The sequence below is a fragment of the Pseudophryne corroboree genome, chromosome 7, assembly GCF_028390025.1.
Source record: "Pseudophryne corroboree isolate aPseCor3 chromosome 7, aPseCor3.hap2, whole genome shotgun sequence".
NCBI classification, from domain to species: Eukaryota; Metazoa; Chordata; class Amphibia; order Anura; family Myobatrachidae; genus Pseudophryne; species Pseudophryne corroboree.
In genome coordinates, this window is record NC_086450.1 from 368,627,656 (window position 1) to 368,699,744 (window position 72,089).

General features: G+C 43.0%; 1 long non-coding RNA gene across 2 annotated transcripts; it reads left to right on the forward strand.

Moving 5' to 3' along the window:
* The first annotated feature begins 8,831 nt into the window (after nucleotides 1-8,831).
* Nucleotides 8,832-48,215, forward strand: LOC134943720 (uncharacterized). Of its 2 annotated transcripts, none has more exons than XR_010181705.1 (4): nucleotides 8,832-8,957; nucleotides 9,110-9,157; nucleotides 20,545-20,592; nucleotides 47,684-48,215. It is a non-coding gene; the product is annotated as an uncharacterized LOC134943720 (long non-coding RNA). The 2 variants fall into 2 exon arrangements; XR_010181706.1 differs by lacking the exon at nucleotides 47,684-48,215 and adding an exon at nucleotides 34,496-36,269.
* Nucleotides 48,216-72,089: the final 23,874 nt, after the last annotated feature.

A 72,089-nucleotide genomic window follows, 5' to 3' on the forward strand; every position in this document is an offset into this window, starting at 1 on the left:
ATGAAAGAAAAAAGAGGTGCAAGATGGAATTGTCCTTGGGCCCTCCCACCCACCCTTATGTTGTATAAACAGGACATGCACACTTTAACCAACCCATCATTTCAGTGACAGGGTCTGCCACACGACTGTGACTGAAATGACGGGTTGGTTTGGACCCCCACCGAAAAAGAAGCAATTAATCTCTCCTTGCACAAACTGGCTCTACAGAGGCAAGATGTCCACCTCATCATCATCCTTCGATATATCACCGTGTACATCCCGCTCCTCACAGATTATCAATTCGTCCCCACTGGAATCCACCATCTCAGCTCCCTGTGTACTTTGTGGAGGCAATTGCTGCTGGTCAATGTCTCCACGGAGGAATTGATTATAATTAATTTTAATGAACATCATCTTCTCCACATTTTCTGGAAGTAACCTCATACGCCGATTGCTGACAAGGTGAGCGGCGGCACTAAACACTCTTTCGGAGTGCACACTTGTGGGAGGGCAACTTAGGTAGAATAAAGCCAGTTTGTGCAAGGGCCTGCAAACTGCCTCTTTTTCCTGCCAGTATAAGTACGGACTGTCTGACGTGCCTACTTGGATGCGGTCACTCATATAATCCTCCACCATTCTTTCAATGGGGAGAGAATCATATGCAGTGACAGTAGACGACATGTCCGTAATCGTTGTCAGGTCCTTCAGTCCGGACCAGATGTCAGCATCAGCAGTCGCTCCAGACTGCCCTGCATCACCGCCAGCGGGTGGGCTCGGAATTCTGAGCCTTTTCCTCGCACCCCCAGTTGCGGGAGAATGTGAAGGAGGAGATGTTGACAGGTCGCGTTCCGCTTGACTTGACAATTTTCTCACCAGCAGGTCTTTGAACCCCAGCAGACTTGTGTCTGCCAGAAAGAGAGATCCAAGGTAGGTTTTAAATCTAGGATCGAGCACGGTGGCCAAAATGTAGTGCTCTGATTTCAACAGATTGACCACCCGTGAATCCTTGTTAAGCGAATTAAGGGCTCCATCCACAAGTCCCACATGCCTAGCGGAATCGCTCCCTTTTAGCTCCTCCTTCAATGCCTCCAGCTTCTTCTGCAAAAGCCTGATGAGGGGAATGACCTGACTCAGGCTGGCAGTGTCTGAACTGACTTCACGTGTGGCAAGTTCAAAAGGTTGCAGAACCTTGCACAACGTTGAAATCATTCTCCACTGCGCTTGAGACAGGTACATTCCACCTCCTATATCGTGCTCAATTGTATAGGCTTGAATGGCCTTTTGCTGCTCCTCCAACCTCTAAAGCATATATAGGGTTGAATTCCACCTCGTTACCACTTCTTGCTTCAGATGATGGCAGGGCAGGTTCAGGCGTTTTTGGTGGTGCTCCAGTCTTCTGTACGTGGTGCCTGTACGCCGAAAGTGTCCCGCAATTCTTCTGGCCACCGACAGCATCTCTTGCACGCCCCTGTCGTTTTTTAAAAAATTCTGCACCACCAAATTCAAGGTATGTGCAAAACATGGGACGTGCTGGAATTTGCCCATATTTAATGCACACACAATATTGCTGGCGTTGTCCGATGCCACAAATCCACAGGAGAGTCCAATTGGGGTAAGCCATTCCGCGATGATCTTCCTCAGTTGCCGTAAGAGGTTTTCAGCTGTGTGCGTATTCTGGAAACCGGTGATACAAAGCGTAGCCTGCCTAGGAAAGAGTTGGCGTTTGCGAGATGCTGCTACTGGTGCCGCCGCTGCTGTTCTTGCGGCGGGAGTCCATACATCTACCCAGTGGGCTGTCACAGTCATATAGTCCTGACCCTGCCCTGCTCCACTTGTCCACATGTCCGTGGTTAAGTGGACATAGGGTACAACTGCATTTTTTAGGACACTGGTGAGTCTTTTTCTGACGTCCGTGTACATTCTCGGTATCGCATGCCTAGAGAAGTGGAACCTAGATGGTATTTGGTAACGGGGGCACACTACCTCAAGAAATTGTCTAGTTCCCTGTGAACTAACGGCGGATACCGGACGCACGTCTAACACCAACATAGTTGTCAAGGCCTCAGTTATCCGCTTTGCAACAGGATGACTGCTGTGATATTTCATCTTCCTCGCAAAGGACTGTTGGACAGTCAATTGCTTGGTGGAAGTAGTAAAAGTGGTCTTACGACTTCCCCTCTGGGATGACCATCGACTCCCAGCAGCAACAACAGCAGCGCCAGCAGCAGTAGGCGTTACACGCAAGGATGCATCGGAGGAATCCCAGGCAGGAGAGGACTCATCAGAATTGCCAGTGACATGGCCTGCAGGACTATTGGCATTCCTGGGGAAGGAGGAAATTGACACTGAGGGAGTTGGTGGGGTGGTTTGCGTGAGCTTGGTTACAAGAGGAAGGGATTTACTGGTCAGTGGACTGCTTCCGCTGTCGCCCAAAGTTTTTGAACTTGTCACTGACTTATTATGAATGCGCTGCAGGTGACGTATAAGGGAGGATGTTCCGAGGTGGTTAACGTCCTTACCCCTACTTATTACAGCTTGACAAAGACAACACACGGCTTGACAAATGTTGTCCGCATTTCTGGTGAAATACTTCCACACCGAAGAGCTGATTTTTTTGGTATTTTCACCAGGCATGTCAACGGCCCTATTCCTTCCACGGACAACAGGTGTCTCCCCGGGTGCCTGACTTAAACAAACCACCTCACCATCAGAATCCTCCTTGTCAATTTCCTCCCCAGCGCCAGCAACACCCATATCCTCCTCATCCTGGTGTACTTCAACACTGACATCTTCAATCTGACTATCAGGAACTGGACTGCGGGTGCTCCTTCCAGCACTTGCAGGGGGCGTGCAAATGGTGGAAGGTGCATGCTCTTCACGTCCAGTGTTGGGAAGGTCAGGCATCGCAACCGACACAATTGGACTCTCCTTGTGGATTTGGGATTTCGAAGAACGCACAGTTCTTTGCGGTGCTTTTGCCAGCTTGAGTCTTTTCATTTTTCTAGCGAGAGGCTGAGTGCTTCCATCCTCATGTGAAGCTGAACCACTAGCCATGAACATAGGCCAAGGCCTCAGCCGTTCCTTGCCACTCCGTGTGGTAAATGGCATATTGGCAAGTTTACGCTTCTCCTCCGACAATTTTATTTTAGATTTTGGAGTCCTTTTTTTACTGATATTTGGTGTTTTGGATTTTACATGCTCTGTACTATGACATTGGGCATCGGCCTTGGCAGACGACGTTGCTGGCATTTCATCGTCTCGGCCTTGACTAGTGGCAGCAGCTTCAGCACGAGGTGGAAGTGGATCTTGATCTTTCCCTAATTTTGGAACCTCAACATTTTTGTTCTCCATATTTTAATAGGCACAACTAAAAGGCACCTCAGGTAAACAATGGAGATGGATGGATACTAGTATACTTATGGATGGACCAGCGACTGCCGACACAGAGGTAGCTACAGCCGTGGACTACCGTACTGTGTCTGCTGCTAATATAGACTGGATGATAATGAGATGAAATTAATATATATATATAATATCACTAGTACTGCAGCCGGACAGGTATATATATTTATTATGTAATGACTGATGACGGACCTGCTGGACACTGTCAGCTCAGCAGCACCGCAGACTGCTACAGTAAGCTACTATAGTAGTATGTATCAAGAAGAAAAGAAAAAAAAAAACCACGGGTAGGTGGTATACAATTATGGATGGACCAGCGACTGCCGACACAGAGGTAGCTACAGCCGTGGACTACCGTACTGTGTCTGCTGCTAATATAGACTGGATGATAATGAGATGAAATTAATATATATATATATAATATCACTAGTACTGCAGCCGGACAGGTATATATATTTATTATGTAATGACTGATGACGGACCTGCTGGACACTGTCAGCTCAGCAGCACCGCAGACTGCTACAGTAAGCTACTATAGTAGTATGTATCAAGAAGAAAGAAAAAAAAAAAACACGGGTAGGTGGTATACAATTATGGATGGACCAGCGACTGCCGACACAGAGGTAGCTACAGCCGTGGACTACCATACTGTGTCTGCTGCTAATATAGACTGGATGATAATGAGATGAAATTAATATATATATATATATATATATATATATATATATATAATATAATATCACTAGTACTGCAGCCGGACAGGTATATATATTTATTATGTAATGACTGATGACGGACCTGCTGGACACTGTCAGCTCAGCAGCACCGCAGACTGCTACAGTAAGCTACTATAGTAGTATGGGGGTAATTCTGAGTTGATCGCAGCAGCAAGTTTGTTAGCAATTGGGCAAAACTATGTGCACAGCAGGGGGGCAGATATAACATTTGCAGAGAGAGTTAGATTTGGGTGGGTTATTTTGTTTCTGTGCAGGGTAAATATTGGCTGCTTTATTTTTACACTGCAATTTAGATTTCAGTTTGAATACAACCCACCCAAATCTAACTCTCTCTGCACATGTTATATCTGTCCCCCCTGCAGTGCACATGGTTTTGCCCAACTGCTATCAAATTTGCTGCTGCGATCAACTCAGAATTAGGCCCTATGTATCAAGAAGAAAGAAAAAAAAAAAAAACGGGTAGGTGGTATACAATTATGGATGGACCAGCGACTGCCGACACAGAGGTAGCTACAGCTGTGGACTACCGTACTGTGTCTGCTGCTAATATAGACTGGATGATAATGAGATGAAATTAATATATATATATATAATATCACTAGTACTGCAGCCGGACAGGTATATATATTTATTATGTAATGACTGATGACGGACCTGCTGTACACTGTCAGCTCAGCAGCACCGCAGACTGCTACAGTAAGCTACTATAGTAGTATGTATCATGAAGAAAGAAAAAAAAAAAACACGGGTAGGTGGTATACAATTATGGATGGACCAGCGACTGCCGACACAGAGGTAGCTACAGCCGTGGACTACCGTACTGTGTCTGCTGCTAATATAGACTGGATGATAATGAGATGAAATTAATATATATATATATAATATCACTAGTACTGCAGCCGGACAGGTATATATATTTATTATGTAATGACTGATGACGGACCTGCTGGACACTGTCAGCTCAGCAGCACCGCAGACTGCTACAGTAAGCTACTATAGTAGTATGTATCAAGAAGAAAAAAAAAAAACACGGGTAGGTGGTATACAATTATGGATGGACCAGCGACTGCCGACACAGAGGTAGCTACAGCCGTGGACTACCGTACTGTGTCTGCTGCTAATATAGACTGGATGATAATGAGATGAAATTAATATATATATATATATATATATATATAATATCACTAGTACTGCAGCCGGACAGGTATATATATTTATTATGTAATGACTGATGACGGACCTGCTGGACACTGTCAGCTCAGCAGCACCGCAGACTGCTACAGTAAGCTACTATAGTAGTATGTATCAAGAAGAAATAAAAAAAAAAAAAACACGGGTAGGCGGTATACAATTATGGATGGACCAGCGACTGCCGACACAGAGGTAGCTACAGCCGTGGACTACTGTACTGTGTCTGCTGCTAATATAGACTGGATGATAATGAGATTAAATTAATATATATATAATATCACTAGTACTGCAGCCGGACAGGTATATATATTTATTATGTAATGACTGATGACGGACCTGCTGGACACTGTCAGCTCAGCAGCACCGCAGACTGCTACAGTAAGCTACTATAGTAGTATGTATCAAGAAAAAAAAAAACACGGGTAGGTGGTATACAATTATGGATGGACCAGCGACTGCCGACACAGAGGTAGCTACAGCCGTGGACTACCGTACTGTGTCTGCTGCTAATATAGACTGGATGATAATGAGATGAAATTAATATATATATATATATATATATATATATAATATCACTAGTACTGCAGCCGGACAGGTATATATATTTATTATGTAATGACTGATGACGGACCTGCTGGACACTGTCAGCTCAGCAGCACCGCAGACTGCTACAGTAAGCTACTATAGTAGTATGTATCAAGAAGAAATAAAAAAAAAAAAAACACGGGTAGGTGGTATACAATTATGGATGGACCAGCGACTGCCGACACAGAGGTAGCTAAGCCGTGGACTACCGTACTGTGTCTGCTGCTAATATAGACTGGATGATAATGAGATTAAATTAATATATATATAATATCACTAGTACTGCAGCCGGACAGGTATATATATTTATTATGTAATGACTGATGACGGACCTGCTGGACACTGTCAGCTCAGCAGCACCGCAGACTGCTACAGTAAGCTACTATAGTAGTATGTATCAAGAAGAAAGAAAAGAAAAAAACCACGGGTAGGTGGTATACAATTATGGATGGACCAGCGACTGCCGACACAGAGGTAGCTACAGCCGTGGACTACCGTACTGTGTCTGCTGCTAATATAGACTGGATGATAATGAGATGAAATTAATATATATATATATATAATATCACTAGTACTGCAGCCGGACAGGTATATATATTTATTATGTAATGACTGATGACGGACCTGCTGGACACTGTCAGCTCAGCAGCACGTCAGACTGCTACAGTAAGCTACTATAGTAGTATGTATCAAGAAGAAAGAAAAAAAAAAACCACGGGTAGGTGGTATACAATTATGGATGGACCAGCGACTGCCGACACAGAGGTAGCTACAGCTGTGGACTACCGTACTGTGTCTGCTGCTAATATAGACTGGATGATAATGAGATGAAATTAATATATATATATAATATCACTAGTACTGCAGCCGGACAGGTATATATATTTATTATGTAATGACTGATGACGGACCTGCTGGACACTGTCAGCTCAGCAGCACCGCAGACTGCTACAGTAAGCTACTATAGTAGTATGTATCAAGAAGAAAGAAAAAAAAAACACGGGTAGGTGGTATACAATTATATATATATTATATACAATTATATATATATATATATATATATATATATATATATTAAACTGGTGGTGATTAATTAAACTGGTGGTCAGGTCACTGGTCACACTATCAGCAACTTGCAAGTAGTACTCCTAAGCAGACAATCACAATATATACTGGTGGTCAGTGTGGTCACAATGGCAGTGTGGCACTCTGGCAGCAAAAGTGTGCACTGTACGTTAAAATATGTACTCCTGCTCTCAGACTCTAACTGCTCCCCACTGTCTCCCCCACAAGTCAGATATACAGTCACACTATCACCTCAGCAAGTAGTAGTACTCCTCCTAATGCTCCCCAAAATTACTAAAGTAAATACTGTGTCTCTCTCTACTCTAGTCTCACTCTCTTCTCTATAAACGGAGAGGACGCCAGCCACGTCCTCTCCCTATCAATCTCAATGCACGTGTGAAAATGGCGGCGACGCGCGGCTCCTTATATAGAATCCGAGTCTCGCGATAGAATCCGAGCCTCGCGAGAATCCGACAGCGGGATGATGACGTTCGGGCGCGCTCGGGTTAACCGAGCATGGCGGGAAGATCCGAGTCGCTCGGACCCGTGTAAAAAAACCTGAAGTTCGGGCGGGTTCGGATTCCGAGGAACCGAACCCGCTCATCTCTAATTATAAGCACAGAATGCATTTATGTTACATATACACCTTATGCACACAGCCTGAAGTTTATTTTAGACAATATTTTTTATAACTTTGTGCATTAAACAAAGTGTGTGTACATTCACAAAAATCATTTATGTTTTATATACACCTTATACACACAGCCTAAAGGTCATTTAATACAATATTTTTAATAACTTTGTGTATTAAACAAAGTTTGTTTACATTGAGCCATCAAAAAACAAAGGTTTCACTATTTCACTCTCACTCAAAAAAGTCCGTATTTCGGAATATTCCGTATTTCGGTATATTTGGATATGGGATACTCAACCTGTATCTCTTATTTCTTGCCACTATGTATATGCACCACTGTTACCCTCATTCTGAGTTGTTCGCTCGCTAGCTGCTTTTAGCAGCAGTGCAAACATTAAGCCGCCGCCCTCTGGGAGTGTATCTTAGCTTAGCAGAAGTGCGACCGAAAGGATCGCAGAGCGGCTACAAAATAATTTTGTGCAGCTTCAGAGTAGCTCCAGACCTACTCCTAGCTAGCGATCACTACAGACTATTTAGTTCCTGTTTTGATGACACGAACATGCCCTGCGTTCGGCCAGCCATGCTTGTGTTACCCCAGGCACGCCTGTGTTTGTATCTGACACGCCTGCGTTTTTCCACACACTCCCCGAAAACGGTCAGTTACCTCCCAGAAACACCCACTTCCTGTCAATCACTCTGCGGCCAACAGTGCGACTGAAAAGCGTCGCTAGACCTTGTGTGAAACTGCATCGGCTGTTGTGAAAGTACGTCGGGCGTGTGCATTGCGCCCCATACTCATGCACAGAAGTGCCGTTTTTTTGCCTGATCGGTGCGCTGCGAATGAAAGCAGCTAGCGATCAACTCGGAATGACCACCTGTATTCCTGTCTGTAGATTTACTATACAGTTATGTATATATATATATATATATATATATATATATATATATATATATATTTATATATTAGAGATGCACGCCAGACCTTTTCTCGGGTTTTATGTTTTGGTGTTGGATCTGTATCTCCTTCATGTTCTGGATCTGTATTGATTTTGCCAAAACCGCACTTGTGTATTTTGGATCTGTATTTTTGTTTTTACATTCATAAAAGCAGCCAAAATCATAGATTTTGGTCTGTTTTTGTTCCTACAGCATTATTAACCTCACTAACATTAATGTCCACTCATTTCCATTTATTTTTGACCACCTCACACCTCACAATATTGTTTTCATCTACTTTAGGCCTAAAGGTTGCAGCGAGGTAGCTGGACGACTAAGCTAAGTGTAGCCCCACTTATCAGGGCGGGGGGATTTCCTAGTTCAGTTGGAGTGCCTCCACCCAAGCTGGTACACCCCGGCTTGCTTGGGTAAGCCGTTCCATGAAAGGATTGCAAGTAGATGTATATGTTAATATTGCCCAAATACTCCCAGTATGGGAGGTAGTAATTTGTCCTGTCCAACGTTCCTTACCTTACTGTCCCGGAAGCTTGACTTTTGTCCCTTTCTGTTATTCTCTTAGGGCACTCCTCGGCCTATCTCCCAGAATACAGAAGACCAACCACGGTAGGTAAGTTTGCTTTCTTTATATAGACTAAAAACTTACATATACAGTGAATGGTTACACCTGGCACTTTCCATATGATTATTCTTGTTACATATAATTCACCCTATATACCAACTCTACCACTATAACATTACCTTACAATTCAAATGCATGCAATACAAAAAAACAGATAGCTAGCTACACCATGGTCACTACCACCATGGACCCGGGATTTACTGGCTTACCCACTGCGCAGAAAAAATAATGACCACTGGGCTACTATTAGGGGAAAATTGTTCTTTTTTTCCCTATGACCACAGCACTAGCAGTAAGATCCCTGGGATAAAGGAATCTTGGGGTCTATCTCTTTCAGTTCGGTGATAATCCCAATCCCCTAGTAGGGGTGCGGAGCCGGGTAGTAGGTGATGATACAGACTTTGAAGCATAAGCCCATCCTCTGGTGTCAGACTGTCCTTTCACCGGTGAGCATGCAATCTGCCTTTTGGTGCTTAACCGCCAGCGGATTATCTGTCTTAGACGTTTCACTTTTGGGATCACCACCTTACCCCTAACTGTCCCGGCGGCTTGCCTCTTCCTAGGATGCCCTAAGTCCACTCACCCTGGCGATACAGGAGTCGTCGAACAGGATGAAGTAGTTCACACTGAGCCGAGGTTCTATGGACACAGCTTTCAATCTAGACCCTCAATTATCCGGTGTGGGGCCTTTCACTCAGTCTGTCTCTCCAGTGGAGCCGCAGTCCTCACCAGCTAAGAATCTCATCATCGTACCACACTCCCCCTATAAGCGATTGTTTATATAATCCTTTCACTGCAGCGGCGGGTACCTCGATCCACTCCTCTCCTATGCCATCGGAATCTCCCTGCGGTATCCTGGATAATGCATCCGCATCCAGGTTGTTAATCCCCGGTCGGTATTTGATGGTAAAGTCATAATTTGTTTAAGCAGCTAACCACCGGTGACCAGTAGCATCTAACTTGGCTGTAGTTTGGATGTAGGTGAGGGGGTTATTATCGGTCTGAACTACAAATGGGACTCCATACAGGTAATCGTGAAATTTCTCGCTAATGGCCCATTTTAGCACTAGAAATTCCAATTTATGGACCGGGTAGTTTTTTTCACTCCTAGATAAACCCCGGCTGACATAAGAAATGGGCCACAATTGCTGCTCCTGCACCTGATACAACACTCCCCCTAAACCTTCAAAAGATGCATCTATATGAACCTCATAGGGAAGATCAGGTTTTGCATAGGCTAGTACGGGTGATGTTGTTAAGCAGTCTTTCAATTTCTCTCTCCTTCTACAGTAGGAATGTGAATGCTACAATTTCTCTTGACAGGAGGATACCCACGGGATAATTCCGTTAATGGCTGAGTGACTTTGGAGTAATGGAGCAGGAATTTCCGATAGTAGCCACAGAACCTTAAGAAGGACCTCAGATCTTTGAGGTTATCCGGTCTGGGCCAATTCTTCACGGTGACCACCTTGTCTGGGTCGGTAGCTATCCCCTGTCTACTCACAATATGTCCTAAATATTTGACGGACGCCCGGCAGAATGTACATTTTTCAATGGACAGCTTCAGTCCTCGGGCCTGAAGCCGGTCTAGTACCTTTAGGAGACGCTCATTGGGCTCTTCCAGATCTTTTCCGAAGACAATGATGTCGTCTAGATACACCAGTACTTCACGGTAGCACATGTCCCCTACCGTTTGTTCCATTGTCCTCTGAAAGGTGGCAGGGGCGCCTTTAATACCTTGCGGCATTTTCAGGAATTCAAAGAATCCTATGGGGCATATAAAAGCAGTTTTAGCCCGGTCAGCCACACTCATGGGTATTTGGTAATATCCACAACGCAGGTCAAGTACCGAAAACCATTTACTTCCTTGTAGACAATCCAACGCTTCATCCACCTTCGGTACAGTGTACTGATCAGGCACCGTCCGACTATTTAACGTGCGGTAGTCAATACATAATCGGATTTCTCCACTCTTTTTGCGTGCTACCACAATAGGGGAAGCATAGGGACTCTGTGAATTGGCTATTACATTGTTCTCCAATAGACTGCGTAAGTGTGCCTGGACATCTTCAAAATCCACTGGCGCTAACCTCCGTGAGCGTTCTCGGAAAGGGGTGTCATCATTCAATGTAATATGATGTTCAACACCAGTGGCCGTCCCGAGATCCCAGTCACTGTGGAAAAAGCAGCCTTCCTCAACTGTAGCTGCTCAATCAATATCTGCTTACTTTCACTGGATATATCACTTCCCTGAAAACAGGACGCTATATCAAAGGTCTTATGTTGTCCATTGGCTCCCTGGGCCGGATTTCCACTCCTGCCCTCCGGGCAGCTCTCTAGCAGAAGGCATCGGTAATCCCCTTCTCCGTGCGGTTCACCCATATAACGCTTATTATCTTTATCCTGTTTTTCACACCAGCGGATAAGATTCTTGGACATTTGGGTATTAGTGCCCACAATTGCCAGAAGCTTCCCATTATCCCCTGGAGAATCAGGACAAACCAGGGCTATTAGAGGGACGCTCATTAGGGGTAATTAGTCCTGGTTCAATCGTAATCTGAGTGGTGATATATCCTAAGTACGGGTACTTCTGCTCACTCAGACCCCATACAGTAAGGCCACTAAGCGGATGAATGGGTATGTCTGACAAATGCTCACGATACCTGGACTCAAACACAATAGAGACCTGGGATCCGCTATCCATTAGGACATAACAATCATGGCCATTTATCATCGCTTTAACCAGTGGTGTCTGGCCCATTATGCTGTTTGGAATGGTGGTTGATCACTGGGCACTCCCCATTGCTCGGACGTTTATGATTGGGGAGCCTGTGCGGGGGTCACAGAGCTCCCGATGGGGTTTTCCAACGGTGCTGTTCTTCTCACAGATCCACTGTATTCCCCTCTCTGTGACCCATTACTGGGGCATTCAAATGACCTATGTCCTGGCTGCCCACAGCTGTAACATATAATGGGATTCCGACCTCCCCTGCTCCGACTTGTCCCTCGCCCGGTTCTTGTGTTCCAATATTGCAGGGGCTCAGCCTGGGTTTGCAGGGCAATCAACTGATCAATTTTTTTATTCTGCTCTTCAATTAACTTCAATAATCTTTCATCCATCGGTGGAGGAGTGACTGCTGGCATCACATCTTTGACCTTTTTTATATTCCTCTCCTGAGTTTCAATCTGAACCTCCTCCAGCTTAACTTCTTTTACCAGGTCCGTCAGAGTAGGAGGCGGCCCAGTCGCTCGGGTACATCTAAGTCTCTGCGCCACAGGATTAGTGGTCAATGCTCCTTTTAGCACCTGTCTCATCTGGCTCGCATCAACTGAGCCCTTATCTATACCCCCTTTGTCTACAATCTTATATATCAATCTATCCACCCGATAGATATAGTGGGTCAGTGTCTCTCCTGGCTCTTGATATGTATGGGTTAATCTAGCCATTAAATCACTCATCTCCTCTAGGGTTCCAAAGGAGAAATTGAGGGCCTCAATGTAATCTTTGAGAGTAGCGTTCAACTTGCTCCTCCAGGTGGCCTGTACTACTCCCATGGCAGGCCCCCGTAGGCTTTCCACTATTCGTAGTTTTTTTATATGCTCGGGGCACTGCCACTCCTCAGAATACTGGACCGCTGCCTCCCTCCATGTGTCGTAACTCTCTTCTCCTGCCGGTACAGGCGTGATTCCGGAGAATATTCTTAACCGTCGATAGCCACCTTCGTAATGCCATCTTTCCATCTGACTAACCATCTTATCTACTACGGCATCGACTCCTGTCCCGATAGTTCTATCCTTGTTCCAAGGACATATAGCTCCCCCACTAGTGGAGTGAAAGCCATCCCCTGTGGATGGAAGGGTATCTCAGTGATCCTCTTCGGATGTGGCCTCCTCTTCCCCACTATCTCTCCCTTCGGGCCACACCAACTGTATCTTCCGCCCGGGAAGCCCCTCGATAATGACCATACTTGGTAAGAGTGTTTGGTCCAATGGGTTCCGATTACTAACCAGTATAGCAAACGTGTCACCAGCTACTCCTTTTCACCAATAGAAAAAGATATTAGCGCTTAATGGTCACAAAGTGCAAAGGTGTGTCACAATTAAATCACAATTTATTATACGAGTAAAAATTGTAAAAAGCAATACATATTGGTGGTTAATACCACATAAAACACTTAAATGAAAGAAATTGTGTAACTCCCAATAGTATGTTATCCTTATGGAAAGTTTGGCAAAAAATGGACCTGTTCCTATATGAGTCCCCTTGGTTAATAAGGTTCAATGTCCTATTCGTGGATTGAATAGTTACCACCAACGTGTCTCGAGGCAATTAGGCGAATCTGCGTCCGCAAAGTGCTGTTCCTCGGCGGATGGTAAATGATGGCTTTCCACGATGGAATAGGAATGTCCTTATATCCGATGGAAATTTTCGACGGAGACTTGGTCCAGGTCCAAAGATTCCAAGAGATGTGGGAGTATACACAAGCAGGAAGGTCTCACCGACGCGTTTCGTTGTATACAAACAACTTTTTCAAGGTGCTGGAAGTCCTGCTAGATAGTGGTTTATATACCCTACCAATATGGTTGCTCATTAGCATGTGTGATTGATTGTGACCACCTATTAGCATTAAATGACCAAATAATGACAGACATTGGAGGTATAGTGTATTAATAATTAATGATTATACAGATACATATTTTATAAGTAGTTTTGCTTAAAATTGAATAACATTATTTAATATTGTTATAATAAAAGCCAGTTACATGACCACTGATGAGTAATTCCAAGTTGAAATTCCGGAAAACCTGGAATGATAATTGAAAGCTAATAAACTAAAAATATTAGCAAGAGAAGTGGAATATGTTCCATAGTTTCCACTCGTAACTGAAGCTCGGGGAACGCCCCCCTCCTCCGCCCTACACCCCGCGAAAATTGAACCAGAAGCGTGGTGATGACGTGACGGGTCCACAACCTATTAACTCCCTGTGCGTGTAGACGCGGGCAGTACACAAGTACCGTCACGTCATACGTCCGCGCCTCGGGAAACGAGGTGTGTGGCGGTTATCATAGTGACGTACTGACGTCACCAGCACGCTGCCGGGGACGCGGTAACTAGCACCAAAATGTCCCCGGAAGTCTCGTTGTTAATGCACGTCATTACGCTAGGTTGCCATGGCGACGGTCTGCAACAAGCATCGCCAGGACAACCTGCTATCAGCCGTCTACTTCTGTATTAGTATAGTGGGAATTAAGAAATACACTATTTAGTTGATATAATGGAACTCACTTAAATCAATCTCCAATAATACAGCAACTGGCTTAGATTAAGGCATATTTTGTTACATATCCGAAAAAAAGAAAGAGATAAACACTATGTCATTAAAAAGTAATAATAGTAAAACAAAATGACAATATAAAACGATTAATATAAAACAGTATATATTTGTGTCTCATCAGACACCACTGTATTCTCTTTCAATAATATTCTAACAGTTTGGTCTGTAATATTGCAGCAACTGTGTATAATTTAATAAACAATACATACATAGAGATAACTGTATATATAATAATAAAATAAGGATGTGTTCAGAAATAATAAAATGATTTTTTATTTTTATATAAAAAATAATAAAAAACCAATGAAAAATGTGAAATGGACACTCGTCCCCATTAAGGTAATCTTCTATAGAGAACAAACTGTCTATACACATCACCTTGCTATTAATTATTAACTCCAGAATGCAACCAATCATTAATTTGCATGAAATACTTGAATGGGAGTTGGGAAGGAGGGAATGGGAGGGAGGGAGGGGATTTTGGAGGATGTAGGTAGATCGGGGGAGGAAAATATGGATAAAAATGGGGCACCCGGGAGAGTCGACATTATAGTATGGAATTAAGCTCCACCGCCTCATTCAATCCAGATGGATGAATGGTATCCAACCTATACATCCAATACAGTTCTTGTTTGCAGAGTGTTTTGTAACGATCCCCTCCTCTTTTGGTCATTATAATATGTTCAATTGCTATTAAGCCAAGAGAACTGGGGTCACCACCGTGTTTGTCCCTAAAATGTCGAGAGACACTGTGGGTGGGTAATTTATTAATAATATTGCGACGGTGTTCCATAAAGCGAACCTTAATGCTCCGAGTGGTACGTCCCACATACTTCTGATTACAACCACAAGTGAGGAGGTAAATTATATAGTTTGTGTCACAGTTCATAAAGCTAACCAGACTATATTTTTCTCCATTATCAACGGTAATATGAGTGGTTCTTCTAGGGATATGTTTGCATGTTGTGCATTTGGTGGCCCCACAACGATAAAAACCTTTTGGTCTGGTGGGTAACCAAATGTCTTGTGTTGTACCCTCTTGTGGGGATATAGGTATCTCTTTCAGAAAACTAGGTGCAAGAATATTCTTGAATGAACGTTTTTTCTTAAAAATAAATTTGGGTTTTAAAGGTAAGTATGCTCTAAGTATATTATCTTGACTTAATATACCAAAGTTTTTTGAAATTATTTTCTTAATTTGCATACTATCCCTATTAAATGTAGATATAAAAGCTAAGTTGTCCTGTTGGTCATTGGAAAAATCTGACCTGGTCTTATTAATATTTTTACTTTTAATGTTATCTTTTTTTTCATTTTCAACAGTTGGTTCCCTTGGGCAAAGTAAATTGTCTCTATCTAGGTCGGCCACTTCTCTCATGGTTCTCTCTAATGGGGACCGTGGATAACCTCTTAGAGTGAATGCTTCTACCATAGATTCTGCTTGTTCTATATAGTTTGCCTTATCTGTACAATTTCGCCGAAGGCGTAGGAACTGTCCTCTAGGGATGTTCCTCTTCCACGGGGGATAGTGGGCGCTGCGGTAGTGCAGGTAGGAGTTGGTGGAAACCTCCTTGATATAGTTTGAAGTATAAATCCTGCCTTCTCTGGCTTCTAGAGTTATATCCAAAAAATTAATGGTGAAAGGGTGATAAGTGTGAGTGAACTGTAAATTAAAATGGTTGGAATTAAGACTAGAAACAAATTGTTGTGCTGAAGTGTAATCCCCATCCCAAATAATAAAAAGATCGTCAATATAACGGCCATAGAGGACCAGACTCGCGCCAAAGTCTCCACCCCACACATGGATGTCCTCGAACACACCCATGTACAGGTTGGCATAACTGGGCGCAAATCTGGTCCCCATGGCCGTTCCCATCACCTGTAAATGATAAGTGTCCAAAAATAGGAAATAGTTGTGTTGGAGAATAAAGGAAATAGCATCCAACAGAAAAATCCCGTGTCTCGCTGTGAGGTCACCATCAGCATTTAATCTAGTAGCTATAGCCTCACGACCCAAGTCGTGTGGAATATTGGTATATAGGCTTTGTACATCAAGGGTCATAAAGGCGTATGTCTCTTTCCAAACAAAGCCCTGTAACAGTTGGAGAAAGTGTGTTGTGTCTTTGATGTGTGACCTCAAAGTCGAGACACGGGGCTGTAAAAAAGTCAACGTAAAAGGATAAATTGGAAGAAAGGGAACCTATACCAGAAATAATAGGGCGCCCGGGAGGTGAAACAAGGGACTATTTCCTATTTTTGGACACTTATTATTTACAGGTGATGGGAACGGCCATGGGGACCAGATTTGCGCCCAGTTATGCCAACCTGTACATGGGTGTGTTCGAGGACATCCATGTGTGGGGTGGAGACTTTGGCGCGAGTCTGGTCCTCTATGGCCGTTATATTGACGATCTTTTTATTATTTGGGATGGGGATTACACTTCAGCACAACAATTTGTTTCTAGTCTTAATTCCAACCATTTTAATTTACAGTTCACTCACACTTATCACCCTTTCACCATTAATTTTTTGGATATAACTCTAGAAGCCAGAGAAGGCAGGATTTATACTTCAAACTATATCAAGGAGGTTTCCACCAACTCCTACCTGCACTACCGCAGCGCCCACTATCCCCCGTGGAATAGGAACATCCCTAGAGGACAGTTCCTATGCCTTCGGCGAAATTGTACAGATAAGGCAAAATATATAGAACAAGCAGAATCTATGGTAGAAGCATTCACTCTAAGAGGTTATCCACGGTCCCCATTAGAGAGAACCATGAGAGAAGTGGCCGACCTAGATAGAGACAATTTACTTTGCCCAAGGGAACCAACTGTTGAAAATGAAAATAAAGATAACATTAAAAGTAAAAATATTAATAAGACCAGGTCAGATTTTTCCAATGACCAACAGGACAACTTAGCTTTTATATCTACATTTAATAGGGATAGTATGCAAATTAAGAAAATAATTTCAAAAAACTTTGGTATATTAAGTCAAGATAATATACTTAGAGCATACTTACCTTTAAAACCCAAATTTATTTTTAAGAAAAAACGTTCATTCAAGAATATTCTTGCACCTAGTTTTCTGAAAGAGATACCTATATCCCCACAAGAGGGTACAACACAAGACATTTGGTTACCCACCAGACCAAAAGGTTTTTATCGTTGTGGGGCCACCAAATGCACAACATGCAAACATATCCCTAGAAGAACCACTCATATTACCGTTGATAATGGAGAAAAATATAGTCTGGTTAGCTTTATGAACTGTGACACAAACTATATAATTTACCTCCTCACTTGTGGTTGTAATCAGAAGTATGTGGGACGTACCACTCGGAGCATTAAGGTTCGCTTTATGGAACACCGTCGCAATATTATTAATAAATTACCCACCCACAGTGTCTCTCGACATTTTAGGGACAAACACGGTGGTGACCCCAGTTCTCTTGGCTTAATAGCAATTGAACATATTATAATGACCAAAAGAGGAGGGGATCGTTACAAAACACTCTGCAAACAAGAACTGTATTGGATGTATAGGTTGGATACCATTCATCCATCTGGATTGAATGAGGCGGTGGAGCTTAATTCCATACTATAATGTCGACTCTCCCGGGTGCCCCATTTTTATCCATATTTTCCTCCCCCGATCTACCTACATCCTCCAAAATCCCCTCCCTCCCTCCCATTCCCTCCTTCCCAACTCCCATTCAAGTATTTCATGCAAATTAATGATTGGTTGCATTCTGGAGTTAATAATTAATAGCAAGGTGATGTGTATAGACAGTTTGTTCTCTATAGAAGATTACCTTAATGGGGACGAGTGTCCATTTCACAATTTTCATTGGTTTTTTATTATTTTTTATATAAAAATAAAAAATCATTTTATTATTTCTGAACACATCCTTATTTTATTATTATATATACAGTTATCTCTATGTATGTATTGTTTATTAAATTATACACAGTTGCTGCAATATTACAGACCAAACTGTTAGAATATTATTGAAAGAGAATACAGTGGTGTCTGATGAGACACAAATATATACTGTTTTATATTAATCGTTTTATATTGTCATTTTGTTTTACTATTATTACTTTTTAATGACATAGTGTTTATCTCTTTCTTTTTTTCGGATATGTAACAAAATATGCCTTAATCTAAGCCAGTTGCTGTATTATTGGAGATTGATTTAAGTGAGTTCCATTATATCAACTAAATAGTGTATTTCTTAATTCCCACTATACTAATACAGAAGTAGACGGCTGATAGCAGGTTGTCCTGGCGACGCTTGTTGCAGACCGTCGCCATGGCAACCTAGCGTAATGACGTGCATTAACAACGAGACTTCCGGGGACATTTTGGTGCTAGTTACCGCGTCCCCGGCAGCGTGCTGGTGACGTCAGTACGTCACTATGATAACCGCCACACACCTCGTTTCACGAGGCGCGGACGTATGACGTGACGGTACTTGTGTACTGCCCGCGTCTACACGCACAGGGAGTTAATAGGTTGGGGACCCGTCACGTCATCACCACGCTTCTGGTTCAATTTTCGCGGGGTGTAGGGCGGAGGAGGGGGGCGTTCCCCGAGCTTCAGTTACGAGTGGAAACTATGGAACATATTCCACTTCTCTTGCTAATATTTTTAGTTTATTAGCTTTCAATTATCATTCCAGGTTTTCCGGAATTTCAACTTGGAATTACTCATCAGTGGTCATGTAACTGGCTTTTATTATAACAATATTAAATAATGTTATTCAATTTTAAGCAAAACTACTTATAAAATATGTATCTGTATAATCATTAATTATTAATACACTATACCTCCAATGTCTGTCATTATTTGGTCATTTAATGCTAATAGGTGGTCACAATCAATCACACATGCTAATGAGCAACCATATTGGTAGGGTATATAAACCACTATCTAGCAGGACTTCCAGCACCTTGAAAAAGTTGTTTGTATACAACGAAACGCGTCGGTGAGACCTTCCTGCTTGTGTATACTCCCACATCTCTTGGAATCTTTGGACCTGGACCAAGTCTCCGTCGAAAATTTCCATCGGATATAAGGACATTCCTATTCCATCGTGGAAAGCCATCATTTACCATCCGCCGAGGAACAGCACTTTGCGGACGCAGATTCGCCTAATTGCCTCGAGACACGTTGGTGGTAACTATTCAATCCACGAATAGGACATTGAACCTTATTAACCAAGGGGACTCATATAGGAACAGGTCCATTTTTTGCCAAACTTTCCATAAGGATAACATACTATTGGGAGTTACACAATTTCTTTCATTTAAGTGTTTTATGTGGTATTAACCACCAATATGTATTGCTTTTTACAATTTTTACTCGTATAATAAATTGTGATTTAATTGTGACACACCTTTGCACTTTGTGACCATTAAGCGCTAATATCTTTTTCTATTGTTTATATCATTAGGGGTCTGACCAACCCCTGTTTATATACAGCTGCTGTGGTGAACCTCGCATCAAGCGCCTGGGAGTAGTAATACCTTAGGGTATTTCTTTTTCAATTTTCTGTACTCCTTTTCACCGCTCTACCACACATGGTTGACTAACTCCATACGGTGCTTTTAGTACTAGATCGTCACTGACTACGGACAGGGGTCCTCCCAGTCCGAAACTGCATAAAGGTTCCACTCCTTTCTCCCTACACCAATGGTAAACATCCGCAGGGGTTACTTCTTCCATGTTTCTCTGTGATTATAGCCAGAAGATCCTTGAGTCACCTCCCTGGACGATCTCAGCAGTGCCTCCAAATGTAGCCCCACCTCTCAGGGCGGGGGGATTTCCTAGTTCAGTTAGAGTGCCTCCACCCAAGCTGGTACACCCCGGCTCGCTTGGGTAAGCTGTTCCGTGAAAGGATTGCGGGTAGATGTATATGTTAATATTGCCCAAATACTCCCAGTATGGGAGGTAGTAATTTGTCCTGTCCAACGTTCCTTACCTTACTGTCCCGGAAGCTTGACTTTTGTCCCTTTCTGTTATTCTCTTAGGGCACTCCTCGGCCTATCTCCCAGAATACAGAAGACCAACCACGGTAGGTAAGTTTGCTTTCTTTATATAGACTATAAACTTACATATGCAGTGAATGGTTACACCTGGCACTTTCCATATGATTAGTCTTGTTACATATAATTCACCCTATATACCGCCTCTACCACTATAACATTACCTTACAATTCAAATGCATGCAATACAAAAAAAAACAGATAGCTAGCTACACCGTGGTCACTACCACCATGGACCCGGGATTTACTGGCTTACCCACTGCGCAGCAAAAATAATGACCACTGGGTTACTATTAGGGGGAAATGGTTCTTTTTTCCCAATGACCACTCCACCAGCAGTAAGATCCCTGGGATAAAGGTATCTTGGGGTCTATCTCTTTCAGTTCAGTGATAATCCCAATCCTCTAGTAGGGATGCGGAGCCGAGTAGTAGGTGATGATACAGACTTTGAAGCATAAGCCCATCCTCTGGTGTCAGACTGTCCTTTCACCGGTGAGCATGCAATCTGCCTTTTGGTGCTGAACCGCCAGCGGATTATCTGTCTTAGACATTCGACTTTTGGGATCACCACCTTACCCCTAACTGTCCCAACGGCTTGCCTCTTCCTAGGATGCCCTAAGTCCACTCACCCTGGCGATACAGGGGTCGTCGAACAGGATGAAGTAGTTCACACTGAGCCGAGGTTCTATGGACACAGCTTTCAATCTAGACCCTCAATTATCCGGTGTGGGGCCTTTCACTCAGTCTGTCTCTCCAGTGGAGCCGCAGTCCTCACCAGCTAAGAATCTCATCATCGTACCACACTCCCCCTATAAGTGATGGTTTAGTACTAGTCCCATGGGGCACTAGATCAGCACAGGTGCCTCAGTGTCTCTCACTTCGATATTTTGTGACATATTCAGTCCCAGATGATATTGAAACCTGCGGCAGTTTATCTTTTTACTATGAATAGCTTTCTTCTTCAGACACTACTCGTAAGGGATCCAATACATTATACAGTCTCTGGTCAGCTGGAAACCTTAGGATAGCCGCTACCCATGTATCACCTTACTTTCAGGATTAGAGCTACCCCTCATTGTAGCCCCTGGATAGGACTCATGCAACTGTTAGCTGACCTTCAAATAGCTCCCTCTTGCCAGCGCTCTCTAGGACTCAGGTCCCGGCATCATAGTCTATACAGCTCCGGCTATACTCCCCCGACGATGGTATGAAATGCGGAAATTCCTATCCCGCTAATGCAGATATGCGGGCTCGTCAGATCCTACCTCCTGGGGGTGGGATGATTTTAATATTTCCCCCTGGCATTAATCTGAGGGGCGCTGCAGTCTCTAGGGTGCGAACACACAGGGGCACTACCGGAGGAACAAAATAAGAGTAGTGAATTTTATAGCGAGGTGGCTTAGCTTATCACTGTCTTAATGTAGGTGAGCTGACTGCTCAGCTCACACAGTCGCTCTTATTAGGTTGTTATGGCTCTCCACTGCCCCCTCGCTGTAATAGTATACTGGTCAGCGGGGAGGGTTTCCTACCAGAGCGCCGCCCCGGACCGCCTCTCTCCTGCGTCACTCACAGAGCACCCCGCATGCAGGCTCCGGGGCCGCCGTCAACACCCCGCCCGCTCTGGCCGCTGGTTCGGGTCACCACCTCTCCTCCGTGCCGCACCCATGGTCAGCAGTCGATACTCTACGGGCCGCTCTCTCTAGCTGGTCCCTCTGGCTCTCCGATCAGTATGATCGTCGCCACCGCTCGGCTCTGGCGTCCCAGCTCTCCTCCTCTATCCTCTCTCCAAGCTGCCGTTCGCTGCCGTTGGGCACACCGCGCACTGCTCCCTCGTCCCTGCATGACAGTCTCGCACCCAGCACCTAACCTTCTAGAATCTTCTTCACAATACTGCATACTGCCCACCAATGTTCATACATATTGTATTACCACATAGGCACGGGGTAATATATTGTACTATATTCCTATATACATGGCCCCTTGGGTCCATTCTGGCAGTACTGTAACATTACCATAGTTTACTATGTAAATATAGCAAATATATCCTTAATTATACAGTCACTATATATTTAATAAATAAATAATTTCCAATTCAGCCTACAGGGCTACATAAGTAACAGCAGTGGGTGGCACAAACATGTGGCGCTTAAGCTTCCAACAAGGCACATCTACTGTAGGAAATAAAATGTAACTGCAGTGGTAGACAAGATGGCAGTTTCATAAACTGTATGATTCCATAGAGCAGTGGTTCTCAAACTCGGTCCTCAGGACCCCACACAGTTCACGTTTTTGCAGGTAACCCAGCAGGTGCACAGGTGTACTCATTACTCACTGACACATTTTAAAACATCCACAGGTAGAACAACTTATTTAACTTGTGATTCTGTGAGGAGACCTGGAAAACATGAACTGTTTGGGGTCCGGAGGACCAAGAATGTTTCCATTAATTAAGAAGTAGGGCCCAAATGTATTAAGCCTTAGAAAGTGATAAAGTGTAGGCGGATATAGGGGGTAATTCCAAGTTGATCGCAGCAGGAAATTTTTTAGCAGTTGGGCAAAACCATGTGCACTGCAGGGGAGGCAGATATAACATGTGCAGAGAGAGATAGATTTGGGTGGGGTGTGTTTAATCTGCAATCTAAATTGCAGTGTAAAAATAAAGCAGATAGTATTTACCCTGCACAGAAACAAAATAACCCACCCAAATCTAACTCTCTCTGCAAATGTTATATCAGCCCCCCTGTAGTGCACATGGTTTTGCCCAACTGCTAAAAAATTTCCTGCTGCGATCAACTTGGAATTACCCCCATAGACTGATAAATGACCAGCCTAACCTCCTATCTGTCATTTTTCTAACACAGCCTGTTACATGGTAGTTAGGAAGCTGATTGGCTTGTTATTTATCACTCTTTAGCCATTTTCACTTTGTCGTTCTTTAAGGCTTAATTCATTTGGGCCTAGATCAGAAGGAAGGAAGAAAGGATTGACTTGTAAATTAATTTAATTTCATTCTTTAATTCTGAAACTGTTAATCAAGGAGGGCATTGGATACATTCTTCTTTCTTCACCTTTTCTTCTCTTCTGAATTGCTGTAAAAGAAAGAAAGAAGGATTAGCTTGGAATTTGACAGCAGTTACGATAAGAATCATTTGGCCCATATAATGTACATATTTTATATTTATAATCTTGTTTTTCTTGTTGAGAGCAGTTAAGCTACCAGTATGTTTCTAGATTGTGGGATGAAATCAGACCGGAGGAAACCCACTCTAGCAGGGCGAAAATATACAAACTCCACATAGTTAGAATGATGGTGGGAATCAAACTCATAACCTCAGTGCTGTGAGGCAGTAATGCTAACCATTACACAATCCATACTGCCCTAGTTGCCGGGAAAGAAAGAGAGAAGATTTAATTAGTTAGCATACCAGTGTCATTCTGTTTGAAAAATTCAGGGATGTCATAACAAGAGATGGCTTTCCCTGCTAAGACTATCCTCTGGATATGTCATTTCTTATAACACACATATGAAAATTGGTGATTCAGTATTTTTTTTTAAATTACAAGGTCATGCAAGAGATGATGTCCGTGGCCCAGAAAATTTTGGGATATTTTCGCCATTATGCAAGTGCATGTAGAAAATTGCAGCACTTGTAACAACTGTTGAATTTTCCCAGCCATCAGACGAAGCAAGAGGTAGTAACGAGGTGGAATTCAACCCTTTATATGCTTCAGCAGAAGGAGGAACATCAAAAAGGCCATCCAAGGTACACAATGACCTATAACATAGGCAAAGAAAAATGAATGCATCTCAGTCAAGTACACTGGAGAATACTTTTGGTGTTGTGCAAGGTTCTGAAATCCTTTGAAGTTGCCACATGTAAAGTTAGACACTGCCAACTTGAGTCAGGTAATTCCCCTGATTAAGCTCTTGGAAAAGCAGTTAGCTGAAGAAATTGGAGGAGGAGTTAAAATGAAGCGATTCCGCTAAGTATGTCAGACTTGTAGATCAAGCCCTTCATTTGCTTCGCCAGTATCCAAGAGTCATCAATCTCTTGAAATCAGATCACTATATATGGGTGACCATACTTGATCCTATGTTTAAGTCATACATTGTGTCTTTCTTGCCAATGGACACAAATCTGCAGAGATGCAAAGAGCTGTTGATGAGAAAATTGTCAGCTCAAGTGGGACGTGACACAGCAACGTCTCTTTGAAAAAGTTCCAATACAGAGCAAAACGCGTTAGAAAATAAACAGGGACCTGCTGTGGATATCTGGCTTCAACACCTGCTTGCACTCAGACACCGCGAACACCTTACTGGTTTGTGGGAAGTTGCAGCGGCACCACATCTTGGAGGACGGAGACGTCCGGTGGCCTTCTAGCCAGCTCCTTCCTATCTGACACAGGTTTTCCAGCTGGGAGATCCCTATCTATTTGTCCTTCTCACTGTGAGATCCATAAAAGGCGTTGATGTCCCCATAGCATGCAGCCACACAACACCGCATTGCCACACACGATTGAGATGGAGAATTGCTCTATACTCACATGCTGTGAGACGCCAATAAGAAGATTTAACCAAAGTGGTCTTGAGCTCAAGGAATATCACCACATAAAGTAACATCCATATTGCATACACTTTGTGTCTGATTTACATTATACGTGGTAGCAATAACTTTTTAACAGCTGTTTCAAGTTAAAAACATATATTCTCTATGTGCACAGAGAAAAAGCTAATTGATCCACCTCCAGCTTATTAATTGAGTGCTATTCTTAGAGGAATATTGATGCCTTGAAAAAGAAACCTGTAGGCTTTGAAACGCATCGGTGAGGAGGACGTGGGTTGGAGGCTGGAGACTCTCTTTGTACTTACCATCTACCCGGGGACGCCTGTGGATTTGTACTCATGCTTTTTTGTCTGTTTGTTTGGCAGACAATAAGTTTTGGTGAGAGACCAATCTTAACCCTACCTGTTTGTACTGTTTTAACTGTTTATATTAAACCGTGATGTGGATTTTATACGTCTTTCACAACATCATTTGATATCATTTGCGTTATTGTCTGCATAATTTGTAGACCATTCCTTTTGGTAAGAGTTTATGAACTTCCAGGAATACAGAATTCATCAGTGAATATACCAGTATTACACTATGGGAGTTTATCTTTTCTCTTTCCTTTATGTATGATATCGGGAAACATTCAAGAGAAAACGTATTACCCATATATGTGGTGGATTGAAAAACATTTGTATGTAGTGCCCTGAAACAGTGTTTTTTCTGGTTTGTGGAGTATTGGTGGGGGTGTTTGGTGATACCTCATACACTGGGACTAGGCTGCTGAAGCATATGCGCACGAGGTTGGGATCATTTTTGTATTAAAATTAGAGGAATATTGGTTCTTAAATTGTATGTTTTTTATATCATTACTGAGATATATGTGTATGGTCCTTTATATTTGACCTTTATCATTTTGTGCTTGGAATTGTCTTTTTAAATTATAAAAACCACATAAAAGAAAAAAACAAATTGGTTTCATTTGTCTTCACCCAGTTTGTTGCCTAACATCCAACACTAGCGCAGAGTGAAGTTTTGATAATTTTTCTTGTGTATGCAGCAGACCTTTTTTTATACATACACAGGCATAATTTACACTCCGCAGCTTAATCTGTAAATAAGTATCAAAACATAGTTGTATATTATATATTATATACATTTTGATAATTATTCAGCGTCAAGAAACAAAAAGTAGAGCAACATCTCCTCCTTCAGTTTCTCTGGCAACTGCGGCTGCCAGGAAAAAACAAAATTTCCCTAAGAGACCCAGTGGCAGATCAGTCAGAAAAAAACTTTTAATATCTGGTTCAGACTGAAGGAACTGCCTACAATTACTGACATGTCTACTGTGACTGCAAATAATATGGTCACTAATCAAAATTGATGATTATTTTAGTGATAGCATCCAAATAGGCATGTCAAACAGTACTTTCAGGAAAAAAACAACAATTTGGAGGCCCTTGCACTAACTTGATTTGCTTTACTTAAGTTGCCCACCCTCAGCACAGCCGGAAACTTTGTCAGCGATCGGCGTAGGAGGTCCTGCTCTCCTCTCAAATGTTCATCTTCCATATCTATCAACAAACACAAAGTGGAGTACAGCACACTAGAGATGAGCGCCGGAAATTTTTCGGGTTTTGTGTTTTGGTTTTGGGTTCGGTTCCGCGGCCGTGTTTTGGGTTCGACCGCGTTTTGGCAAAACCTCACCGAATTTTTTTTGTCGGATTCGGGTGTGTTTTGGATTCGGGTGTTTTTTTTCAAAAAACCCTAAAAAACAGCTTAAATCATAGAATTTGGGGGTCATTTTGATCCCAAAGTATTATTAACCTCAAAAACCATAATTTACACTCATTTTCAGTCTATTCTGAATACCTCACACCTCACAATATTATTTTTAGTCCTAAAATTTGCACCGAGGTCGCTGTGTGAGTAAGATAAGCGACCCTAGTGGCCGACACAAACACCGGGCCCATCTAGGAGTGGCACTGCAGTGTCACGCAGGATGTCCCTTCCAAAAAACCCTCCCCAAACAGCACATGACGCAAAGAAAAAAAGAGGCGCAATGAGGTAGCTGTGTGAGTAAGATAAGCGACCCTAGTGGCCGACACAAACACCGGGCCCATCTAGGAGTGGCACTGCAGTGTCACGCAGGATGTCCCTTCCAAAAAACCCTCCCCAAACAGCACATGACGCAAAGAAAAAAAGAGGCGCAATGAGGTAGCTGACTGTGTGAGTAAGATAAGCGACCCTAGTGGCCGACACAAACACTGGGCCCATCTAGGAGTGTCACTGCAGTGTCACGCAGGATGGCCCTTCCAAAAAACCCTCCCCAAACAGCACATGACGCAAAGAAAAAAAGAGGCGCAATGAGGTAGCTGACTGTGTGAGTAAGATAAGCGACCCTAGTGGCCGACACAAACACCGGGCCCATCTAGGAGTGGCACTGCAGTGTCACGCAGGATGGCCCTTCCAAAAAACCCTCCCCAAACAGCACATGACGCAAAGAAAAAAAGAGGCGCAATGAGGTAGCTGACTGTGTGAGTAAGATAAGCGACCCTAGTGGCCGACACAAACACCGGGCCCATCTAGGAGTGGCACTGCAGTGTCACGCAGGATGGCCCTTCCAAAAAACCCTCCCCAAACAGCACATGACGCAAAGAAAAAAAGAGGCACAATGAGGTAGCTGACTGTGTGAGTAAGATAAGCGACCCTAGTGGCCGACACAAACACCGGGCCCATCTAGGAGTGGCACTGCAGTGTCACGCAGGATGGCCCTTCCAAAAAAACCCTCCCCAAACAGCACATGACGCAAAGAAAAATAAAAGAAAAAAGAGGTGCAAGATGGAATTGTCCTTGGGCCCTCCCACCCACCCTTATGTTGTATAAACAGGACATGCACACTTTAACCAACCCATCATTTCAGTGACAGGGTCTGCCACACGACTGTGACTGATATGACGGGTTGGTTTGGACCCCCCCCAAAAAAGAAGCAATTAATCTCTCCTTGCACAAACTGGCTCTACAGAGGCAAGATGTCCACCTCATCATCATCCTCCGATATATCACCGTGTACATCCCCCTCCTCACAGATTATCAATTCGTCCCCACTGGAATCCACCATCTCAGCTCCCTGTGTACTTTGTGGAGGCAATTGCTGCTGGTCAATGTCTCCGCGGAGGATTTGATTATAATTCATTTTAATGAACATCATCTTCTCCACATTTTCTGGATGTAACCTCGTACGCCGATTGCTGACAAGGTGAGCGGCGGCACTAAACACTCTTTCGGAGTACACACTTGTGGGAGGGCAACTTAGGTAGAATAAAGCCAGTTTGTGCAAGGGCCTCCAAATTGCCTCTTTTTCCTGCCAGTATAAGTACGGACTGTGTGACGTGCCTACTTGGATGCGGTCACTCATATAATCCTCCACCATTCTTTCAATGTTGAGAGAATCATATGCAGTGACAGTAGACGACATGTCCGTAATCGTTGTCAGGTCCTTCAGTCCGGACCAGATGTCAGCATCAGCAGTCGCTCCAGACTGCCCTGCATCACCGCCAGCGGGTGGGCTCGGAATTCTGAGCCTTTTCCTCGCACCCCCAGTTGCGGGAGAATGTGAAGGAGGAGATGTTGACAGGTCGCGTTCCGCTTGACTTGACAATTTTCTCACCAGCAGGTCTTTCAACCCCAGCAGACTTGTGTCTGCCAGAAAGAGAGATCCAAGGTAGGTTTTAAATCTAGGATCGAGCACGGTGGCCAAAATGTAGTGCTCTGATTTCAACAGATTGACCACCCGTGAATCCTTGTTAAGCGAATTAAGGGCTCCATCCACAAGTCCAACATGCCTAGCGGAATCGCTCCGTGTTAGCTCCTCCTTCAATGTCTCCAGCTTCTTCTGCAAAAGCCTGATGAGGGGAATGACCTGACTCAGGCTGGCAGTGTCTGAACTGACTTCACGTGTGGCAAGTTCAAAGGGCATCAGAACCTTGCACAACGTTGAAATCATTCTCCACTGCACTTGAGACAGGTGCATTCCACCTCCTATATCGTGCTCAATTGTATAGGCTTGAATGGCCTTTTGCTGCTCCTCCAACCTCTGAAGCATATAGAGGGTTGAATTCCACCTCGTTACCACTTCTTGCTTCAGATGATGGCAGGGCAGGTTCAGTAGTTTTTGGTGGTGCTCCAGTCTTCTGTACATGGTGCCTGTACGCCGAAAGTGTCCCGCAATTCTTCTGGCCACCGACAGCATCTCTTGCACGCCCCTGTCGTTTTTTAAAAAATTCTGCACCACCAAATTCAAGGTATGTGCAAAACATGGGACGTGCTGGAATTTGCCCATATTTAATGCACACACAATATTGCTGGCGTTGTCCGATGCCACAAATCCACAGGAGAGTCCAATTGGGGTAAGCCATTCAGCGATGATCTTCCTCAGTTGCCGTAAGAGGTTTTTAGCTGTGTGCGTATTCTGGAAAGCGGTGATACAAAGCGTAGCCTGCCTAGGAAAGAGTTGGCGTTTGCGAGATGCTGCTACTGGTGCCGCCGCTGCTGTTCTTGCGGCGGGAGTCCATACATCTACCCAGTGGGCTGTCACAGTCATATAGTCCTGACCCTGCCCTGCTCCACTTGTCCACATGTCCGTGGTTAAGTGGACATTGGGTACAACTGCATTTTTTAGGACACTGGTGAGTCTTTTTCTGACGTCCGTGTACATTCTCGGTATCGCCTACCTACAGAAGTGGAACCTAGATGGTATTTGGTAACGGGGGCACACTGCCTCAATAAATTGTCTAGTTCCCTGTGAACTAACGGCGGATACCGGACGCACGTCTAACACCAACATAGTTGTCAAGGCCTCAGTTATCCGCTTTGCAGCAGGATGACTGCTGTGATATTTCATCTTCCTCGCAAAGGACTGTTGGACAGTCAATTGCTTACTGGAAGTAGTACAAGTGGGCTTACGACTTCCCCTCTGGGATGACCATCGACTCCCAGCAGCAACAACAGCAGCGCCAGCAGCAGTAGGCGTTACACGCAAGGATGCATCGGAGGAATCCCAGGCAGGAGAGGACTCGTCAGAATTGCCAGTGACATGGCCTGCAGGACTATTGGCATTCCTGGGGAAGGAGGAAATTGACACTGAGGGAGTTGGTGGGGTGGTTTGCGTGAGCTTGGTTACAAGAGGAAGGGATTTACTGGTCAGTGGACTGCTTCCGCTGTCGCCCAAAGTTTTTGAACTTGTCACTGACTTATTATGAATGCGCTGCAGGTGACGTATAAGGGAGGATGTTCCGAGGTGGTTAACGTCCTTACCCCGACTTATTACAGCTTGACAAAGGGAACACACGGCTTGACAAATGTTGTCCGCATTTCTGGTGAAATACTTCCACACCGAAGAGCTGATTTTTTTGGTATTTTCACCAGGCATGTCAACGGCCATATTCCTCCCACGGACAACAGGTGTCTCCCCGGGTGCCTGACTTAAACAAACCACCTCACCATCAGAATCCTCCTGGTCAATTTCCTCCCCAGCGCCAGCAACACCCATATCCTCCTCATCCTGGTGTACTTCAACACTGACATCTTCAATCTGACTATCAGGAACTGGACTGCGGGTGCTCCTTCCAGCACTTGCAGGGGGCGTGCAAATGGTGGAAGGCGCATGCTCTTCACGTCCAGTGTTGGGAAGGTCAGGCATCGCAACCGACACAATTGGACTCTCCTTGTGGATTTGGGATTTCGAAGAACGCACAGTTCTTTGCGGTGCTTTGGCCAGCTTGAGTCTTTTCAGTTTTCTAGCGAGAGGCTGAGTGCTTCCATCCTCATGTGAAGCTGAACCACTAGCCATGAACATAGGCCAGGGCCTCAGCCGTTCCTTGCCACTCCGTGTGGTAAATGGCATATTGGCAAGTTTACGCTTCTCCTCCGACATTTTTATTTTAGGTTTTGGAGTCCTTTTTTTACTGATATTTGGTGTTTTGGATTTGACATGCTCTGTACTATGACATTGGGCATCGGCCTTGGCAGACGACGTTGCTGGCATTTCATCGTCTCGGCCATGACTAGTGGCAGCAGCTTCAGCACGAGGTGGAAGTGGATCTTGATCTTTCCCTAATTTTGGAACCTCAACATTTTTGTTCTCCATATTTTAATAGGCACAACTAAAAGGCACCTCAGGTAAACAATGGAGATGGATGGATACTAGTATACAATTATGGATGGACTGCCGAGTGCCGACACAGAGGTAGCTACAGCCGTGGACTATTGTACTGTACTGTGTCTGCTGCTAATATAGACTGGATGATAATGAGATGTAGTATGTATGTATAAAGAAGAAAGAAAAAAAAACCACGGGTAGGTGGTATACAATTATGGATGGACTGCCGAGTGCCGACACAGAGGTAGCTACAGCCGTGGACTACCGTACTGTGTCTGCTGCTAATATAGACTGGTTGATAAAGAGATGTAGTATGTATGTATAAAGAAGAAAGAAAAAAAAAACACGGGTAGGTGGTATACAATTATGGATGGACTGCCGAGTGCCGACACAGAGGTAGCTACAGCCGTGGACTACCGTACTGTGTCTGCTGCTAATATAGACTGGTTGATAATGAGATGTAGTATGTATAAAGAAGAAAGAAAAAAAAAACCACGGGTAGGTGGTATACAATTATGGACGGACTGCCGAGTGCCGACACAGAGGTAGCTACAGCCGTGGACTACCGTACTGTACTGTGTCTGCTGCTAATATAGACTGGTTGATAAAGAGATGTAGTATGTATGTATAAAGAAGAAAGAAAAAAAAACCACGGGTAGGTGGTATACAATTATGGATGGACTGCCGAGTGCCGACACAGAGGTAGCTACAGCCGTGGACAACTGTACTGTGTCTGCTGCTAATATAGACTGGTTGATAAAGAGATGTAGTATGTATGTATAAAGAAGAAAGAAAAAAAAACCACGGGTAGGTGGTATACAATTATGGACGGACTGCCGAGTGCCGACACAGAGGTAGCTACAGCCGTGGACTACCGTACTGTACTGTGTCTGCTGCTAATATAGACTGGTTGATAAAGAGATGTAGTATGTATGTATAAAGAAGAAAAAAAAAAAAAAACACGGGTAGGTGGTATACAATTATGGATGGACTGCCGAGTGCCGACACAGAGGTAGCTACAGCCGTGGACTACTGTACTGTGTCTGCTGCTAATATAGACTGGTTGATAATGAGATGTAGTATGTATGTATAAAGAAGAAAGAAAAAAAAACCACGGGTAGGTGGTATACAATTATGGACGGACTGCCGAGTGCCGACACAGAGGTAGCTACAGCCGTGGACTACCGTACTGTACTGTGTCTGCTGCTAATATAGACTGGTTGATAAAGAGATGTAGTATGTATGTATAAAGAAGAAAGAAAAAAAAACCACGGGTAGGTGGTATACAATTATGGACGGACTGCCGAGTGCCGACACAGAGGTAGCTACAGCCGTGGACTACCGTACTGTACTGTGTCTGCTGCTAATATAGACTGGTTGATAAAGAGATGTAGTATGTATGTATAAAGAAGAAAGAAAAAAAAACCACGGGTAGGTGGTATACAATTATGGATGGACTGCCGAGTGCCGACACAGAGGTAGCTACAGCCGTGGACTACTGTACTGTGTCTGCTGCTAATATAGACTGGTTGATAAAGAGATGTAGTATGTATGTATAAAGAAGAAAGAAAAAAAAACCACGGGTAGGTGGTGTACAATTATGGACGGACTGCCGAGTGCCGACACAGAGGTAGCTACAGCCGTGGACTACCGTACTGTACTGTGTCTGCTGCTAATATAGACTGGTTGATAAAGAGATGTAGTATGTATGTATAAAGAAGAAAGAAAAAAAAACCACGGGTAGGTGGTATACAATTATGGATGGACTGCCGAGTGCCGACACAGAGGTAGCTACAGCCGTGGACTACTGTACTGTGTCTGCTGCTAATGTAGACTGGTTGATAAAGAGATGTAGTATGTATGTATAAAGAAGAAAGAAAAAAAAACCACGGGTAGGTGGTATACAATTATGGATGGACTGCCGAGTGCCGACACAGAGGTAGCTACAGCCGTGAACTACCGTACTGTGTCTGCTGCGACTGGATGATAAATAATGATATAAAAAATATATATATTTCACTACTGCAGCCGGACAGGTATATATTATATAATGACGGACCTGCTGGACACTGTCTGTCAGCAGAATTAGTTTTTTATAGAATAAAAAAAAAACACCACACAAGTCACACGACGAGTGTTTAACTTTTTCAGGCAATCACAATATAGTATACTACTAACTATACTGGTGGTCAGTGTGGTCAGGTCACTGGTCAGTCACACTGGCAGTGGCACTCCTGCAGCAAAAGTGTGCACTGTTTAATTTTAATAATATGTACTCCTGGCTCCTGCTATAACCTATAACTGGCACTGCTCCCCAGTCTCCCCCACAATTATAAGCTGTGTGAGCACAGTCAGATATATACATAGATGATGCAGCACACTGGGCTGAGCAGTGCACACAGATATGGTATGTGACTGAGTCACTGTGTATCGTTTTTTTCAGGCAGAGAACGGATTATATTAAATAAAACTGCACTGTCTGGTGGTCACTGTGGTCAGTCACTACTAAACTCTGCACTCTCTACAGTACTCCTAAGCTCCAGTAAATCAAGTGTCTCTGTCTCAAATCAATCTCACTCTCTCTCTTCTAATCTAAATGGAGAGGACGCCAGCCACGTCCTCTCCCTATCAATCTCAATGCACGTGTGAAAATGGCGGCGACGCGCGGCTCCTTATATAGAATCCGAGTCTCGCGAGAATCCGACAGCGTCATGATGACGTTCGGGCGCGCTCGGGTTAACCGAGCAAGGCGGGAAGATCCGAGTCGCTCGGACCCGTGAAAAAAAACATGAAGTTCGGGCGGGTTCGGATTCCGAGGAACCGAACCCGCTCATCTCTACAGCACACACCCCAATTTGTACATAAAATGTACCACCTACAGTGTCACAGAATACATGTAGGATTATAAAAATATATTACTATGGTACCAGCTTCACCAACAGCATCACACAATACGCGTATTAGTATGAAAATATATTACTATGGGACCACCTTCACCCACAGTATTGCCCAATATGTGTATGAGTATGAAAAGATATTACTGTGGTACCACCTTTACCTACAGTGTAGCACCATACGTGTATGAGGACGAAATAATAATATACTGCGGTCTGACTGGCAGTGTCACAGTACTTAAAACTACTTAAATAAAAATTGAATAGTACACTGTGGTACAGCAGAAACAATAAAAAAATTATAAATATATTTTTATGCTTTTTGTTTTTAGCGTTTATTATTTTGAGTTTACACTGGGGCTGAGCCCCTGGATGGACGGACAGAACACCCCCTGGACTGATACCGCAGAGCTGACAGAGCACCCCTGGACTGATATAGCAGAGCTCACAGAGCACCCTTGGACTGATACAGCAGAGCTCACAGAGCACCCCTGGACTGATACAGCAGAGCTCACAGAGCACCCCTAGACTGATACAGCAGAGCTCACAGAGCACCCCTGGACAGATACAGCAGAGCTTACAGAGCACCCCTGGACTGATACAGCAGAGCACACAGAGCACACCTTGACTGATACAGCAGAGCTCACAGAGCACCCCTAGACTGATACAGCAGAGCTCACAGAGCACCCTTGGACTGATACAGCATAGCTGAAGAGCACCCCTGGACTGATACAGCAGAGCACACAGAGCACCCTTGGACTGAAACAGCAGAGCTCACAGAGCATCCCTGGACTGATACAGCAGAGCTGAAAGAGCACCCCTGCACTGATATAGCAGAGCTCACAGAGCACCCTTGGACTGATACAGCATAGCTGAAGAGCACCCCTGGACTGATACAGCAGAGCACACAGAGCACCCTTGGACTGAAACAGCAGAGCTCACAGAGCATCCCTGGACTGATACAACAGAGCTGAAAAAGCACCCCTGGACTGATACAGCAGAGCTGAAAGAGCACCTTTGGCCTTGTACAGCAGAGCTCACAGAGCACCCCTGGACTGATACAGCAGAGCTGAAAGATTACTTCTGGACTGATACAGCAGAGCTCACAGAGCACCCCTGGACTGATACAGCAGAGCTCACAGAGCACCCCTGGACTGATACAGCAGAGCTCACAGAGCACCCCTGGACTGATACACCCCATGCCAAATATACACAGTACTGACGGACACCTCCATCCAGTACACTCTCCACTGCCAGAGTGAAGATAGCGCCGATCACGGGGACCTTTATAGAATCCAAAATCGCAAAAATCCAACAGTGGGATTATGACATTTGGCCTCTCTTTGGGATCTGAGTCTGATGGGAAAACCGGAAAACCCGAGCCGAACTCGGATCCTGGGTCAGAACTCAATGTTTGAGTGGGTCCAGTTCTCAGAAAACCAGACCCGCTCATCTCTTATATATATATATATATATATATATATATATAGATATATATAGATATAGATATATATTTATATATATATATTTATACATACACACACACACACACACACATGACTTTGGACTATAGGGACTTTAGGAAAAGGGGTGAAAACTGTTCAATTTACATTTTAAACTGCATCAACATTATATATAGTACATATTCCTAACAGATGAGTAATTTTATTTTAATAGTAAGAATCAATATTCCTTTGAACTTGCATTGTAATGTCACATAACACTAAGTATTTTATGCAAATATAGACAAGTTTTGATGTTAATGTAAACTAAATAAAAAACCACACTAAAATATCCTGTAAAAAGTTTTAAATAATCAAAATGAACTTTGTCACAATAGTCGAAACACAGTAGTAAACTAAAGAGACTTTTTATGAATGGATATGTGTACATTCCTGGAATTCCATCTGATTTTGTATTTCAGCTCATATCCACATGTGTCAGTCAGGAGAACTAGCATAACCCCCAGAAGGGGATTCTTTTACATTTGTCTTGCTTTATGAATATGGGAATATGGGATCCTTTACAAACGATGACAAATTAAAAGCGGAAATATTGAACAATTTTTTTTCGTCAGTATTCACAAGGGAGGATGCACAGGTGACAGTAGTGCTTAACAACAGTGAATGTGATGACTCTTGGCTAGATACCTGTTTAAGTGAGGAAGTAGTCCTGGAGAGAATAAGCAAAATAAAGATTAATAAATCCCCAGGCCCAGACGGTTTTCATCCGAGGGTTATTATGGAGCTTAGGACACAGCTAGCAAAACCCCTATACCTGATTTTCAATAGTTCAATTAGATCAGGCATGGTACCAAAGGATTGGCGCATAGCTGAGGTAGTGCCTTTATTTAAAAAGGGAACTAAAAATAATCCTGGAAACTATATACCAGTTAGTTTAACCTCTATAGTGGGTAAAATATTAGAAGGCATTTTGAGGGATAGCATAGAGGAGAACCTACATGCAACTAAGTTTATTACTAAAAGTCAACATGGGTTTGTAAGGAACAGATCATGTCAAACCAACTTAATTAGCTTCTACGAGGAAGTGAGCAAGAATCTTGACCATGTAAAAGCAGTGGACGTGGTGCCACATAGGAGACTGGTACACAAATTAATGGAACTTGGCCTAGGAAATACTATTTGTACTTGGATAGGTAATTGGTTGGATAACAGGGAACAATGAGTAGTGGTAAATGGGATGTTCTCCAGCTGGGCACCAGTAGTCAGTGGAATACCACAAGGGTCTGTTCTTGGCCCACTGTTGTTCATTATATTTATCAATGATCTAGGAAAAGTCCTGGAAAGCACAGTGTCAATCTTTGCAGACGACACAAAACTGTGTAAGGTAATTAACTCAGAAACCGATGTGGAGTCTCTACAGAATGACTTAATTAAACTGGAATTCTGGGCGTCTAAATGGAAAATGAGGTTCAACATAAAAAAATGCAAAGTTATGCATTTTGGGACAAAAAACACACTTGCATCCTACACTCTAGATGGAGAAAAGCTAGGGGTAACTATGGTGGAAAAAGATTTGGGGGTGCTCATAGATAATAGGCTTAGTAACAGTACACAATGCCAAACTGCAGCAAAAAATGCAAGTAAAGTGCTTGCGTGCATTAAACAGGGCATTGAGACCAAGGATGAGGATGTAATCCTGCCGTTGTACAAATCATTGGTACGCCCACACCTGGAATATTGCGTTCAGTCTGGGCCCCATATTACAAAAAGGATATCAGGGAACTAGAAAGAGTTCAAAGATGAGCTACTAAACTGATTAAAGGGTTAGAGACAATGGAATATGAGGAGAGGCTTGCTAAATTATACATGTATTCACTAGAAAAGATGAGACTAAGAGGAGACATTATTAATATCTTCAAATATGTAAAGGGGCATTACACGGAGCTAGCAACGGATTTGTTTATTAAAAGAACTCTGTATAGGATGCGTGGGCACTCACTGAGGCTAGAATAGAGAAAATTCCGTACGCAACGTGGGAAAGGGTTCTTCTCCGTAAGGGGAATAAAGATTTGGAACTCACTGCCGGAGGAAGTAGTAATGGTAGACTCTGTAAATGCATTTAAAAACGGATTGAACAAATTTCTAACAGGAAAACGTATCAAGGGCTTTAGCATTTAGCATATTGGGGGTCATTCCGAGTTGTTCGCTCGGTATTTTTTTCTCGCAACGGAGCGATTAGTCGCTAATGCGCATGCGCAATGCCCGCAGTGCGACTGCGCCAAGTAAATTTGCTATGCAGTTAGGTATTTACTCACGGCATTATGAGGTTTTTTCTTCGTTCTGGTGATCGTAATGTGATTGACAGGAAGTGGGTGTTTCTGGGCGGAAACAGGCCGTTTTATGGGTGTGTGCGAAAAAACGCTACCGTTTCTGGGAAAAACGCGGGAGTGGCTGGAGAAACGGGGGAGTGACTGGGCGAACGCTGGGAGTGTTTGTGACGTCAAACCAGGAACGAAACTGACTGAACTGATCGCAGATGCTGAGTAAGTGTGGAGCTACTCAGAAACTGCTAAGAAGTGTCTAAAAGGAAAAAGAAACACCTGTATAAAAAAGCGCTTTGAAGCAGCAGGGGAATGGTAATCCAAAAAGGGGCATTACCCTCACCCCAATAAAGTTAATCAGATAATAAAAAGGATTTGGATCTCCTATCCACTGCGCTCCCCAAATGTATAGATACGTAAAGAAGGGAATAAACCTCTACTTATCTTAGGAGGTCGGTATTATTTTCACACGTCCCACCTTCTTCTCGTTAGGTTTTATTATGAGTATTAATAGATGGTGTTATTCCAAAAGGTCCAACAACTCATGTAAGAGAAAATAAAACACAATCTAGTGTATTACCGTTATACAGATCCCTTCATTGAATAAAAATACAACATGGGTCTATGGATTCAAACCAATAATAAGTGTGATCCACACGTATATATAAAATACAATTTTTTAATACTAAAAAAGTTCCAGTTATAAAGTATGCTTCAGTCACATTGATATATGACACATGTCCACTTTTACATCCAGTAATATGTGAGGGTGGCTTCCTACCAGATTTTGGAATTTAGAAGTGCTTATAAAAAAGCTGTGCAGATGTCTCAGCAGCCCCAGGGAAAACCAGCTTCAATGGTCAGCACCCCGTCCTCTCCTCGTCTGGTATGTCCGTCACAGATCCTCACCGCTATGCCTTGATAAAGATCAGCGAATTTGATCGAAACGCGTTGGCTGACGGTGAGGATCTGTGACGGACATACCAGACGAGGAGAGGACGGGGTGCTGACCATTGAAGCTGGTTTTCCCTGGGGCTGCTGAGACATCTGCACAGCTTTTTTATAAGCACTTCTAAATTCCAAAATATGGTAGGAAGCCACCCTCACATATTACTGGATGTAAAAGTGGACATGTGTCATATATCAATGTGACTGAAGCATACTTTATAACTGGAACTTTTTTAGTATTAAAAAATTGTATTTTATATATACGTGTGGATCACACTTATTATTGGTTTGAATCCATAGACCCATGTTGTATTTTTATTCAATGAAGGGATCTCTATGACGGTAATACACTAGATTGTGTTTTATTTTCTCTTACATGAGTTGTTGGACCTTTTGGAATAACACCATCTATTAATACTCATAATAAAACCTAACGAGAAGAAGGTGGGATGTGTGAAAATAATACCGACCTCCTAAGATAAGTAGAGGTTTATTCCCTTCTTCACGTATCTATACATTTGGGGAGCGCAGTTGATAGGAGATCCAAATCCTTTTTAGTATCTGCTAAGAAGTGTCTATTCGCAATTCTGCTAATCTTTCGTTCGCAATTTTGATAAGCTAAGATTCACTCCCAGTAGGCGGCAGCTTAGCGTGTGCAAAGCTGCTAAAAGCAGCTTGCGAGCGAACAACTCGGAATGACCCCCATTGACATTAAAATTATCTGGGAGTGGTAGGAATCATTGCTGTAAATCGGTACTAAACCATTACTTCAGCATGCACATTAAAAAATGAACAGATTAATGCAGAATACAGGTTGAACCTGATGGGCATTTTACCTCTTTTCAACCTCACTGACTATGTAACTACTGTATGTAACTATGAATAGAACCCTAAGTGAGAATACAGGTAATGCAGAGATTGAGAACCAGCCTGACATAAGGGCATACATCTCATAAACAAGGACAGTATCCAGGCTAAGGTCAAGTCAGGCGACTAACAAATAAGTTATCCAGGCAGAGTCAGGGCTACAGCAGATAGTTGGAGTCAAAATTCAGGCAGAATCATGCAATGAAAGCAGTTAGAACAAGAATGCAAACTTTGAAATACACAGAGCCTGATTCTGAATCATACACAGTCTCGTCCATCATTGCATCTATTGGTGGTTTCATGCTTATGCCACTACAAATTCTCCTATCTAATGTACATCTGCGCATCCAAACTTGTAAGGACTGAGACACCCTCTTGCAGTGTCTTTAGATGCTGCATTATCTGTAGATGTACAGTACCATCGGTCACTCCATCGAAACTTTAACTAGCCCTATCACAGCTCTGTGCAGCTTTTTAGCCACCACTCTATTACCAGTCACCGTCCAGGAATTCCCCTTACATTTCTTTTACTGTGCGTCTAAATTTGATCAAAATCAATATAATTTATTTATTTATTTATTAGCAGTTTTGTATATAGCTCAGCATATTCCATTGCACTTTACAATTAGAGCAACAGTTATAGAACAAAACTGGGCAAAGAGAGACAGACATAGAGGTAGGAAGGCCCTGCTCGCAAACTTACAATCTATAGGGAAATAGGCATTGATACACAAGGATAGATGCTACCTGTTGCATAATGGTCCACCAGATTGCTAGGTTCTTAATGGGTTGTATGATATGATCACCCAGCAATGTTGGAAGACAAAATGTGAGGTTATGTGGACTGTACAGATAGGATGTAACTGAATAGGGAAGCATTGAAGGTTATGTGGGTGGGTCTGGAATTTGGTAGGCTTGTCTAGTATGCATGCGCGTTGCAACTCATACGCATGTGTAGATGAAAAACATGACACCACTGCATCCAACATCACCACTGCATCCAATTACAGAAGGATATTGGTAATCTTAGGGCTCTTGAGGCCTATGTACAAACTGGACTCTCTCTAGTGAAAACAGAAATCATCAAGGATGAATAAACATGGAGGGAGTCATATAATTTAAGTAAGGGGGTGGGAAATAAGTTTCTATATTTGTGCTATAAAGGTGGAATTTGCCTTTAATTTCCAAAAATGTGTTTAATGATTATTTTCAATGGGCAAACATAGTGAATATCTTTCATATCAGCACCTCTCACAATGTTTTTGGTGACCATTTGTAGCAGGAATTATCATTATAAGTATTGGCATCTCTAACTTGAAGGAAGCTGTTATGGTTCTCTATACAAAGCAAACTAAGGAAAGTGTGAGGACATGAGGAAGCATGTGAGAAAGTGAGGAAAAATGTGAGGAAGAATGTAAGGACATGAGGAAGAAGGTGAAGACATAAGGAAGACTATGAGGAAGTTGGGAAGAATGTGAGTAGATGATGAGGGAGATGGTGAAGAAAGTGAGGAAGAAAGTGAAGAAATTAGGAAGAAGTGAAAGAGTGAGGAAGAATGTGAGGAAGTTAAGAAGAATGTGAGGATGAGAGGTAGAGGGTGAAGAAGTGAGGCAGAAAGCGAGGAAGAATTTGAGAACATGAGAATAAAGCTGCAATAATGTAGCGAGGAAGAACAAAGAATGTGGAGGCAGGAAAAACATTGTATTGATGTGAAGAAGTAAGTGAAGAAATAAGGAAGGATGTGAAGACGTTAGGAAGAATGTGAAGAAATTATGAAGAGTTAGATAAAGCTAGGAAGAAAGTGGGGACAATAGGAACAATTTTGCGGTAGATATATTAAGACTGGAGACGGCATAAGGAAGTGATAAACCAGTGATAAGTGCAACATGATAAACACACCATCCAATCAGCTCCTAACTGTTAATTTACATATTGGAGCTGATTGGCTGGTGCGTTTATCACCTTGCACTTATCACTGGTTTATCACTTCTTTATGCCTTCTCCAGGTTAATACATCTGCCACAATGTGAGGATGTGAGATGTAAGCTGTAAAGTGAAGTAGAGAGGAAGAATGTGCATAAGGTAGAAAAATTGCAAAAAGAAAAAGAAAGTGAAGAAGTGAAGAAGAATGTAAGGAAGTTAGGAAGTATCTGAAGATATGAGGAGCATGGTGTAGATGTGAGGAAGAATCTGTGGAAATATGTGAGAAAGTGAGAAAAGCTATTTGAAAGTAAGAAATAATTTTAGTCAGAATGAATATCTTTTTGTAGGGAATAGTCAAATGAAGTTTGGAAATGAAATTTGACAATTAAAACTACTTTAATTAAATATAATAAATTAATTTACTAAATATTACTATTGTCTAGACAAATCTAGGAATTTATGTATAAATATAATTACTCGTATATATATATTTCATCTCAGTAATTCTGACAGTCTAAACAATGTAACCAGGTTAGATTATTGTATGCATTAAATTTGGGGCTCTAAAATCCCCTTTCTTTATAATTTTAGTTGCAGAAAACAATATTTTCTGCTACTCCATATTTAGCAAACTGACAAGTGCAGAGAAATCTTGCCTTTCTGTTTCATCTGTCATAAACTTCTGTCCCCAGAGGTCGCAGTGAGAGCTGTACAGCACCGAGATTTATAAAAATGACAGCAGCTTTGTCTTTCTCATTATTTGTTTAAGACATAACATCATCTCTGGATGGCAATGTTGTCTATGATAACCTACTATAGAGATAAATCAGACTACATCCTTGGCAGGCATTGTATTTAAATACCCCTCATGTGCCCGGTGATCACACTGATTTTGTGCAGATGGACATGGGGGCTATTCATGCCCTTGGGGGTCTGGAGGGTGTCTGGCACCCTATCAAGTGTTGTATGCCTCCTGGGTATTCAATAGAAATTGGAAGAGGGAAGTATTATATATTCTGATGGGGTTCACTACGATATGCCGGCGGTCGGGCTCCCGGCGACCAGCATACCGGCGCCGGGAGCCCGACCGCCGGCTTACCGACAGTGTGGCGAGTGCAAATGAGCCCCTTGCGGGCTCGCTGCGCTCGCCATGCTATGGGCACGGTGGCGCGCTACGCGCGCCACACTATTTTATTCTCCCTCCAGGGGGGTTGTGGACCCCCACGAGGGAGAATAAATGTCGGTATGCCGGCTGTCGGGATCCCGGCGCCAGTATACTGTGCGCCGGGATCCCGTCAGTCAGCATACTGAAGACCACCCGTTCTGATGTGTGTACAATTGGCTGTGTGGGTATAATTGCAGGATTGAGCACATGCAGAGTACAAATTTGAAGGCACTTTGCTGCTCTTTGTCTGCTGGAGAAAGCAAAAACAATACAGCTAAGCAGAAAAGTCTTCACCAAAACAGATGTTTTTAAAAGGTCTGTCCGGGCAGATGCCTCATCGCTTAGAAAGTGATAAAATGGGGAAAGAAAAAGTACCAGCCAATCAGCTCCTAACTACCATGTCACAGGCTGTGTTTGAAAAATGGCAGTTAGGAGCTGATTGGCTGGTACTTTTTCACACTCCATTTTATCACTTTCCAAGCGATGATGCATCTGGCCCCAAATGTTATACATTTCATTGCAAATCTTACTAAACAGACTCCTTAGTTTATTTTGACATTGGAAAGAATGACAATGGGCATGATTAAATACATTACTTATATGTAGTATTTTACATTGAAAAAAACATATTTAATATTTCGGCATAATGCTTTTCTATAGAAACTTGTTAAAGTGCAAATACAATACAGTATATAAGAGAACAAAACTAAAACACAAATAGTTGCCTATTTGTATCAACAATTTCCTCTCTAAATAGATGGGTTGCAAGAAACATCAATCACTGTCAGAAGTATGTCACAATTTGTGACTAATCTCACATCATTACTCTCAACTGGATAAGCCTTTACAAGTTATATTATTATTTGGGGGGGAAGACAGCCTACACCGAGATACGCTCTAACACCCAACTCTTGGGAATGGGTTGGTGAAAAGCTAAGAATTAGTTACAGAGCTGTCTAGTAAAAAGATAACAATAAATGACAGTTAAATAGATTAGATTTAACACACACCTTTTTATGATGGCTTGAGGGAGAAGAAAAGATTAATATAGAAGACATTTTATGCCAGCTATACAAATTAGACAGTTATTTACGAGAGTCAAAATCTCGCTTTAGAAATAAAAAGACATAGTACAAGAACTGCAACTATTTTAGATAAATAAAGACAACACTGATCTTCTTCAACTAAGTGCACACTTGTACAAACATTACGCTTACCATCGAAAGTCACGATCAACTTGCTGATTAATGAGTTCACACCTTTACAATCTTACTTGTGATTCATGATCCACATCTGTCAATATTATCTGCTAAAAATATGGTAAGTAGGACGTACAGTATCAACCCTAAAAAATGTGGTCAGACCTCTGAAAATTGCCATTTCCCCAGGGGCAGGTGCAAGGTTTCTGGGCACCCTAGGTATAGCTTTGCCGACTGCATAAAAATTGTCCTATTGTCGGGCACACTAAAAATAAATAATGTACAAATTACATTTCAAATGTGTGATCAACTGGTCACTTTGTAGAGTTTGTGTTCTCACAAATAGCATGAGCTGTGTTGTATTGTATACTGTAAATTATCTCTGGAGATGAGGGACAACAGGAACTGTATACTGTCAATTATCTCTGGAGATGAGGGACAACAGGGACTGTAACCTCTACATTATCTCTGGTGATGGGGGACAACATGGACTGTAACCTCTACATTATCTCTGGTGACTGGGGACAACAGGGACTGTACACTACTATACATTATCTCTGGTGATGAGGGACAAAAGGACTGTATACTATACATTATCTCTGGTGATGGGGGGCAACATGGACTGTAACCTCTACATTATCTGTGGTAATGGGAGGCAGCAGGAACTGTAAAATATTGTTCATTGTGGATGCAGTACCCTATTGTGCACCCCCAGCAGCAGTAATAATGTATTGCCTAGCTCAAGACCCACAAATAACATACAAATAGGCTCTGTTCAGCAATATATATATATATATATATATATATATATATATACACAAAACCTATAATAAGTCCCAGGTTGCCCTGATTGACTGAGCATGACGGGACTTATAGTTCTACCCAGGTCCATTATCAAGGGGGAACGGTGGGGTCTCCAGTTACGGGCCCTGACTGAGAGTGGGCCAAGGTGGCAGCAGTGAGGTTCAACAGGGACAGGCCAGCTGCCTGCACACCGGCCCTTTCAAATTGGTGAGCTTTAGCGGAACTATGGGGCAGTGTGTGGTCGTGGTGGGGACCCTGACAAATTTGTCAGTCCGGGGCCCCATCATTTCTGATGGCAATAGGGGACCATTTTGTAATGCTATCTTCTCTCATTGCACGAACCCCCTGGACTACCTGAGCGCTACTGGTGGACGCATCCCTGTAAAAAGGGAGGTGGGCCACCCTCCCAGAGCATGGATTCCAGTGGATGCTGCTTTCTCACCTTCCTTCAGTGGCACCTGATCTCCTTTTCCTCAAAAGTGACTGCCGTAGGGCAGCTAGCATAGCACTGCCTTGTATGCAGCTCTGGGATTGAGTTGTGCTGTCTAACATTAGCTGAGCTCCTTGAGTAGTCTGTGAATCATTGGCAGGGAGGGACACTGCTGCCTGTTTGGAATGCTAAACCAGTCGGGCATGTTATACATTAAGAGAAGAGCAGGGTAAAAGTATGAATGCAGCAGCAGTCTTTATAATCAGCTTCTGCTGCTAGTACAAATTAGCATAAGGACCTTTATTCTTGTGCTGTTGACCTCAATTGTGCCCCCCAGGGAGCCAGCGCCCCTGTGAAACTGCCTAAAGCTGCATAATGCTAGCTCCTGCCCTGTATTTCCCTGCAATCTTCATAAGAGATGAGTGTGGAGTCTCGTATTTTGGTGTATTTCTAATTTGATTGTCATGTTTTGGTTTTCCAAAACCTCCCTCAAGTGTTTTAGGACCTTATTCAGTTTCAGTTGTAGTTTTACTAAAATAGCAAAAAAGCAACTGGCTGTGATCGCATGATGGGGGCATGCAAATACCATGCAGCAATGCAATCGCAATGTAATTGCGTCTGCCCTGCGTCTGCCTCTGCAGTCAGGCTGCGAAGGCAGACGCAGGGCAGCCATTTTTGGGGTCTCATCGTCCGCATGTGATGCCATGTGACTGCCATGAACACGCCCCTGTTTCTGACGACACGCCCCTGTTTCTGATGACACGACCAATGCTGCGTCGCTACCCCGTCCACCCGCGAACACCTCTGCCTGTCCATCAGGCAGAGGTTTTCGCTTCTCCCCGGCTTGCGCACGCGCAATGTGAGTCCTGCAGGTGCGCACTACGGCATTTGTTAATTGGCCCTGCTAATGTTTACACACAACATTGCTGTCCTGCTACATGCTTGCTTTACCACTGATTGTTGCTCTGCCTTTTAGAATGGGCTATTTTAACACAGTTCAATATAAATGCTATAACAATTATATTAGCACCATGGTAAAATCAATCACTTTTAATTTTTTAATTGCAGATAACAAAGCTTTATTTAAACTGCTTCTGGGCAAGTTATTTTGCAAATGCTTACCTTACCAGTTTTGCCTCTTTGTACACTTGGCATTAGCCAGCTTACCAAAGAAAACATGCTAATAGGAAGACAGAGTGCAGCTCCTTCTAGCAGGATTTCTTGGCCATCACTTTTGTCCTTGCAGCATATACCTAAATGTGGATTGGAAACCTGTTATTCTTTCTGCCCGCTGCAATCAGTGTAGAAAGTATATTGTTGAATCCATTTATTTGGCTGGGTCAGAAGGCACTGGGGAAAGAATTAATAAATGTTCAATTGCCTGAATCTATTCCATTACTGATTAGGCACGATCACATCTGTGTTCTGTTTTCAGATACAAACCTAATAAACCAAGGATAAAATCCTTTGAAATAATGACATATTGCAATCATTGTCTCTTGCATAAGATATGCAGGCCAAAACTAATGCCATAAAATAATTGATCTTAAAATGAAGAAGTGTTTGAGGGTCTATCTTTTCTATTGCAATCATATTACAGCTTAAGGGATCATAACTGCTGGCTTTAAGATATACTGTATTGTTGTATAGGTCATGGAGGAATGTGACTAGTGCTTTAGATGATCCCAACTCCCTCCAAAACAATAATGTGCATAGGACTGCTTGATTCACTGCCTTAATGTTGCTCAGAGCTGATGGACTCCATAAGATAATGCCCCTCTCTTTGCTGATTCTGCTTCCGGTTATACACCCCTCTCTACAATCTAACGCAGGTCATGCTCTCCTTGCATACTTTGAATTTTGTGCCATATTTGCAAATATCTTTCAATGCATCACATCCTGCACCTGGGTTCCATCCCCTCCCCCCCCATCCTACTATAAGTATCCTATCCCCCTTCTTTCTGATACTTCCTACCAAACACCTGCCACTGCTACTATACATTCTCATCTTCTATAGTTTCCCCAAAGGACCACTAAGTTCCTTGTCCCACCTGCCCCTTATGTATCTAACCTCACCTTCTATATTTTATACGGTCAGAGTCTTCAATAATATGCTCTAAAAGGCACAGATGGCAAAGTTCTAAGCAAAAATTACTATATGGATGATGGGGGGGTGGGGGGGGGGTGCTCAAGTACTTCACTTTGCCAGGGGCACCCACACTCCAAGTTAATGTACATCTCTGAATGCAAATAAACATTCTAGTTACCAAATTAATGCTAGTTCCCAATTCCAGTATAAAAAAGTGGTTTGTGTTTGACATGTTTTCACAATTGTATTTTAAGTATAGTTTTGAAAACTAAAAGAAATTCATGTTGGCTTCTCCTTCTCCTCACATGCAGGGATGGGAACCACTTCTTCTGGATCATGAACTAGTAAATGGGGCTGTTCACTCTGCATTGCCCATCACATAATGCAGTTCCCTGGTGAATATAATTTCTTTCTCTATTGCCTGATTTTCAAAGGAGCAAAATAAAAGATCAATTGCTTATTTCTCTTTCATATCGTGACCAGGAGAATTATATGTATTCCAAATGTTATTCTATTTTTTGAAGCTGCTAAGGAAGGTCAAATGCACTTTCAAGAATTTAAGCATAATGTTTTTAAAGCGTAATGTATGTTATTTTTCCCAAGGTTTTATCTCTATTTTTGAGTAGAGTGCTTCTGTCTAGTACTTCTGTCCTTCTGTATGCCTTGTCTACTTCTTCGTCTTTGTATTTTTTGTCTTGGGAATATTTTCATTTCGTGCCTTGCTCCTGATAATGTTTCAGTTGTTTACAATTTATTCTGATCGTAATTGACTCGTAGGGATACTGAGTAACCAGTTGGGGTGGTGGCTACTGCTCGATAAAATAAAACAAAACTATTCATGTCCACTGGCTTTTGGTATGTTTTAGTGTGAACTTGTTGGTCCTTAATGAATATCATAATATCCAGAAAGTTCACTTCGGTTTGACTGTATTGAGTTGTGAATTTGAGATTGTTTTAATTATTATTGATGTATTGGAGGAATTGCTCCATTGTGATCTCATCTCATCTCCAGACGAAGAGGATATCATCAATATATATCTGCCTAGAGGACTAGATTTGCACTGAAGCCATGGTTGGACTAAATGTTCATGTCTTCCCAATAATTCATAAATAGATTGGCATAGCTAGGTGCAAATCTAGTCCCCATGGTGGTCCCTGTTGTTTGACAGTACTTTTGATTCCCAAACCATAGTTAATTATGTTTGAGTATGGATTTGATGCCATCCAGGATTAATTGTACTTGGTCCGGTGGTAGAGTGTGGTCTTGTTGTAAGACGTATCTGGTGGCTTCAATCCCTTGTTTGTGGTCAATCACTGTGTATAGTGATGTCACATCACTTGTTCACAGCCAAAGTCTTTCCTCCCATTTCGTTTGTTGTAAGGTTTGTAATATGTTTGTGGTGTTTTGTATATATGATCTTTGTAGTTTTAGAGATGGTTGGAGGAATGTGTTGATATATTTCGACAGATTGGATGATATTGAATTGATTCCTGATACAATCTGACATCCTGTCGGGTCTGTTATGCTTTTGTGTACTTTGGGGAGATAATAAAAGACTGGTATTGTGGGTTTTTTATGTTTAGGACTTGATGTTCTCTGTCTGTTAGGATGCCTTTCTGTAGACCTTCTTGTAGTAATCTATACAGTGTTGTGTTGTCTTGTATTGGTCTGTGTGGTTATTTTCTAATTTTTCATAGGTGGTTGTGTCATTCAGGATCCTTCCTGATTCCCTGTTATATTCCTCACTGTTGCTGCCATTGAGGTATTTTTAATTTAGACTACTAGAATATGTGTTATTGAAGCATTATTACTTTCAGACTAAAACAGTAATTTTATTGACCTAACAGTACTGTCATTTACACACTGGTGAGCACAGATTCCTTCCCTTCTGCATATACTCTTTACTACAGGGGATTTGGGTACCCCTGTCAGGGTCATGCAGCCCCAAAAATCACCAAGCATTACCAGCTAGTGAGCACTCAGTCCCCCCATCCTCTCCCATATGTTATTTGAAATGTTTGTTGAAATTTTATAGTTTTCCATACACTAGTAAATCCAGTTTACAGGATGAGTAAACATTGGCACGAATATTGTAGGTTAATTGGAATTTATGTTGTTGTGCATATGTTGATTGCTGTTGGTTATAAGGATGCTCAGTTTACTGTATAGCAGTCCCTGGGATGCTTGGTGTATTGTATGGCTGTCACTGGGATGTTCTGTGTACTGTGTGGTGGACACTGGGATCCTCTTTGTATTGTATGGTGGTCATGCTTATGCTCTGTGTATAGTATGGTAGTCACTGGAATGCTTTGTGGATAGTATGGTGGTCAACGGGATATTTTCTGCATTTGTAGTGTATTTCAGTATATATTCAAAAATATTAGGTTATAGTCCCAAGCATCATAGCTCCTAACTTTCACCATTCAGTGTATACTGTGATAAACCAGGTCTATCAAAGGTGGTGCAAGCAGAGGGGGTCATACCACCACTTCCAGGTGCATTCCCTCTATCAGTGACTCTGTAATAAAGATTGGCTTAATTTCCTACCACTTAAATATGAAAATGTTGCCCCAGTGTTGTGGTGTTGGGGACACAGTGATGGATGTCTTGTTATTGTGAACCCCACTGTATGCAGATAACTTCCCCCTCCCCCTCCAGCCCAGAGTGTTTGTGTGTTTTGGAGACCTCTCCAAAACGTGCTATTAGACCCACTAGTTACACACTATTTGCTCCTTTTTAGTGCATAGCCCATTTGTGTATTGTTGTCAGCTGAATTCAAGAAACAGTGGTGGTCATTCCGAGTTGATCGCTCGCTAGCTGCTTTTAGCAGCATTGCACACGCTAGGCCGCCGCCCTCTGGGAGTGTATCTTAGCTTAGCAGAATAGCGAACGAAAAATTAGCAGAACTGCTAATAAATAATTTGCTGCAGCTTCTGAGTAGCTCCAGACCTACTCTCAGATTGCGATCAGCTCAGTCCGTTAAGTTCCTGGTTTGACGTCACAAACTCACCCTGCGTTCGGCCAGCCACTCCCCCGTTTTGTCTAGCCACGCCTGCGTTGTTTAGCCCACTCCCTGAAAACGGCCATTTTCCGCCCAGAAACACCCACTTCCTGTCAATCACACTACGATCACTCGAGCGATGAAAAAACGTCGCTCGAGCTCATGTAAATCTACAAAGTTTTGTGTGAAAGTACTTAGCGCATGCGCGCTGCGTACCATGCGCATGCGCATTTTTGCCATTTTTTAACTTAATCTCTGCACTGCGAATATCGGCAGCGAGCGATCAACTCGGAATGACCACCAATAGCTTAGGTGTCACATATGTAAAAAAAAAAACAATGGCAAGTTATCTAGTTAGTCAGTCTCATTGAAAATTAAATACAGTATCAGTGGATAAAATGTATGTTCAGAGCTAGTTACCACTACTGTCCATCCATACACCACTATTTGTTGACCTATTTTCTAAGTGACCTCACAAACATGAACATTTTTGTATGCGACTGTATTAGAGAAGTCTGCCGGTGGTTGTTGGACACTAATCATGCATATGCATGCACCCCAGGACTTTGCAGAACTTTTTGCACTTGTGCAGTTACAAATAATTGTAAGTGACCATCGGCACTGATTGTGACTCAGAATAAGGCCCACTGAGGGCCTAAAAAATTAACTGTGTTAAAGAGTACCATTACCAGTTCCAATTATGATATCCATTTGGACTGAATCCACAACCGGCGGGATAGACTAATTAATTAATTAATTTAATTAATGAATTAACTAACTAGGTAAACTAACTAATCAATCAGCCTATTAAACAACAAGACTCTAATGACATGATTGAGACACTGGGTGTCATTCAGATGTGTTTGAAGTTGCTGTGTCTATAGAAAAGTACTGATTATCAGTACTTTGTGCATGTGCAGGAATCATTCTGCTCATGCACTAATGGGCCTGTGATAACGGACACAGGGCGGCATCAGTCTGTCACTGATTTACAGTCTGATGCCGTTTGGGGGTGGGAAAGGGGGTGGAAAAGGTCAGGACCGTAATGAGGTGTGGGCCAATGGTGCCTTGCCCACAGCGCATACGCACTGTAGGCACACCATCTGGCAACACCACCCGCATGGTCACTCAATGGTAATGAATCTGTCAGGACACAGAGGCGCCCCCCCTGCACTGCAGCAACGCACTAGTGAAGAAACTGGAAATGAACTACAGCTCCCAGCAGCCCTTACTGCTGGAAGCTCTTGGCAGCAAGGGATGCTGGTAGCTGTAGTTTATTTCCAGTTACGTCACTCAGTCAGAGTGGGTCCGGCCGTGTGATGCTGGCGCTGCCCCCGCGCTGTTACTGTTGCCAGCCTGACAGTGCAGCTCTGCAGGAGAGAAGACTCAGGCTGTCAGGGGGCGTAGCCAAGCTCGGGCAGAAGGAAGAGACAGAAGGTCCACCACTCAGGAGGAGTAGAGTTGACAGGAAGTATGTAAGTCTTCCTCATCTCCTTTGTATAACTCTCTCCTTCATTTCTACCTCTATATCTCTCTCTCATTCATCTCTCCCTCTGTATAACTCTCCCCTCTCTCTTATCTGTCTTATCTCTCCTTCTGTATAACACTCTCCCCTACCTTATCTCTCTCCTGTATAACACTCTCCCCTACCTTATCTCTCCCCCTCTATAACACTCTCCCCATCTTATCCCTCCCCCTGTATAACACTCTCCCCTACCTTATCTCTCTCCTGTATAACACTCTCCCCTACCTTATCTCTCCTCCTGTATAACACTCTCCCCTACCTTATCTCTCTTCGGTATAACACTCTCCCCATCTTATTTCTCCCCTGTATAACACTCTCCCCTACCTTATCTCTCTCCTGTATAACACTCTACACTACCTTATGTTTCCCCCTGTATAACACTCTCCCCTACCTTATCTCTCTCCTGTATAACACTCTCCCCATCTTATCTCTCCCCCTCTATAACACTCTCCCCATCTTATCTATCCCCCTGTATAATACACTCCCCTACCTTATCTCTCTCCTGTATAACACTCTCCCCTACCCTATCTCTCTTCTGTATAACACTCTCCCCATCTTATTTCTCCCCCTGTATAACACTATCCCCTACCTTATCTTTCTACTGTATAACACTCTCCCCTACCTTATCTCTCCCCCTGTATAACACTCTCCCCATCTTATCTCTCCCCCTGTATAACACTCTCCCCTACTTTAACTCTCTCCCATTATAACACTCTCCCCTACCTTATTTCTCACCATGTATAACACTCTCCCCTATCTTATCTCTCTTATCCCTTCTTCTGTATAAAACTCAACCCATCTTATCTCTCCCCTTGTATAACACTCTCCGCATCTTATCTCTCCCCCATTATAACACTCTCCACTGCCTTATCTCTCACCCAGTATAACACTCTCCCCTACCTTATCTCTCCCCCTGTATAACACTCTCCCTTATCTTATCTCCCTCCTGTATAATACTCTACCCTACCTTTTCTCTCTCCCTGTATATCACTCTCCCCTACCTTATTTCTCCCCATGTGTAACACTCTCCCCTACCTTATCTCTCTCCTGTATAACACTCTTCCCTCTCTCTTATCCCTCCTTCTGTATAAAACTCTCCCCATCTTATCTCTCCTCCTCTATAACACTCTCCCCATCTTATCTCTCCCCATGTATAACATTCTCCCCTACCTAATCTCTCACCCTGTATAACACTCTCCCCTATCTTATCTCTCCCCCTGTATAACACTCCCCTACCTTATCTTTCACCCTGTATAACACTCTCCCCGATCTTATCTCTCCTTCTGTATAACACTCTCCCCATCTTATCCCTCCCCCTGTATAACACTCTCCCCTACCTTATCTGTCCCCCAGAATAACAATCTCCCTATCTTATTTCTTACCCTGTATAACACTCTCCCCTATCTTATCTCTCCCCCTGTATAACACCCTATCCTTCCTTCTCTCTATCTCTGTATAACACCCTCTCCTTTCTCCTTGCTCCATCTATATACAGTAACTCTCTTCTTCCTCGTATCGCTTTCTGTATAACACTCTCTCCTTCCTCTTCTCTCCATCTGTATAACACCCTCTCCTTCCTCCTCGCTCCCTCCGTATAACACTCTCCTTCCTCATATCTCTCTGTATAACACTCTCTCCTTCCTTTTCTCTCCCTGTGTATAATACTCTCTCCTTCATCTTGTCTCCCTCTATATAACACCCTCTCCTTTTTCCTCGCTCCCTCTGTATAACACTCTCTCCTTCCTCCTCGCTTCCTCCGTATAACACTCTCTTCTTTCTCATATCTCCCTCTGTATAACAATCTCGCTTTCCTCTTCTCTCCCTCTGTATAACATCCTCTCCTTCCTCCTCCCTCCCTCCGTATAACACTCTTCTTTCTCAAATTTCTCTCTGTATAACACTCTCTCCTTCCTCTTATCTCCCTCTGTATAACACCCTCTTATTCCTCCTCTCTCCCTCTGTATAACACTCTCTCCTTCCTTCACGCTCCCTCTGTATAACACCCTCTCTTTCCACCTCGCTCCCTCTGTATAACAGCGCCCAGATGATGCTCCATCCCCTTGCAGTGTCTCCTGTCAAAGTCGAAAAATATTGCAGTACACACATCATGTAGAAACTACACAAAGATGGCCTCCGTGCGCGTACTTGCACTGCTGTGCGCATATTCGCAATTTGCGTATGGTCGCTCCCGCGGTCCTGCGCATTAGCGCGTGGTATGAGTATTTACGGTAGAGTTTGTGAGCGCATGGAAGGCTATCAAAACACATTACATATTTAATCCAAATAGTGCACAATGTACACATAGTCTCCTTGCACCACATCAGAAATTAACAGCAGTTTAAATGGTAACAGAACAAAGGGATTCACATTTACAGGATAGGAGGGGACAGAACAAGGTTACAAGGTGGTGTTTGGTATCCAGCTGTAGGGTATTTTAAGGGAAACATTCCGGTGTTGGTTTGAGGAAGATCACATGTTCCTGCGGATAGTTATGTGCAGGAGCAGAATATAGATATAAACTGTATTTCCTGTACATTATGTATACGGCGGGAATCCAGAGGAGACCACCCACAAGAGCAGTGAAAATACACATCGCCCACCTATTCAAACAGACCTATGACCTGTCCTGTACTGTAAATGACCATCCCTGTGTCCAATGGACAAAGAGATTACAGTATCCATTGTGTTATGTTTTGGATGAAGTGAATAAAGAGAGCCTGCAGCAGGCCTGGTAAGACACAAGGCTCACAACGTTATCTATCAGATGACCGAGGACCGGACCGGGTTGCGCAAGCGAATCCACTCACGTATGTGTTAGGGTCTCCTGCCCTGTGCTGCCACGTCGTCATGGCAACCGGGAGACAAGTGCTAGCGGAGTAACCTGAGCGCAGCTGATACTCCGGTTCGGGTCTTTTGCTGTGCAGTGGTTATAGGCTCTGTGCATGGCAGGGGATCCGGTGCTGGTTTTTGTGCTCACAGTCTGTGAGGTCTGAGTGGGGCGTGGACAGCACCTGCTTTATAAGGCCTCTTTTCAGGGTAAGCAGATGCTGCTGAATCTTTGTTGGTTAGTCAGTTTCTGAAAGTTAGCCAGTACTGTGTAGCTTTGTATTTGTTTGTTGCTTACTGCAAATAGGCCTGGGGATTTGGTATTACACTCTGCCAATCCAGACCTAGCAGTAAGACTGGAGTCAGTCGTTTAGCTTGCTGGAGTTCTGTTACTACTCTGTGAACTTAGCAAGTTTGCGGCTGTATTCTAAGACTTGCCTGTCTAATCCTGTCTCACTGTGCTAGGTGTCAGGGGTCAGTTTAGTGGCAGTAAACCGAACCTGTGCACTGCAAGTGAGAATTAGGATTGTGGAGAATCTCCTTGTGTCTATCATTCCATCTCTGACCAAGGAGTTTACTGCCACACCCGTTGGTAACCCTTTAGGGTTTTGCTGTTGCCCTTAGCAACAGCATTTCGGGTTTTCTATGTATTAAAACACAACATCTTGCTTTTCACATCTGAGCAGTTCTAATACAAGGGAGATACCCAGTTCCTTAGCCTCTGGGCTTCTCTGTTCACGTTGTGTGTATTTTGTTACCCTACCACCTTCTGTGTACGTTATGTCATATTCCCTAGTCTGTCTGTGAGTCCATTTGTTTTGCATAACAGTTCAAACACCAGTACATTCCTGCAGGCACTGGAGTGCATAACAGTCCTGACACCAGTACTTTCCTGCAGGCACTGGTGTGCATAACATATTCAGCAGCCCAATACTCCTGTTGAAATTTTGTGGGAATATGGAGCATACCCCTCAAAATACGTTGCAACAGGTGGTTGATCAGGTGCAGGTCCTGACTCAAAAATGTAATGATTTGTCCATTAAAATGCACACCTCCCAGGCTGCTGGCGGAGCTCCCGCAGCAGCAGCACCTGCAGGGGTTAAGGAGCCGAAAGTAAATCTCCCGGATCGTTTTTCTGGAGATCGCTCGCAGTTCTTTTGTTTCAAGGAGAGCTGCAAGCTATACTTCCGGCTTAGGCCTCAGTCTTCTGGGTCGGAGATTCAGCGGGTGGGCATAGTGATTTCCTTGCTACAAGGAGACCCACAGGTCTGGGCATATGGGTTGCAGCCTGACTGTCCGTCGCTTAAAAGTGTTGATGCTTTTTTTACGGCACTGGGCATGTTGTATGATGACCCTGACAAGACGGCCTCAGCCGAGGCTCAGATTTCGATCCTTAAGCAAGGGAGATGGCCAGTTGAGGTTTACTGTACGGAGTTTCGGAGGTTGGCCCATGATACCCAGTGGAATGACCCAGCCCTGAGACACCAGTACCGAAGAGGTCTTTCTAACCAGATAAAGGACCAACTGGTACAACATCCCTTGCCTGATAGCTTGGATCAGCTCATGCAGTTATCCATCCGGGTGGATAGACGGCTGAGAGAGCGTAGGCTTGAAAGGGAGACTGAGATTTCCTTCCTTCCCAAGGGAACCTCAGACTCTGAGGAATTTTCCGAGGAGCCTATGCAGATTGGGGCTACCCGCCTCTCCTCGCGTGAGAAGATGCGGAGGAGACAGCAGGGGTGGTGTTTGTACTGTGGGAATAAAGGTCATGTGGTAGTATCATGCCCAGAAAAGCCGGAAAACTTCAGGGCCTGAGGGTGATGGGAAATATCCTGTCAGGCCAGAAGTCAGAATTTCCCAAGAAGACTTTTATCATTCCGGTGACTTTGAAGATCCTCGGTCAAACTGTCAAGACTGAGGCCTTTGTGGACAGTGGGGCCGACGGGGTTTTTATGGACCGCCAATTCGCCCTGAAACACTCTGTTCCCTTAGTACCCTTGGCATCGGAAATTGAGATTTGTGGGTTAAACGGGGAACCATTATCCCAAGGTAAAATTACCTCTTGCACTAGCCAGATTTCTTTGTTTATTGGAGCCACACACTCTGAAAAATTGTCCTTTTATGTGACTGTCTGTACTTTTGCCCCATTGGTGTTGGGGTTACCCTGGTTAAGGGCCCACAATCCTCAATTTGACTGGGTCTCTGGGGAGATTCTTAGTTGGAGTACTGATTGTTTCAGGAGTTGCTTGAGCCTTCCAGTCAGGTTCTCGCAGCTAAGTTTGCCAGGATTGCCAGGGTGTTATGCAGATTTTGCGGACGTGTTCTCCAAAAAAATTGCAGAGGTACTACCTCCCCATCGCTCCTATGACTGTGCCATTGATTTGTTGCCAAATGCTAAGCTTCCCAAGAGCAGGTTGTACTCCCTGTCACGTCCTGAGACTCAGGCTATGGCAGAGTACATTCAGGAGAACTTGGCTAAGGGATTTATCAGACCTTCACAGTCTCCAGTTGGGTCGGGGTTCTTCTTCGTGGGTAAAAAGGACGGTTCGTTGCGACCCTGCATCGACTTCAGGGAATTGAACCGTATCACGATTAAAAACTCATACCCACTGCCTCTCATTTCGGTCTTGTTTGACCAGCTTCGTACTGCCACCATTTTTTCTAAGATTGACCTACGCGGTGCGTACAATCTAATCCGAATAAGAGAGGGGGATGAATGGAAGACTGCCTTTAATACCCACTCGGGGCATTATGAATATTTGGTGATGCCTTTTGGGCTCTGTAATGCCCCGGCAGTCTTCCAGGATTTCATGAATGATGTGCTCAGGGAATATTTGGATAGATTCTTAGTTGTATACTTAGATGACATCCTAATCTTCTCCCATTCCCTGGAGGAACATCGGAAGCATGTACGCTTAGTCCTCCAGAAACTCAGAGACCACCGGCTTGGGGCGAAGCTGGAGAAGTGCGAATTTGAAGTTCAGCAAATCGCATTTCTAGGATATATTATCTCCCCAGAAGGTTTCCAAATGGAGGGTTCCAAGGTACAGGCAGTCCTGGATTGGGTGCAGCCCACTAGTTTGAAGGCGCTTCAGCGTTTCCTGGGCTTTGCGAATTTTTATAGACGATTTATCGCTGGATTTTCGTCTATAGTGGCGCCCTTGGTGGCACTCACTAAGAAAGGGGCGGATGTTGCTCACTGGTCTTGTGAGGCTAAAGCGGCTTTTGCCCGTCTCAAAAGGGCATTTGTTTCGGCCAAGGTGCTGCGACACCCAGATCCAGAGCGTCCTTTTGTGGTGGAGGTGGATGCCTCTGAGATGGGTATTGGGGCAGTGCTTTCTCAGATGGGAGTGTCAGATAATCGCCTTCATCCCTGTGCTTACTTTTCCCGTAAATTTTCGCCTGCCGAGATGAATTATGACGTGGGTAACCAGGAATTGTTGGCTATTAAGGATGCACTCGAGGAGTGGAGACACTGGCTTGAGGGGGCTAAGTTTGTGGTCTCAATTCTCACTGACCATAAGAATCTGGCATATTTAGAGTCAGCGAAGCGTCTCAATGCCAGGCAGGCACGATGGGCTTTGTTTTTTGCTCGCTTTAATTTTTTGATAACATATCGCCCTGGGTCAAAAAACATCAAGGCTGATGCGCTCTCGCAGAGTTTTGCTCCAATCCAGGAGACCACCGAGGAGCCGTTGCCCATTGTTTCCCCATCATGTATTAAAGTGGGCATTACCCAGGACCTCTTATCATTAGTCCTTAGAGCACAGGAGCAGGCTCCTCCAGACCTTCCGGTAGGTCTTTTGTTTGTGCCTCCTAGGTTAAGACAGCGAGTGTTCCTGGAATTCCATGCCAAGAAGTCTGCAGGTCACCCGGGTATTGCCAGAACTCGGGAGTTGCTATCTAGGGCGGTGTGGTGGCCCTCGGTGGCTAAGGATGTGGATCAGTGGGTTCGGGCATGTGACATCTGTGCCCGAAATAAGACTCCTAGAGGGGTTCCTGTTGGCCCACTACATCCACTCTCTATCCCATCTAAGCCATGGACCCACATTTCAATGGATTTTGTGGTGGACTTGCCCAAATCCTCGGGGATGACAGCCATCTGGGTTGTCGTTGACAGGTTTTCGAAGATGGCGCACTTCGTTCCACTGGTTGGGCTGCCATCGGCCAGACGCCTGTCTGAATTATTTATGCTGCATGTTGTGCGTCTCCACGGGTTGCCACTTGATGTGGTCTCTGACCGCGGATCCCAGTTTGTGGCCAAATTCTGGAGGGCATTTTGTTCCGATCTCCAGATTTCTGTCAGCTTGTCGTCGGGCTACCATCCGCAGTCTAATGGGCAGACTGAAAGGGTGAACCAGTCCTTGGAGCAGTTCCTCAGGTGTTATGTCTCCAAGTGTCAGACTGACTGGGTTGCTCATCTGTCCATGGCGGAGTTTGCCTATAACAACGCGGCTCACTCTGCTACAGGGATCTCTCCCTTCCTTTGTGTGTATGGGCATCATCCTAAGGCCAATTCTTTTGACCCCCTGGACTCCACGCCTGGTGGTTCCTCTGTGGTTTCGGTCCTTAGAGGTATTTGGCGGAAAGTGAAGAAAGCCCTTGTGTCTGTGTCATTAGTGACCAAAAGGGTTTTTGATAAGCGGAAAAGACCCTGCAGCTTCAAATTAGGAGACTTCGTCTGGTTGTCTACCAAGAATTTGAAGTTGAGACAGCCATCTCATAAGTTAGGCCCCCGGTTCATCGGCCCTTATAAGATCACCAGGGTTATCAATCCGGTGGCATTTCAGTTAGATCTGCCCCGTTCTTTGGGTATCAATAAAACATTTCATTGTTCCCTTTTAAAACGGGCGATTAGTAATCCTTCTTCCAGTGGAAGACCTTCCCCTCTTCTGATACGTGGCCAGAGGGAGTTTGTTGTTGAAAGGATTCTTGACTCCAAGGTGGTTCGGGGTCGGCTGTCATTTTTGGTGCACTGGAAGGGGTATGGCCCGGAGGAGCGGTCGTGGGTGCGCAGTTGTGATCTTCATGCCCCCAGACTGATACGCTCTTTCTTCTCGCAGTTCCCCAATAAACCCGGTGGTAGGGGTTCTTTGACCCCTCGTCAGAGGGGGGGTACTGTTAGGGTCTCCTGCCCTGTGCTGCCACGTCGTCATGGCAACCGGGAGACAAGTGCTAGCGGAGTAACCTGAGCGCAGCTGATACTCCGGTTCGGGTCTTTTGCTGTGCAGTGGTTATAGGCTCTGTGCATGGCAGGGGATCCGGTGCTGGTTTTTGTGCTCACAGTCTGTGAGGTCTGAGTGGGGCGTGGACAGCACCTGCTTTATAAGGCCTCTTTTCAGGGTAAGCAGATGCTGCTGAATCTTTGTTGGTTAGTCAGTTTCTGAAAGTTAGCCAGTACTGTGTAGCTTTGTATTTGTTTGTTGCTTACTGCAAATAGGCCTGGGGATTTGGTATTACACTCTGCCAATCCAGACCTAGCAGTAAGACTGGAGTCAGTCGTTTAGCTTGCTGGAGTTCTGTTACTACTCTGTGAACTTAGCAAGTTTGCGGCTGTATTCTAAGACTTGCCTGTCTAATCCTGTCTCACTGTGCTAGGTGTCAGGGGTCAGTTTAGTGGCAGTAAACCGAACCTGTGCACTGCAAGTGAGAATTAGGATTGTGGAGAATCTCCTTGTGTCTATCATTCCATCTCTGACCAAGGAGTTTACTGCCACACCCGTTGGTAACCCTTTAGGGTTTTGCTGTTGCCCTTAGCAACAGCATTTCGGGTTTTCTATGTATTAAAACACAACATCTTGCTTTTCACATCTGAGCAGTTCTAATACAAGGGAGATACCCAGTTCCTTAGCCTCTGGGCTTCTCTGTTCACGTTGTGTGTATTTTGTTACCCTACCACCTTCTGTGTACGTTATGTCATATTCCCTAGTCTGTCTGTGAGTCCATTTGTTTTGCATAACAGTTCAAACACCAGTACATTCCTGCAGGCACTGGAGTGCATAACAGTCCTGACACCAGTACTTTCCTGCAGGCACTGGTGTGCATAACAGTATGTAACATTTACTGTAACCATTTACTCTGTTATATTGCATTGTATTGTTTGTATTGTAACCCCTTTTCAGCAATAATACGCGGTGGTGTCGGAACCCAGTGGTTTAACTACAGACTGGTGTCGTGTATTTCTTTCCCTGCTAAGGTTTAAAGTGTAAAAGCATCACACTGCATTGCTGCATAAGGTTTAAAGTGTAATAGCATCACACTGCATTGCTGCATAAGGTTTAAAGTGCATTCATTGGGTGTGTACGCGCTGTGTGTGCTTTGTAAAGTCAGTGCGGCGTTTGTACGCAAAGTCCCTATGCGATACGGGACTCTGTACACTAACAGCGTAAAAAGTACATAAAGTGTGTTTAAGCAGGTATAGCTTTCATTCCTGTATATAAATCAGCATTGTCAATTGGGGGCTCTCACGGGATATCACGTTCTTAATGATGCACTGTACATTACAATCGCGGCTGTAATTGACCGACTCCAATGGATGCATTGAGAAGCTGATGAAAATAACATCCACTGTAATGTAATTTTGTGGTATCAGTAAGCCGCTGTTATGAAATTCAAGGGACAATGCGTTTCTCATAATATTTAAGATTCTAAAATGTATTTTTATTGTTGCAAAACAAGGTTCAAATTAGTCATATTGTGTTTGATTCAGATTGGATTGTTTATCTGTTAAGTAGGTTTAAAAGTACATTTAAAAGTTGCTGCATAGCCTTGATATAGTTTTTATTTTTAACTCAGGCCTAAAATAACTTCTGGTGCTTGTATGATGTGTGATTTCTTTGTGACAAAGGAAGCCGCATGGTCTGTCCTCCATTTTGGACTAACCACATGGCCTGTCCACCATTTTGTGTAACCCTCATGGATGCGGAAGGGGGAGGAGCAGCGGCCATTTTGGGAAGGTCATTTTTCTAAATGGCTGATTTTCAGTCTGCTCAGAATAATCAGCTTTCCTTGGTCACATGAAACACGATTTATGAGTTACCAATGCATTTATTTAACCCATGCCATAGTCAATTACAAATAGTTTCAATAGGGCCTAGTGAAAGTTAATAGTGAGATGAATACTTGATGTAAGAATTACACACAGATATAAACAAAGTTTTTTTTTTTTTTACCTCTAGGATTTAGTTAACTATAAGATAGCCATTGAAATGCAAATTAACCTGTGTAACTGCTTTTTCCTAGCAGTGAAAAAACACCTTTACAGGCAGCCAAAAGCACATAGCATTGATATGCAAATTAGAAGCACTGAATGGGTAAATGAGTCCCATAGGAGACCAGTGAATAGTACATATATATAATATTATAATTATGTGTGTGTTTATATCAATGTATGTTCTGCAAGATGGCTATCCAATCTGAATCATATCATTTCAATTATTGATTATTGCTAGAGTCATTATAGATCTGTGTGAAATAAGATACATTTGTTGCTATATAGGTAAATTTATAGGTAAATCTGAAATAACAGTATTTTAAGGAAGTATGCGTAAAGCACAAACACAGTCTGGCCTAGTTGTAAAGGTTTATACGGAACAAGTGTTTGTTGTGTTTAGTGGGCAATAGTAGTTTTTATTGCTCACAATTATAGAAGCTGTGTGATTTGTTTTATTGCAGACGCAGGGTTTTGTACACGTGTCTTGGGCAAAGTAAAGGACTGCGCACGCAGCGTAAGAGACACGCACGGTCGCGTGTTTGCGCAAAGTGCGTAAGATTGCGGGCGCTGAGTACAAATTATACAATAGTGTCGTTTAGTTCAAAGGTGGGATAGTAGACATTTAATACAACAGCACATAACTATCAGATTTCAAAAGCAGGTTACTCTAAATTTAGTTTAAAAACTGTGTTGCCTCTGGGGTAAAGCTGCCTATCTGAATGAATCCAAATTTTCTGTACAGAAAAGACAAAGTGTACTTGAGCGAGCGAACGTAGGAGTGAGTGGAACTGAACCCCGGAAGTCGGGTCCCGGGGTACATCAAGTAAGAGGAGGCTTGGTGGCGTGAAGTGGCTGACTCACGTTAATATAGATTGAAATACGCTAATCGTGAGGTGATTTGTAGTGGCGCGTGATAGTGCATTGTATTGCGAAGTATTGAAGTAAAAAGGTTTTTTTGGTATTACGCTCCGGACTGAGGGTCCCAGTTTGTACAATGACCCGTGGTCGTACGGCAGATAAGTAACAAGTACCTATATGCTGTGCGATTGGACCGCGCATTTGTGGGTGCGATATATATAGCGAAACTGGATACCCCTATATGAGCTTTTGCGTATAATCGCTGTACTATTAGCGCTGTATAGAGCATACGCAAGTGTGATTTGTGTATAAGGTTATAGGGAGTTTTTGCTGGTCTCTCTCAGGAAAATCTCCAGCGGTGTATATTTACTGGAATAGGTAAGTCACTCCTAAACACTTCCAGTAAATAGAAACTAGATAGGGCCTCACTGGGTACGCGGTGTTCACTATTGGAGTGAGTCGTGGTACTCAGCGGAGATGGAGCGAGTGAAAGCGCTAGGTGTCTTTCACGTCTATCTGCGGTGTGCATTGGGGATTGCGTTTATTGGCAAAAAGTCCGCAATGGGATCCAATTGCACAAGCAGTGGGCATTTAGAAACTAGGGTTCAGGTTGAGGTGCTGCAGCCCAGGGGGTCAGCGAGGTTTATTATGTGTGAAAAGTATGGTTCACACACGGAGGCTTTTTGCAATGAATGGGTATGTATGACTGACAAAGATAGGGTACCATTCCCTAAGGTGAGCAGCTTTGAACCAGAAGTATTACAGAACTTAAGGATAAGGATATGTCTGATTAAATCCAAGAAACAAAGGAGTAGACATACAGATTGTTTAAATTTATGGCAACAGGAGGGAGACGTGCAAAGGGAATTAGCTCGCGCAGCAGGTTCCAAACCTAGCGGGAAAATAATGGCGTCTGCACCACCACCACTACCGTATATTGCGGGGGAGAAGATGGCTACAGTCAAGGGTATACTTGTAAAATATAGTAGTATGTAAAAACAATGTATTAACCCTAATTATTTTTTGCAAGATGTATCCTGTTTTTGAAGTCTTTTCAAGGTTATAGGTCACAAGAGTATGATGGACTTGCTGGCAGATCAGTTCCTGTATTTATTTACAGAGTGAGAGAGACATAAGATGCATTGGAGGGAATGGTAATTGTATCACTGGCCTGTAACTGTAATTGTATGTAACTGTATGTTTTAACTGCTTACTGTATGAGTTGTAACTATAGGTATACTGTACTTTGTAATATATATATTGAATCTATATCTTTTTTTTTTAAATAACAAATATATCCAGCCAAATCGCAGCTCTCCTCCAAGCAGTCACCTTGCTGCAGGAAACTCAGGTGGGGCCTGTCCGACCAGGTAGAGCAGTAACAATATTCCCCAATTAAAGAACTGGTGAGGTCACAGCTACCGGTAAGTGTGAGACAGATCATTGCACAGAGACAACAACACCTCACAGTAAACAGATTAGGAACGGAATGGTAGGATTACACCCTGTCTTGGAAATAGTAACCCCCAATAGGGGAACCGATAGTCAGGGAATAATCCTCACCAGGAATAATGCAATGTATTGCCCGCGGCCCAGAGATGAGCTGCGATCAATCATTTCAGAATTCCCCGACCCTCGGAAGCATTTAGCCAGATGTCAGAGAAATTTTTCAGAGATCTGGGTAATGCGTATGAACCGACAAACAAACACTGGCGGATATTTTTAAAAGTGTGCCTACCTCCTAATATTGACACCCAAAAATGTACCACTGATTGTAGATTAGAGTCGGATAGTCTTATGACTGACAAAACACAATCAGGAGAACTTAGAGCAAATTAACATGCAACTAGAGTTGTATTTCCCCACAACTGTTAAGTGGAAAAAAAAATTCTCCATAAAACAGAGGGAAAATGAAATGACATCTGAATACTTCCATCAGGACCTGCAAATAATAGATAGATACATGGGGGTATCAGATACAGGGAACGATGCGAATTACAAGAAGGTAGCTGTTTCTGTATTAATGGACGGACTCAATCAGATAGTAAGGGACAGGGTACAAACATTTTTTGCCTGATTGGAGAGGGGCCACAGTAGCTTGTCGTAGAGAGTGCGCGATTGAACACCATAAGAATATTGCTAGGCGTAGAGAACTGCAGGAGGAGAGGCTGGGGATTGAAAGTATACAGGCTCTTACACCAGAGTCTCATCAGCCTAAACCCCAAAAACCCTGGTGGTAAGAAAAGACCGAGAAATTGTTACATTTGTAAAAAAATAAAGGACATTTTGCTAGAGATTGCAAGAGTAGTAGAGCACATAGCCAATATAGACCCCTAGACAGAGAAAACATGCCACATTATTAAACACATAGACGAGATCAAGGGACATATAGTAAGGAGTCACGAGCCATATAGAAAACACAGATTCGGTTAATGGGAAGAATGGAATAAATGCAACTTTACCCTTTTGACAGAACTTACTGGGGTTAGGAGGAGGTCCCTAAACTTCTGCTTCTTTCTCTAGCAGAAGTGACCTCTAATTAATTTAACAGAAGTTTTGTTAGAGATGGTATACATATAGCGTGCTCCCGCCCAGGAAGTACAAATTATGTTGGATACCCACGAAGACTAAGGTTGCATTTCGCTGTTCTAGATACATGTCCATCACAGGTAGAGGAAATGATCTCAAAGATACCGGGTTCCCTATGAATTTAGAATGGACAGGACACTGGATTGATGGCTGGGATAGTCCCAGTAGAGATATAACACACATAGATTTTTTTGGGGGGAGCAGACCGAGTAGAGAATCATTCCCCTTAGTGCCCAATCCAGATGTCAAACTTTGTAAAATGTTCTTTGCCTCTACCAACTTATCTGTTACTAAACTCTATGTGATTTGTCTTCAAAGCTTCCTCTTCATCCCTTACGTTCACCGACAGGGTTACAGTTCAGACGCCACAGGCCTACTCGGTCTTTCAGAGTTCTGTCCAAATTCAATATATCTCACCAGCATAGGGACACCAGTATCAGTGTGCCTGGTCATGCACAAAGGGTGGAGAATGGGAATACGGGTGAAGGGAGACTGTATATAGACACCGATATGCATGATGGCGTGACAGCCTGATGGTGAACGCAAATCTGAAAAATTTCCTTTTTATTATTTCCTTTCTCTTTTCACTCTCCACAGAAGGTTTACGTCACACAACTGATAATACACAACAGTTAAACACATTGAAATGCAAGATTTATGTTCCCTACAGAAAGGTCGCTGACCAGGAGAGAACTCGTGACAAAGAGCAGAGTGTAGAGAACCTCGTATCACTGGAGTGTCTGTTCCGGGAAGGTTGAGAGGCAGGACTGTTGAAGGGCATCCGAGCACAGATCTAGAATGGTTGTAGTATCATTCTTTGTTATCACCTCACCCTGCATTTTCCTGTCTTTTCCCCTTCTTATTTTCCTCCTTTCCCTAAACGAAATGGATCGATCACAAGAGACAGCGTTTAGGGTTCTATTAGTAATTCTGGTTTTGATCAAGACAGTTTGTTTTGGTGAGGGTCTCAGAGAGGTCGAGCAGGGATCTGGAATGGGTTCTGATGACGAGTATGAATTTGTAGAATCTCAGGAGCGGCACATCGCTCAAGTAAAGGCTAGCATCAGTAAGCGCTCTGGTAGTCAGGGAGCTTGGAGGCACTGTGAGGGGTTATTGTCTGATGAACATTGTATTTGTAGGAATTGTGAGAATATAGTTGAGGATGGGTGCATCCAGAGATGTCAGTCCAACCTTAATATCGACATGGACCATCATCCGTTGAGTGATTACCACTCACTAGTGGGTAAGGTCTTAAACCAGACAGAATGCTGGGTGTGCTCACAGGTACCTCAAGGTCAGAGCAAGTCAGGATTAGTACCGTACCCTTTAGCAATAGATGAGGTACTCGAATTATGGGGTGGGAGACCGGTGGACAAGAAATTCAATATCTCTAGGCCCCCTAGTTTGAAGTTCCACCAGTATCATGTAGACAGGTCCTTATTGTCAAAACAAAGAATATAAACCTCCTTAGTACATTCAGCGCAAGAGCATATAACAGACAAAAAACGAACATATACGTCCCTGTTTTGAAAACGTAGGGTTGAATGCTCCTTTCTCGAATTCCTCAATTGAGTGATATATTTGTGTGTCCCAACATGAAATATGAAAATAAAGAACACAAAAACCAATGTGTAGTATTTCACACAGAATTTGTTGCAGTCTCAAGATGTCAAAATACGTATAGATCCAGATCTAGCGTACCCCCACTCACTCATTCATAGATGGATAAAGGCATATCAAGGTATCTTTTATGTGGTATCCTGACACATTCGAGAAAAACCCTCAGGGTGAACGGTGAAGAATGCAGGTGAATGGTTATTTGAATATGGAGCGTACCCCGAAACTCACAAAAGAGAATGGTATACGGGACACATCAAGGTTTCTTTGGGGCATACAATTTCTCATATACAGCGTACCCAGACTCACACTTGATGATGTAGAATAAATCCTATAAAGGTATCTTTAGTTGCTCTTTCTTTTCCATAGACATAAATCGTTAGATGTATCTCATATGACCTCAGTGTGGTATGAAAAAAAGAACAAGACAAAAGGACCAATGTGTAGTATGTAAGACGTCCAACGTTTTATTTAGGCTAAGCCTCACAAAAAGAGGTGATATATCAGACGCACCAAGAAATTCTTAAAGTGTATGGTATCACAGAAATAGCGTACCCCAACTCACACTTGATAATATAAGGTGAATCCTATAAAGGTATCTTTTGGTGGACCCTTCTCCCCAGTGTAAAAGGAAACAACACACGTGGTAAGTATGCCAAGATGTCTTTACAGAGGTATGGTAATCTTCATGTATAGTGTACCCCAACTCACACTGAGTGATATAAGGTAAATCCTATAAAGGTATCTTTTGGTAAGCCCTTCTTCCCGGTGCAAAAGGAGACACTGCACGTGGTAAATAATTAAAGGTATCTTTACAGAGGTGTGGTAATCTCCATATATAGCATACCCTGACTCACATATATAAGTGAGGTAATGTTCCCATAAAGGTATCTTTATACTGCATGCCGAAAACTTCAAATCCGCATCACAATTTTTCTTAAAAACTAGATTTTATTCGGCTTTACATCAACTCCACCGTGGAGTGTACAAAAATACAAAAAAATGAAAAAATAAAAATTTATTAGCCCCAAAGGGAGTCCAATAAACAATAAAAGTCAAAACATAAAAACAAGTCAGGAATTAATCCGAGTAAAAAGAAGATGGCTACTCACACTTCCAGAAGTATATTCAATCAACGCGTTTCGGTCATAAAGATCTTTATCAAGATGAACTGGAGTGTACTGGAGTGAGATATTTATGGTGCAGGTAGCCAATCGTAATGTACAGGAAGTGACGTCATTCAATTAAATATAAATCGACATGCAATGTTCAAAGCATTATCCATTGGTGCTCAACACAAAAGGCCTGACAGAATATAACAGAACCTAACTGCATTCATATATTTTTTAGCACAGATTTGTAATAAATACAGATAGTCCGCCTCCGCTCCGTCAGATCGCGCTACCCGGAAGTTCCGGTCACTCAGGGGATGCCGGAAAATGTAGTTTCCTACATGTTCTGTAGTCCAGTCGCTTAGTTTGCACTGGTAGCCGGGAAATGTAGTCCAAGTCGTCCATAATTTGTAGTCCTATCCACCCGATTCCCGGAAGTGACGTGTCGCATGATCGGCAGAGCTGGGGCATTAATAATGGAATTATGGGAACTGTAGTTTAGTTTGATACTGAGAATGAACAAGAAACTGTCAGTGTGATTTATGCAAATAGAACATAGAACATATACAATATATATACATATATAAGCAATAGAACACAAATTATGTTATTAATACTGATAATCGTTATAGCACAGAAATACATTGTATATAAACATAGTGATCTTACACATCATTTATATAAAAATGAGTAAGATCACTATGTTTATATACAATGTATTTCTGTGCTATAACGATTATCAGTATTAATAACATCATTTGTGTTCTATTGCATATATATATATATATATATATATATATATATTGTATATGTTCTATGTTCTATTTGCATAAATCACACTGACAGTTTCTTGTTCATTCTCAGTATCAAACTACAGTTCCCATAATTCCATTATTAATGCCCCAGCTCCGCCGATCATGCGACACGTCACTTCCGGGCACCGGGTGGATAGGACTACAAATTATGGATGACTTGGACTACATTTCCCGGCTACCGACTGGACTACAGAACATGCAAGAAACTACATTTCCCGGCATCCCCTGAGTGACCGGAACTTCCGGGTAGCGCGATCTGACAGAGCGGAGGCGGACTCTCTGTATTTATTACAAATCTGTGCTAAAAAGTATATGAATACAGTTAGGTTCTGTTATATTCTGTCAGGCCTTTTGTGTTGAGCAACAACAGATAATGCTTTGAACATTGCATGTCGAATTATAGTTAATTGAATGACATCACTTCCTGTACATTACGATTGGCTACCTGCACCATAAATATCTCACTCCAGTACACTCCAGTTCATCTTGATAAAGGTCTTTATGACCGAAACGCGTTGATTGAATATACTTCTGGGAGTGTGAGTAGCCATCTTCTTTTTACTCGGATTAATTCCTGACTTGTTTTTATGTTTTGACTTTTATTGTTTATTGGACTCCCTGTGGGGCTAATAAATTTTTATTTTTTCATTTTTTGTATTTTTGTACACTCCACGGTGGAGTTGATGTAAAGCCAAATAAAATCTCGTTTTTAAGAAAAATTGTGATGCGGATTTGAAGTTTTCGGCATGCAGTATAAAGATATCTTTATGGGAACATTACCTCACTTATATATGTGAGTCAGGGTACGCTATATATGGAGATTACCACACCTCTGTAAAGATACCTTTAATTATTTACCACGTGCAGTGTCTCCTTTTGCACCGGGAAGAAGGGCTTACCAAAAGATACCTTTATAGGATTTACCTTATATCACTCAGTGTGAGTTGGGGTACGCTATACATGAAGATTACCATACCTCTGTAAAGACATCTTGACATACTTACCACGTGTGTTGTTTCCTTTTACACTGGGGAGAAGGGTCCACCAAAAGATACCTAAATAGGATTCACCTTATATTATCAAGTGTGAGTTGGGGTACGCTATTTCTGTGAAACCATACACTTTAAGAATTTCTTGGTGCGTCTGATATATCACCTCTTTTTGTGAGGCTAAGCCTAAATAAAACGTTGGACGTCTTACATACTACACATTGGTCCTTTTGTCTTGTTCTTTTTTTCATACCACACTGAGGTCGTATGAGATCCATCTAACGATTTATGTCTATGGAAAAGAAAGAGCAACTAAAGATACCTTTATAGGATTTATTCTACATCATCAAGTGTGAGTCTGGGTACGCTGTATATAAGAAATTGTATGCCCCAAAGACACCTTGATGTGTCCCGTATACCATTCTCTTTTGTGAGTTTCGGGGTACGCTCCATATTCAAATAACCATTCACCTGCATTCTTCACCGTTCACCCTGAGGGTTTTTCTCGAATGTGTCAGGATACCACATAAAAGATACCTTGATATGCCTTTATCCATCTATGAATGAGTGAGTGGGGGTACGCTAGATCTGGATCTATACGTATTTTGACATCTTGAGACTGCAACAAATTCTGTGTGAAATACTACACATTGGTTTTTGTGTTCTTTATTTTTCATATTTCATGTTGGGACACACAAATTGAATATCACTCATTTGAGGAATTCGAGAAAGGAGCATTCGACCCTACGTTTTCAAAACAGGGACGTATATGTTCATTTTTTGTCTGTTATATTCTCTTGCGCTGAATGTACTAAGGAGGTTTATATTCTTTGTTTTGATTGTATGTGCTAAATGTGGTGACATTTATTTTTAAACCTCTAAGTACTACAGCAGCATTGCGCCATTTGGGTATACTATCCTTCCATTTTTTGAGGTCCTTATTGTGTTTTAATATTTCCAACTACTGAAAACCGGGAAATTGGGAAGTGACGTGGAATAACCAGACAATGACCTTTTCACACAGAGCTGATAGGATACCCATAGACTCTGAATTTGTACGCCAAATAGCCAACAGTGGGAGGTATTTTCGGTATAGGTATACTCGTGGAAGCAAGACCATATGGGTTGGAAAAGTATCACCAGGGTATTGTGCTCATATCATCCATCCCGATACTTGTACTGAGCAGATGGGAGAACTACGGATTGGTTTCTTTAATGGGAAAATTTGCAATATGGTGATGTTATATTTTGTCCCCTATGTCCTCCCAGATGATGCCTATTTCATATGTGGGAGGAAGGCGTACAACTGGCTTGCCCCGAGCTAAGAGGGATTGTGTTATATTGGGAGAGTACTGCCAGAGGTCATGACCATAACCCATGATAAGATGAAAGTCGTTCACCGCAGTGCTCAGGCTCCTTATACTCATACTCACTATGAACACATCATTAAGAGACACCTCATAGATAGGACAGAGCACGCAGCCTCTGATTTGATCCACGAATCCACCGGGATTCAATTCCTTCTCGCATTAGACATCACCCGTACTGCCAGAGGAATTATAAATTATAGGTATATCCATGCGCTAGCGAACTTGATAGATAATATCACTGAGATGTATGATGACACATTCAGGTATACGGGAAGGGAGTCACAAGCTTACAAGCAGGAACTGATACCACGCAATTGGTTCTCAGGTTTAGGAAAGTGGGCTCAAAATGTCATCATGAGTGTAGGGAAGTTTCTCCTTTGTATCCTGGGAGGCGTCATAATTATTGGTTTGATATTTAGGTGTGTTCGAATTCTGACGCGGCGCAAGCACGGCACAAAATTGATGAGTCTAAGGAGCAAGGGTACTGTTACAGCAGCAGATTTAGTTTACGACCCATCCATAGAGACTGTGATATGATAAGGATTGCAAATGAATTTCATGGCCTGTTTCGTTCACCCATTTTTCTTTTGTCTCCCCCTCTGCCCAGATACATCCATCCGGAAAAAGACATCAGCTCTATCCAAAATGTTTATGTGAATGTATTTTATATATGTGTCTTATCTTCATCTCTGCAACCTCCAGTTAATGACACACATAGTCGACAGGTGATATTCACACATACTAGCACTCACATACACTTCCCCCTCCATGTATCATCAACCAAATGTGCACCCCATTTGT